This window comes from Nannobrachium achirus (assembly GCF_963921795.1).
Source record: "Nannobrachium achirus genome assembly, chromosome: 13".
NCBI lineage: Eukaryota > Metazoa > Chordata > Actinopteri > Myctophiformes > Myctophidae > Nannobrachium > Nannobrachium achirus.
Genome location: NC_137833.1, coordinates 23,943,774 through 24,015,862, shown reverse-complemented (window position 1 = coordinate 24,015,862; position 72,089 = coordinate 23,943,774). Strand labels below are relative to the sequence as shown.

Genomic DNA, 72,089 nt, shown 5'->3' with positions numbered 1-72,089 from the left:
AGGACTTTGATAAAGTGAGTAACTTAAGAAAGATGTACTCCATTTTCATTTTATGAACAATTATTTTCATGTCACACCATATGACGATTTTAGGCGTAAGTACAACAAACTGCTGAATAAAGTCTGATTCCAATAAAATATCTAAAAATAAAATGTATTTCCATAAGGTTGAGAGTGAGTAGAACAAAAGTAAATAACTTTTATGCCTGCAATTTAAAGTTTTTTTAAAAACACATTTTTTGGGGCGTCACGTCACTGACCCGTATGCATATGGATTCAATAATAAACATAAACCAGGGACAAATTAATCACAGTAATATTGTTTATTTATTAAGAAATGTGACTGCTCCATGGGGCTGTCTTTGCAGTCCTGGCCCTAAATGAAGAAGACAACACATGGTTTAGTTGAAATGTAATTTAATTTATCCGTTGCTGATAGCCATTTGTGTGGGATGAACAAAATCGTTAATTTACTTTATTAGTTTATTTTCAGGACTGTGCACATTAATGTGGCCTGTGTGATTCCTGGTACTGCGACCAAGGCGTGAACGTAGGCTTTCTTTACTCAGCTCTAGGGCCATGGGGATTTAACAGAAACGCAATTTTATGCAATATTAACATTTTGCTGTGGTTCCTCCAGGAACCCTGTTATGTACCCGTGGGGATTCCCGGTAGAGTTCTCAAATTCTGCCCGAACCCGACCATACCCGAACCCGACCGACATTTAGGGTAGGGTAGGGCCTAAAATGTATGCTAATTAGTCGGGCCGGGTAGGGCTCGGGTTCAATGACAAAATAAAATATTAGTTTTTTATTATTTTATTACTATATATGATAGACCCGACCCGACGTCTTCGGGCCGGGTAGGGCCTAAAATGTATGCTGACTAGTAGGGGGCCTGCCCAGGGCCTGACTAGTAGGGCCTCGGTCCTGCCCAGTTAGGGCCCAGTTAGGGCCGGGCCTTAATTTTCAGGCCCGTTGAGAACTCTAATTCCCGGACCCCACTTTGAGAACCACTGTGTATACAGTATACACTAAGACACCCTAGAATTCTTCGTAATGATGAATGACCTTCTTTTTTAAATATTTTTTAATATGTTTTACAAACTTGACTAAACAGAACCATTTGAATTTGGTTTAAGTAATAATCCTAGTGCTTTCAACACTATGGTTGGGGAGAGCTTTTCAATAACATCATGGCGACCCCCATGTGGGACACACGAGGCAAAACATTTGAGAGAAAGATAACACATGTAATGACATATGGGGAACAATTAGTTCACTAAAAAGTTCTTCAAATGTTCTCTTTAACTCCACCTCTTGTATGCTCAACCCACCCCCCACCTATCCATCATAACCTTTCTCTCTCTCTACCTCCATCCTTCCATCTCTACTCTGCGCTTGCCGCTATCCTCTCCTCAGGGGCAGTCCTTTGAACATTTCAGACCAGTTCAAGGCAACAAAAGCAAACAAATCACATTGTCCATTCAGGAATTTTTTTACCCTCTTGTTCGTCGCCTTTCATGACCTCTTCTTTAGTCACTTCTGTCTCTCTCATTCCCTCTCATTCAGGGTCCCCCAAGAAGTCAATGGTTCCTTACATCCCGGCCTGACAAGTCAGGAGGATACACGCTAATCCCCTTAATCTGGCCTTTCTCCCGCCACTGGGAGAGAGAAGGGAACGCAGGGGAGCAAAGCCTGTCAGGGGAAACAATAGGATTAAGGGCCCGACCCTGCAAGTCACAATCAGGTATCCACTGAGTGATCTGCCGAAGGCTGTTGCTCCGACCTCCACTCTCTTCAATATGACTTATTTTGTCATTGGGCAGGAGTGAGAGAGAGAGAGAGAGGGGTGGTGGGGGGTCTCTTTCATTGAGGGTTCTGCTGGAGGTTCCCTCCTCTCCACGCCAATCCGACAGGCCTGCAGTCCCCTTCTGAGCACCAGGGTACCCAGGAATGACTGACAGGTGAGGGTATATGGAGAGTTTGGAAAGGGGGTTGGAATGTACCTACGTGTGTGTGCTGTGTGTGGTTGTTTGTGGAACACAGATGCAAGCATATCGTCGCTGTCGGGTGGAAACCTTGTATGTCAAAAACCTTCCTTTTTTGTTATTATTTTAAAAACTTAAAATTATTTAAAAGAGTGAAAATAGCCCATCTACAAGCACACAACGCCTCGCATCGTGAGGTGTTGTGTGCTTGTAGATCTGCTATTTTCACTACTTTTGTGAAACACTCTTCTTGTATGATGAAGTAGGGCTCTAATTTACAAAAAAAAAAAACATACACATTTGAAACTTGGAGATACAAGGTTTCTGCCTGACAGTGACTATGTAACTGTACATGTGTACTGTACAAGCAGGTCGGAATTATCTGACCTGCTTGCTGTATATGTGTACTGTATGTATGTATGTATTTTTCACTCTACTCATATCAGGAACATTTGATGATTTCACCCATTCTATCTGTTTTCCTTGCTCTTTCTCTTTCTTCTTCCCCAAACATATTTTGAATGATCAATTTCTAACCAATGGAGCAATTATTTTTGATTTCTTAATGTCCACCTTGGCAAGGTAACTACACAACACAAACGTCTTGTTCTTCCATTTAAGCTGTATCCTGACTGAGTTCTCTGATTGGATAAAATGTGTACCCGACCTGAAAATGGATTTGCTGTCTAATAAATAAAGAACTGGAAAGAGATGGAGACTCTTGTTAGTGAACAAACACTATATAGCAATGAGTACTATTCTGAATATAGAGCTATTTAACACTTATTTCAACCTAAGATCACTTACCCTATACCTTCAATGTGTTCATCAGTTAAAACTTTGCAGCTGTTAATGGTGGGCTTAAATTTTATTACTTTACAGTATGCTGGGAAGATTAACTTATAATAATCATAATTTATCAGTTAAAGTGTGTTTAGTTCTAAATAAGTAATTATTAACTAAAGTTATCAAATACACCATAATAACGTTTAAAAAATGCCTCTGAGATGTACAGTAGTGGAGTAGAATGCAAAGTATCAAAAATGGAAATGTACAATGACAATTGTACTTGAGTAATGTACTTGTTACAAGTTCATTTCCACCACTGCATACGTACATTGTACTATGTGAGTGTATCACACACAGTGAGTACGTCATGTTTAATGATCTTAAAAGGGGGGTTGGGTTAACAGGTAACTTGCCTTTGTCCTTTCTATTTCCACTAAGGGACATGCCCATCTTTTTATAAAGCAGTGATGTGACTGCTGGGGTTTACAGAATTACCGTGGCATTAGTACTTTAAATCATATTAGAAAACATAAACTGTATTGGCCCTTCACTTAGTTTCAGTTGCAACTTGTTATTATGTCCTTTGCAACAGTTTGTCCACTGATTATTAAACCACTTGTCTCGATGTAAATACACAATATGTCTATACAGTAAATGTATCTCTTTGAGGGGCTGCCCCTTTGTGTACACTATAGCCACTTTTGTAATCCTGCAATGGTGGCTTAAAGAAGATCCATCCTTAATGTTATTTTTGCTTTTCTATTCAGCTCGCTTTCATTTTTCACCTGGCCCAGGATGTGTGCAAAGGGACTTTTCTCCACACTATACAGCAGTGTTGATTTTGTCGACTAAAACTATGACGAAAAAAGTTTGTTGACTACCTTTTTTCACTGACAAAAACAAATTAAAAAGAAATAAAATGAAGCTACAATGACTAAAACTACAACTAAATAACAATTTAGTCTAACAATGTTTACAATTTCATCAACAAATAAAAATGTTAGGGAGGGACTAGTGGAGAAGAGTCATTTTATGTTTGGTTGCGCAATGAAAATATCTACAAGCTCACAACAAGTCTTGCTGTGATGAGTTGTGAGCTTGTAGATCGACTATTTTCAGATTTTAGCCGGCAAAATCTTATGATCTTATGATGTTTAGTCGACTAAACTATACTAACTCTAAAACAGTTTAGATTACTAAAATATGACTAAAACTAAATGGAATTTTATTCAAAAGACTATGACTAAAACTAAATCAAAATTTGTCTTCAAAATCAACACTGCTATACAGCCCACTGTGGCCTCGCCATCAGTCAGTGCCTGACACAGTGCCCCCTGCCTTAATTGTCTCCACCAGCCAAAGGCATGGGGGAGAGTATGTTTTCGGCCCTGTCCGTCCGTCCGTCCGTGCATCCAACTTTGTATGTGCACTCCCTAGAGGCGAAGGAAAAACCTTTGCCCTGCATCTCATATCTGCCTTTTATAGCACCACCAGGAGGCCGACTTATGTAAAACATTTTTTTTTCCTATTATTCCTTGAGATTGTATCCAAAAATCATGCAAATCAGTACACAGTATCTCTATAGTCAGATCTGTCCGATATTTCATATTCCACCCTAATTGGCTAATATTGGCTTCGACAGTTTGCAGGATTGGTCCATTTTGAAGAAAATTACTTAAATCATGAATGCAGCTATTGTGATTACAGAGAAATTCTGCACGCACATTCCCACTAGGTCAAGGAACAAATGCCACTCTTTTCACATTGGCATGTTATAGCGCCACCAGCAGTTTTTGGAACAAAATGCCTCAAATCATGCATGCAGCGTAACATTGCCATTAAGGCCAAAGAAGACATGGAACCCTTCACATTTAGCGCCACCAGGCCTGGTGGAGACCTGAGCACTGCTTCTAGTTCTTATCTCTCTCTGACCCGCAGGATGCCTCCTCAGAGGTCCACATTTCTGATATAGTCCGCCATCACAACAGTGTGACATCAAGACCTTTTGTATTTGTACCGTTCTTGTGTAGACGCCATCCTGGGCCTTGTCTTGCTGTACTGTGAGCATCAGCCCTGTACAGGCAGTCCAGGCACAGAGATATTAGAAGTCCTTAACTACATCGAACTACGTTCTGTCCTTTATGTGCCATTCATTTAGTTTTCTTGGCATTGATCTTGAGGCAGAACGTCCTGCACTACATTTCTATTGCCAGTAGAAGTTCCCGTCCTTTCTCTGCTCTCTCTCTGTCCAAGACTAGTGCAATGTCACCTGCCTAGTCGAGGTCAGTGATCGTGATGGGATTTAGTTGCTGAGTTTTCCTCAGGACCAGTGTGAAACCCAGTGTGTCCTCTTTAAGTCACACCATCATGAGTCGGAACCTTGGTTCAAGTCTGACTATAGTTCGCTTCTGCACCGTCTTTTCAGGAACACCATAGGCCTGGAGAATGTTTGTGAGTTTCCTCTCTCACACACACACACACACACACAGAGAAAGGTACAACATATATTGATCCGTAACATTTCAATGGCACCTCAGAGGGAGCAATGTGTTTGTGTCATCAGAAATACATTGGAGAGGAGTAGTCATCCTGGTGGGGGCTCCTCACTGGCAGGTGAGTCAGTAGGATACAACAGCAGTGACAACACAGAAATGTGTGTGGGGAGGAATTAATTGGTATAACAACTAAATTGGGGAGAAAAGGGGGTACAAATAATTGTCTACTCTAAATAAAAATAAAAATAAAAAAAGGTTTGAGACAGAAAGGTGTGCACACCCATCCCACCCTGCTAGCTGTCCCTTTTAAACAAATGCCAATTCAGTTCTGTGACTACTCCGCTGCCAGCTCAGCGTAACAACAATGCCCTCCCCGGGGGACATTCTTAAGAGGCTGGCACAACATTCCGGCGTTGAACAGAACTGTGTAAAGCGGGATAATGTTAGCCAAGCTAGGATAATGTCACATCACGTGCACTTAATACCATGACCACCAGATGGCACCATTAGTACACATATTACTCAAGATGGGACTCCTGTCTTTAGAGTGTCAATCTGTAGCCATCCTAGTGCTGTTGAATCCCTGACTCCCTGTAGATCACAAAGATGAAAAACCGCTGACTTCCTAAGAACACTATCAATATACTGTCTCCAAACAGAAGCAAGCCAAGAAACCCTGATAAGTACCCACACCGCCCTGATATTTGATCAGTTGACTCTGCCACCCTGGGCTCCAACACCACGGCCTCAATGCTCAAGGAACCAAGGCTCACATCCACTGAAAAGGGAAGTCCTCTGCTCCATTCAGGTCCAGTGAACTTGGCCAAAGAAAACAGCAGCTGATTCTTCACATGTTCTCATGTTACGGTGCTAGTCCCGCTAAGTGCCAGGGGTAAATTACGGGTTAGCCATTGTGCGAGAGGCGACCAGTCACAGGAAGGTGGATTTCCATGTGTGACAGGTGCCTGCGGTTGATACTGTGTGTTTATTTAGGCTAGTCAGAGCAGTGCTTTGAGGTGGATGGATGGAAATTCCCGTTGGAAGAGGTCACCTTGAACAGGTTAACTGAGCGGTTCTAAAGTGAGCTATGGTTGCAGAAGTTCCTTCCATGGCGTAATACAAAAATTAAATACATTTTGAACTGGATTAGCTTTCACTGAATGGTGAATATGAGTGGTCAGCAATGCTCATCTTAAATTGGGAACAATAAGTTATTCTATTATCTGTGCTAAAACAAGATTGCATGGAAGGAACTAGTAAGACGCCTCAGGGCGACAAGCGACCTAGGTCGAGCCATGTCTTGGCCATCTGGCCAGTGATGTACGGTATATCGGACCAGTTACCCATATACCGGTATGGAGACCCCTGGTACCTATATATGGAGATTTATTGAGATATGCTGTGAGACCCCAAACATGCTTATAGGTATTCGTTATGTGAAAATCCTATGATGTCTATCACATCTGACATCATACATAGATTACATACAATCCCTTTTTGGCCAATACATGGAGATCCCGGTCTGATCCAGCCACACAGATAGGGGCAGTCTTTCTCCATATATGGGCATTCCCATATGAAGTCCTGTTAGATATGGGCTTAATATTGATGACATATCAGGGATGTCCATATATGGGCATAAAAGGGATTCTGTTAGAGTGGTTCTCATGACATCACAACATCCAATCCCTTTCATGCCCATACATGGAGATCCCTATCTGAACCAGCCACACAGATATGGGCCATGTCTTGGCCATCTGGCCAGTGATGTACCGGTATATCGATGACATCAGGGACCTCCATATATGGGCATAAAAGGTATTCTGGGGAATACCCATATATGGACTTTTACATTTATGGTGATGGTAGTCAGCTCCACCAAGGCCACACAGAGAGCAGAAGCGCATGCGAAAGCAACAGCGCCAGGAGGAATGGCTGTGATGTCACTTGTGATGTGTCAGGGGAACCACACTGTCAGGCGTTATAGATAGACAGACAGACTGAGATACGGTCAAGCTGTGACCATTCACATACTAAACTGCAATAAGTAAACAAAAGAAATTAAAGAATATACAACAAACTTGATGGAGAAACATGAAAGAATTCTGACATTTGTAGTTTAGTTGTCATTATGCCGTACACAGCTGCTATATGAGAGAGAGAGAGAGAGAGAGAGAGAGAGAGAGAGAGAGAGAGAGAGCTGTGATTTATGTGCAAGTCAGCATGGTGTACCGCTAACTCCATGTCACTCCCTATGATGCTTTTCGTACAGTTCCCACTTCCCACAGTTAAATATACACCGTCCGCCTCCAGTCCGGCTGTGCATGTATCTGCTGGGGTATTGGCCACAGTCCGTCCTCTCTCCACACTTTGCTAGATGTCCCATTTAGCCTCTGCCTCTTCCTTTTTGGCGCCGGTGCAAATAAAAAAGAAAACACAAACAGCCTGCAGTGCCAGGATGTTTAGCCTGAACTAATGAGAGTTGGAGTGTTTTTCCTATAAAAGAGCTTTTCCTGACCAACTATTTTTTGGATTCAGTCATACCTGATTTCCTTTGGAGTTGTACAAGTTGCAAGATCCTGACAATTTTGACGAAGACAATCTGCTGTGTGACCCTGTCTGGTATTTAATTTCGATCTTTCAAGGAAACCAATTCTACTTGTCTTTTACAGGGAATTGAACGTGACGTTTTGACAAGACACTTTCAGGAGTTTCCCTGGCTCAGCATGGGCCTTTGTGTGGTATCTATACATGACAGTAAGCATAATCCATCCACATGTCAATTATACGCAAGTTGACGAAACACTAAAGGCAGTTAGTCTCTGTTTACCTTGACAGAAATCTAAACATTTTCCTATTATTTAACGTTTGATAAACATTGTGGAAAAGGGCCATTTCACATGCATCCAGGACCCGCCTGGTCCCATGTCACACTAATAATCGTTAAGGTGTATATGTTTCATCCACAACACATTGAAAGTGCAATCATTCATTCATCTGACTTTCCCTCCTTAACAATTACAATTTGCAAGACAGTAGGCAAATGACTGGGAAACCCCAACACTCGATTGTATCGGTTTTAAGTTTATTGGTTACTACCAGTAAGACTCTCTAGTCTAAGGGCACATAGGTGCGTGCACATGGTTGCTTTGGCATGTACATCCTTCTGCTGAGCTGGTCGAGTCTGATGTCAGAACAGGTCTGCTATATCCATATATGGAGTCCGTGAGGTCAGATGTGGAGGTTTTGACCAGCTCCATATATGGAGATCTGGAGATCCAGTCGCCTCCAGGTATGGATAATTGGATATTGCCAAATATGGGCATTCTCAGATATGAGCTTAATATTGATGACATCGGGACAGGGATCTCCATATATGGGTATAAAAGGGACAAGGACAGAATTAATTTTTAACAATATTTGTTTTTACCCATATATTCACAGATATGGGCTTAATATTGATGACATCAGGGATCTCCATATATGGGCATAAAAGGGATTTTGTTCCCCTGGCATCACAGGGATCTCCATATCTCCATATATGGGCATAAAAGGGATTTGGTTCCCCTGGCATCACAGGGATCTCCATATATGGGCATAAAAGGGATTTGGTTCCCCTGACATCACAGTGATGTGGAGTTCTCAGTTTTTGCTCCAGACTGACGGGGCCCAAAAAAGCCCGTCAGGTAGGCCCAAACTGACTATCTATTCTATTTGGTTGGGTCGGGTAGGGCTCAGGCTGTGCTATTATTTATATAAAAAATGAAATAGAAATGTCTGTGTATTTTTTTTACTGTGAGCTACACTCGGCGCTGTCCATGGTGCTGATTGTCTTTCTTTTTTTGTATCTGAGAATGCTTGCTTTTGACCGATGAGGATAGAGTAAAACATTGAAGGGAAGACGTGGGATGGGATTTCCTAATGGGGTCAGAGTGAGAAGAAGACCTGACAGCATGGAGGTGATGAAAAGTACGTTTTATAAAAAAGTCAGATTTGTAGAATAATTTTGAATTGGAAATCAACTTGGAAGGCAACACAAACTGTTCAAACTGTAGTATAATTAATGCTCAAATGACTGCAAGAAAAAATATACACCTAGCCTGAGCCAACATATAAATCCTGTGTTTATGTGTATCCTCTATTTATTATCATTTTGGCACTGGCTAAGATCTCTTTCGGGGCGGCGCCAAAAATACTCTAAAACCCTGACTTTATGTTCATCCCATGAACATAGGAGGACAAGGACCCTCACAGAGAAGACAGTAGCTTTGTGATGTAGCACCTACAAAAATGGATGATGTCATCAAAACAAACATGTCAGAGATGAGACTGACAGATGAGAGAGGGAGAGAGAGAGAGAGAGAGAGAGAGAGAGAGAGAGAGAGAGAGAGAGAGAGAGAGAGAGAGGTGAGAATGTTTGTCTGCTGCCTAAGCTCCATTCACCTGGTTGAGTGTGAGGAGTGTGCAGGTGCTCCCTGTCTCACCCTCCTCCACCTCCTCCTCTTTTTATCTCACACCCCAAACAGGACTGACACTAGAGAGAGAGGGAAACACGCACAGGCAAGAGGCACATTACTCATGTTCGCAACACACAGGGAGAAGCTGTTTGGAAGGAAACAGAATAGGTGCTGAAGCTTATTTTACAATCATACTTTATAACAAATTTAACACTGGCGACCAAACCTACTGGCTATTAGTTTGTTCGACCAACAATTTAGATTTACTTTTGTGTGTGTGTGTTAGTGGTTAGTGGTTAAGTGATTAAAGCTAATAGTAATTTCTATGACATTTCTGGCGCAGGAATGTGATGACATTTCTGGCAGAAATTGGCTATTTTTTAAATAAGCCCATTTCTGTGACTTGTTTGCTGTATTGGATGAAGGGAGAGACAGGATGGACCAAACACCAAATACATTTAGTGGGGTTGGTGGGGCCAGACATGTGGCCCATGTCCAGAGATGGATGGAAACACACACACACACACACACACACACACACACACACACACACACACACACACACACACACACACACACACACACACACACACACACACACACACACACACACACACACACACACACACACGCACACACACACGCACGCACACACACACACACACACACACACTCACACACAAACTCCAAGATCCCTTGCCCCTATGATTAATTTAACTCTGGGTCATCCTTTGGGGCCTAAACATCTCCTGCATGGGTGTGCAATGTGTGTCCGGGCCCTGGCCATTCTGATGTGGCTCTGACATATTAGCTAATGGATGATGGCCCTGCGTTCCATATGATCTAATACAGTGGTTCTCAACCTGTGAGCCAGGGCCCACTGATGGGCCATGAGGATATTGCAAGTGGCCCCATTATATATCATTCATTTAAATGGCCAGTAGGGAGGATCGAATCAACAGAGACCTCTCCAATAATGTACAGTACATGGCAGGGACCATCACACACTTGAGTGAACGCATACACAGTTTTTATGAAAGGGAAGGATGCAGTAACCAACATTTTAACATGCCTCTGAGAGAGCCCATGTTTGAGCCCTTCCATGATGCGATGCGAGTGTGTTCGAGCCAACACCAACCTTGGGATCGCTGCCCTCCACCCTTTGCGCTGCAGTGCATCTACTACTGTAGGTGGTGCGCTTCTTGCCCCACCTGGCTTTGCCCTGGGTTGGCTCCCATTTAGTCAATTTGCTTGCCTTTATAGTTCTGGGTGCCTGACGCAGTGCCCTGCCAGCCTCATCCTTCTCTCTCTGACTTTGTCCTCACCAAGTCCTTAATTGTATGAAATCTAAGAACACAAATGCGCCCACTTATTCACAGGCTTTTCATTTAGCCTTTCTCTGTCTCACACACAGCAGCATCTAATGCCCTCTGCCTCCTTACACACACACACACACACACCATCATCGTCAATCTCTCGAAACGAGCATGATTGTCCTCCTGTCGCACGCACACACGCAAGCATGCACGCATGCACGCACGCACGCACGCACACACACACACACGTACGTTTCTCTGCCACTCTTTCGCTCTCTCACACACACCCCGAATTCTGCACCAAAGTGACCCTTTCGTCTCTCTTCCTCTCTCCCCTCCCCTCCTCCTGACATGCCAGGTGTACTGTATGTGGGGTTTGTATATATCCCCATCTTTGATATGCCAGACGTGTGTGTGCGTAAATTTGATCTATGTCCGTCAAATGGATCCCTGGCATTGTGAGGTTGGGATTTGGGGGTCAAACAGGCGAATCCTCGCCGTCGTGTGATCCCAGGTGGCGGGGTCAAACGTATTGTAAACGCAAAACAGTGCGTTGCCCCAGTGACGGGCTGGGTCCTGTCAGGGGGGGCTAATGTGCCTTGATCCCTTCAAAGGCTGCGTGGGGATCCAAGCACAGAGCAACTCAAAGAGCGATGGTCTGTGGACGACAACCTGTGTGTTCTCTGAGGGGGAAGAGAGAGGGATGAGGGGGAGACGGGAGGGAGAGAGAGTAAGGCGGAGAGTAAAAGAGAAGTCAAGTTCTGCAGAGACAGCGACAGGAGGCAGATAAGAAGACGAGAGAGGGAGAGAGATGGAGAGAGAGAGCTAGACAGGCATGCAGAGCATAAGAAATAGACTAGAGAGAGTAGGAAAGGGGAGAGAACTTGTGAGACGCTACAATATTATGTTCACCCTGGGGCCAGTGGATTAGTCCTTCATCAGCAGGCTCCAGCATGCTTCTCAAGTCCAACACATAAGTCCTTCTCAGCCAGCCCTGATTCTCTTCAGCATCAATGGCTACAGAGCTCCAGTCACCATACCAGTTCACTGAACACTACTTAAATTACAATTAAGTATAGATAGATAGCGTGGGTGTGTTCATATGTGTTCAAATATCCGTGTATTTGCCAGAGAATCAGCGTTTACTTATTTATATCCATAACACATTTTCCCCTTAAAGAACCCTGCACTCTCCACATGTTTCACAGGTCTTTGTTTTTTTGTTGCTAAATAGCGTATCGATTTTAAATCATTGAATTGTATCGTAATGAATTAACCAATATCGTCCATGTACTGTAACGTATTGTCAACCATGTATCGTGATGCATATCGTATCGCGGGTAAAATAAGATAGATACCAATAAGATAGATAGACGGATGGATAGTTAGACACTAGGCCTACTTGGGAACGATTCAAGTTGGAAATGCATACCCAAATACGAGTATAGGCAAGTCTATAACATAATTTTGATGACTTCAGCCTTACTCCATATGCACTTTGTCAATGCTGCTCTCAGAGCAACTTAAATGATATGCATAGACCAATGTTAAATTGCTGCTCTGGGGGCATTTTGTCAATGCTGCTCTCAGAGCAGCATGAATGATATGCATAGACCAATGTTAAATTGCTGCTCTTAAGGCATTTTGTCAACTGTTCTATGCATAGAACAATGTTACATTTCTGCTATGGGGGCGCTTTGTCAATGCTGCTCTCAGAGCAGCATAAATGATATGCATAGACCAATGTTAAATTGCTGCTTTTATCAATTTTCTTTTGGAGATCCACTAATCCACCGCTTTTCTACTCTGCGGCCGTCGACAACCATTTATCTGACCAACTCAACGCCGGGCACGGTACTCCCTCAGTTAACCAGCGACGTGCATGCCGAGTTAAGTATCATCGGCAGCAAGCATAGTTAGCTCAAACTATAGCGTGTCCGAACAAAGGCCCAAGTGTTGTGGGTGTGTTGATACCTACCTTGCCTTCATCTCTGTAGTCTGTAGCAATGCAAACATCCATTCCTCTGCATCTGTGTGCCTCGACCAGGTCGGTTGGTCGTAGCAGTCCTTGCTTAATGGAAAAGTTTATTATGAATTGTCATAGGCCTAAATAATAACAATAACAATAACAACACACACTAAACAGGGGTAAGGGGGTAATAGTCAGACTGTTACGGTAGCATTTCCTAACGTTTTGTTGTCATGTTTTCCCACAAAGGCATGGACCGGCTGTTGGCTATCATCCATCAGGTAACGTAACTTAACCCACACAACACTGGTGGTCTGACCCACCAACCTCTGTCGCCAAAAAGGATTTTTTTTTTTTTGCTTACAATTTTTATTCCATGATTTTGTAACCCATTTTTCACCCAGTGTCAATTATCTAATGTAATCCTGGGCGCTACGCTCCCTCTGCCAACCTGGGGAGACAACGGACTGACCTCATGCTTCCTTCTATGCATGAGGAGTCCAAGTTGCTTCTTTTCACCTGACAAGGGGGAGTTTCCCCGGTTGGACGTAGCGCGTGGAAGAAACACATTATTCCAACCAGTTCCTTTCCCCTCCATTAGGCGCCCCGGCTGGCCAGGGGGAGGCAGTATACAGACCAGGATTACTGCATGTTTTTTGCGAGGGTACCTACCTACCCTAGGAGACACAGGGAGAACATGCAAACTCCTCACCGAATGGCCCTTTCGCCAACCCCACCTAGGGTATGGGCACTGATGACGCAGAGGAGAGACCATGCCCCCAGCAGGAATCGAACCCAGGACCTTCCAGCTGTGAGGCGACGCGACAGCACTACTGACTGCGCCCACCGTGCCCCCTATTTCTTCATTTGAACGTGACATGTCAGATTTATATAATTAAATTGGGGTGTGTCTATAGGACTATAACTATGATTGTAATGTTATGGTCTTTAGAGCGCGGTGCTCCTGAAAGGAGCTAAGCTCCAACATCTGGCTTTGTCTGGCTCTGAAGCGTGGCCTACATCTTGGCACCAAGTGCTCAAAGTTTGTTGTAAGCCCTAAAGAAATATCCAGCTGAAGCGTGGCCTACACCAGATGGCGCTGTAAACACAGAAAACTTAGGACAAGACAAAGAAGACTAGACTGGACAACAACACACACACACACACACACACACACACACACACACACACACACACACACACACACACACACACACACACACACACACACACACACACACACACACACACACACACACACACACACACACACACACACACACACACACACACACACACACACACACACACACACAGGTCCTCTACAATGAAAAGGTGGGTCTTACCGTAAGCATGTTTTTCCAAGTCCTTTGGGTGGGGCAGCTTTTATCCTCAATGGGTTTGTTCCACAACTTTGGTGGCAACACAGCAAATGCAATACTGTGATATACCGTGAAGCCTTTATATACAGCTGACCGTCAGATTTGACTCTGAGTGACCTGGCGCTGGGAGATAGGTCTATTACAGTCCCTGAAGGCCAGAGCAGAACCTCTGCCCCAAATGTTTCACATATAAACTAGTGGTTATAGCGACCAGGGACCACTAGGAGGCACCATCACGTAGATCGGTAAACATTATCTCTATAGACGGGTTTCTGGTCCACATTACACTGATAAGAACTAGATGCGTGCGCAGGGTCGGTACCAAAATTAGCCAATGAAACCAGCGCTCCCCAAAACAACAGGTTTGGGGATTGGACGGAATTGATTACATGATACAGTCACCTGTGCATTTAGTCTCAATGTTTGTAAACAAGAAACCCGTCTATAAGATCTGTAGAATTTTTCATATTCCATCCTGAATCCTGATTGGCTTTTAAAGTTTGCAGGAGTGGAGCGTTTTGAACAACATGCCCCAATCTGATTGCCGTGAAACTTGCACATTAATGTGCAAAGGCCACCCTACATTATTCAAATCGGCCTCATGGTGGTGCTATAACAGGCAGATTCACGTTTTACCCTATAACTCTTCAACCAAAGTTAATTTCCTCTTGGATTCCGATTCTTGGAATCATTACGCAACTCCCCAACTAAGCCAAGCCAATTTCCACCAGAATAGTTTTCCACAATGTTGCGTTTTTGAGCGGTGCAAATCGCTCCTACGTGTGTAGGTTCCTATGTCCCTAACACTTAAAGGGATAGTTCTCCCAAAACAAATTTATATCAATTACTCACGCCATGGAGACTTAAATTCATGGATATTTATTTTGTTTTTGTCCTAAGTCAATAATTTGAGGAGACTCTTTGTGAATCCATAGGGAAAGGAGGCTCTTTGTGTCTCCATAGGGAACCATGTCAGATTATTGGCTTAGGAATGAAACAAAAACAAAAACATATCCATGAATTCAAGTCTCCATGGGGTGAGTAATCAATAGAAAGAAGTTATTTTTGGGGGGAACTTTGGGTATTCTTTTCTTTTCTTTTATCATTATGGATGGATTATTGTATTCGGTCCGAGAATTCCTTCCCAGCAAAGTGAACCTGTTTGATAAAGTAGATCTGTAACCAAGTATAAATCTAACTTAAAACCCATTTAGAACGGGTACACATTATGGTGTATCATTATTTTATGCTTTAACTATTTTAGAAAAATCGTGAAAATTAGATTTTTGACCCGATTCTATAAGTGTCTTTTGAATCCTTTTAAGATTTTTAGAAAAACCTATGTTTCTATGTCAGCAATCTGGCTAGCCATCGTCAAAGAAAAGGTCCTTTTCACTTAACTGGAGCTCAGTTAGTCTGTTCTTGAGAGACTACTATGTCAGTAGTTCTCAAACATTTTCATGTGAAGGACCCCCAAAATTATATTTATTTGGCCACAGACTCCCATCTCAAAATATTTAGTTCCAGGGACCCCCCAAAAGCAGAATTTGAGTTACAAACGTTCGCTTTGAAAATACATTTATTCAAAGATTTTCACGACTTTTTTCAAAAATGGCAGATCTACAAGCTCACAGCGTGTTGTCAACATGCTCAGGTCCAGGTTCTTGCAAGTCATGCTGCTATATGCACAACACGATATGTTGGAGTTGAATTCCTTCCCCAAATGTATGAACACCTCCACATTTATTAACAAAATACCACATTTATTGACAAAATAGACAGCTTTATTCAAATAATACAGTCTCACAGACTGGCTGGTGTGTGTGTGTGTGTGTGTGTGTGTGTGTGTGTGTGTGTGTGTGTGTGTGTGTGTGTGTGTGTGTGTGTGTGTGTGTGTGTGTGTGTGTGTGTGTGTATTCCCCTCTGTGAGAGTGTGTGACTATACTGTAGAACTTGCTTCTGTGTGGGTGACTGGTGGCTCAGCCAATTGGTAGACCGACCATAATGTTCCTATGAGCACAAGGAACCGGGTTCAAGTCTTGTCTCACATGTCTCTCTCCTCTCTGACCTTGTTTTCTTGTCTATAGACCGATTTCTTAGAGCGGAAACCATAACTGCACCGCTTTGCACAGCGACCCCGCAGCTACATGGCAGTGCTCTGGAAAACGGTCCATACACACTCCTATCAGATAAATAAATAAGTTAAATATAAAGAAATACAACATGTCCTTCTGTGAGGGTGTGTGTTATCTGCCATGGCGCTGGGCGTGTTTGAAGTTCATGGAGAGAAGGGATGTGGCCAGGGCTGCATACAGGTGAGAGTGGTTGAACCTCAGACAGTAGACCGGACTGCTAGTTGGGTCTGACGAAAGCTGGAAAAACTACAAGAAAAAATTGGAAAAAAAAAAAAAAAAAAAAAAGCACCGTTATAAAAAAAACTAATGAGAGTTGTGTAGCTTTAAAAACGTACACACACGCAGAAGCACACCTGTAGGCAATCGTTCTGCCGTTTATCCCAGAGCCGCACGACACCATAGTAGGCGGAGCCACTGGCGATCATGTGATTTCCATCTGTCTGGATGCAATAGAGTGCGCTGTCATGAGGCTCCTCCCACTCCATCACACACTTCCTGTTTGCTCAGAATAGAATAGAATAGAATAGAATAGAATAGAATAGAATAGAGAACAAGGTAACTTCATTACCCCCACACAACGTAAAACATTTTCACTATGCTAGAATTGGAGTGAAAAAGGGTTTCTTGTATCAAGAATGTTGAGCACGCTATCACTTTTCTTAAAAAGAAGACATACAGAAATACTGTACTGTAAATAATATCACGACAACATAAAAATAAACAGAGGTTGTGTGTGTGTGTGTGTGTGCGCGTGTGCAGGCTGCCTGAGTTAGTGGGAGGGCTAGGTTGATAGAGGGGAAGTATTTTGGGGGTTCTGCCAATACGGATCGATTCTCCATTAGTGGGGCATCATCAATAAGTGATGGGGAGGGACCAGGCAGACAGCAGGGCAGCAGACACGTCTGGACTCTCTCACACACACACACACACACACACACACATACACAGTACACACACATGCGAGCGCGAGCGCACGCGCGCACACACACACACACACACTACACACACTACACACACACACACACACACACACACACACACACACACACACACACACACACACACACACACACACACACACACACACACACACACACACACACGATACCTACAAATACACAACCGAATGTTTGCTGTCCACTGAGGTTGAGGTCACTCCTTGTCATTGTGTCCTCAAGGTGCCGATGAGAGCCCAGAATAACAACACAACCCACTAACATATACAGCTTACTTTTCATCTCCACATTCACAATACATGACCTGTCCCTTAGGGGTCAATACAGTTTTGGATGAACACTGAATGGAATTAACCTGAATTTAATAATAAAGGGATGTCTGCAGTCCACCAAGAGGGTGTAGTTTTTGTTCGTTTTTTTTATTTATTTTATTTTTATTTATTTTGAATTGGAAAGGAATTGTTACCATCTTCCAGTTCCCATTTTCCTTGCCAGACAAACCTGGGAGACTTTTGAGAAGAGAGCGGGTTGATTTGAGGTGTGTGTGTGTGTGTGTGTGTGTGTGTGTGTGTGTGTGTGTGTGTGTGTGTGTGTGTGTGTGTGTGTGTGTGGGTGGGTGTGCGCGCGCGTGTGCGTGGGTGGGTGTATGAGTGTGAGAGATTGTGTGTGTGTGTGTGTGTGTGTGTGGGTGTGTGTGTGTGTGTGTGTGCGCGTGCGTGCGTGTGTGTGTGTGTGTGTGTGTGTGTGTGTGTCTCTGAATTATTGATGTCTAAAGAGGGGTCCCCCACAGCCTTCCTCCATCAGTACCCCGATCCCACCCCCTTTCACTAAACTCCCCAGAGCTAGCTGCCAATCAGATCACATTTGTCTTACTTGACTGATCCTTCCCCGAAATACAGTCGCCCCCCCCACCACCACCCCACCGCCCAAGCCAGACCTCACCACCCAAATCCCCTCATTCCCCCAAAAATAAGTGGAGCCATGTTATCGCTCCCTGCCTGGTGTAAGCCAGGATGTCGGCATCAATGTGGGCACCATAGCCCTCTGAAGAGTCTCTTAGTGCCCTCCCTCTCAGTTTTGGAAAAATAGGGATTAACCTTAGAATCCCTATTCTGGGTAAAACATTTGGTGAAACATATCTACATGCTACAACGTGATGCGTTTCAACGCATTGTGAGCTTGTAGCTACTTTTGATATTTGATGTTGAGGGGAGAACAAGTTGTGGATCTATTATTATTATCTATTATTCCACTGCTGGAAGCGGGATGTTGTTTTGATACACGCGTACGGTGCTGTACCTGGGGCTCAGCCGGAGGTCCCACAGGCGGATGTAGGTGTCGTAACCACAGGAAATCAGCTGGGAGGGAGACTCGAACACCATGTCCAACACACCTGCACCGCGGCGAAGTGCTGAACCAAGGACACACACACACTCTGAGCTGGTGGAGAGACGGGAGAAAGAGAATGAAGGAAAGAGATGGGGGGGGAAGGGGCAGAGAGAGATAGAGAATAGCAGATAATGTAATAAAAGAAGTGAGATTACTATCACACAGAGAGAGAGAAGGTGAATTATTGTGTTTTTAAATTTTGCGTTAGGTCGTATTATTGTGTAACCTGATGTATTTGATTTGTCGGCCAACTGGCCAGGTCTGTGATCTTTGGTCCTATGAGAGATTTGATCTCCAGATACAGTAAATCAGAATATATATATATATATAAAAAAAAAAACATCATAAAACAACAGAACAGAGGGCTTTAAAAAGGGGGAAGCCCAAAACCATGGGGTCACCACTGTAGCATGTTCAACTGTACACCATGGCTCAGTCTTAAATATATACTGTGTATAGGCCTGCCGGCTATTGACATCTCCAATACAGGATGTCCTTTAGTGTCTACGATGAGGATGTGGAGTGTTGTGTTACACCCCAGAGCCACTCTGCATTGTAAATGAGCCTGTAAACCTCATTGATGTTGGGGATACTTTCATCACACCTGTCTCCATGGTCTTTAACGTACAGTATATACAGTATGTACGGTTTGTGTGCGTGTGTGTGAGAGCATTATACTTTATTGTTCGAGCCTACCCTGCACAACGCTCCACATGTATAATGTACTAGAGTTAGACTCTTCTCCCTCCTGGCTCACAAACTGCGGAATAAACTCCTTCTTGCAGTCAGAGCTGAGCTCAAGACTCAATCCCAACTTTCCGCCATAGTTTTAGTAAGGGAAAGTTAGCCAAGTGCTGGACCAATCTGGGAACTAAATCAGAGAGAGGACGAGATCATTTAGCGACCTACAACCGGGTCGCAACGCGGTCGGTTGTTTTCAGCGACCGGGTCGCAAAAGCTACCAACCAGGCCGGTAAATCACCGACAGTGCCGCTAAATCAAGCGACCGGGTCACTAAATCGAACGACCGGGACGCTAAAGCCACCTACCGGGACGCTAAATCCATCGACTGGGTCGCTAAATCGACCAACCGGGACGCTAAAGCCAACGACCGGGACGCAACATCTTCCGACCGGGTCGCTAAATCCACAGACCGGGACCCTAAAACATCTGACCGGGTAGGCAAATCCAGCGACCGGGGTCGCTTTTCCACCGACAGGGCTACTAACCCTAACCCTAACCCTAACCCTAAACTCAGTAACCTTACCTCAGTAACTAACCTGCCGACGCAACCTCCCGACCGTCGGTAGATTTAGCGACCGGGTCGGTCGATTTAGCGGCGCGGTCGGTGATTTACCGGGCCGGTCGGTTGATTTAGCGACCCGGTCGCTCGATTTAGCGACCCGGTCGCTGAAAACTACCGACCACGTTGCGACCCGGTTGTAGGTCGCTAAATGATCTCGCTCTTACTGCTAAATCATTACCAATAGCTTTCTTCACAAATGTGTTCATAAAGGTGTCTACTATCACCTCTGAACTCCCTTGGGAAACATTGTGGGAGCCAATCAAAGTTGGGGGTATCCCGAGGGCCTGGGATTAAAGGGGGAAAAATAAGAAATGGCCAATATGAGCGTATGAGGTATGTAATTAGGGTATTTTTGGGCTGCTGAATCCATTCCAACCATTAGCTATCAGTAAAAATGACTCCTTGGCCATAAAATAGCGTGTGTGTCCGTCCACAAGACATAATATTGGCAATTTAAAAAATGGTTGGAGTAAGGTTTGAATTCATGAAAACTATTCAAGATCAGGCGGGTAAGCGCACATCATGACACACAGGATAACATGATACAATCTGACACGGAACACTCGAACACAGGGTTTAAAACATAGGGACTAATAGGACACAGGTAAACTCGAATGACATGATTAAGGCCTATTTTATGGCCAAGGAGTCATTTTAACTGAAAACTCATGGTTGGAATGGATTCAGCAGCCCAAAAATACCCTAATTACACACCTCATATGCTCATATTGGCCATTTTTATCCCCTTTAATCCCAGGCCCAGGTATCCCAATACCCCCAACTTTGATTGGCTCCCACAATGTTTCCCAAGGGAGTTGTGATTGAAAAAGTTCAGAGGTGATAGTAGACACCTTTATGAACACATCTGTGAAGAAAGCTATTGCTAATGATTTAGTTCCCAGATTGGTCCAGCGCTCGGCTAACTTTCCCTTACTATTTAAAGACACAAAATCCAACCTGGATTGGGCAAGTTTATGTTTGCCTTAGTGATAACATGATAGACTAAATGTCAATGAGTTTAGTGTCCAAAAGGGAGTTGTCTCCTTATAGCCTAGCTACTCTGGTTGCACCGTGTGATAACTTATACAGAATCCTTTATTACATCCCTTCCCCCATTGCCCCATGCCTTTTTCATACTCGCGCACAACCCTAAAACATTGTCACCACATGCCCCAGACAGAGAGAAAGATGGAGAGAGGCACAAATAATGAGTCTGAGAGAGAGAGAGAGAGAGGGAGGAAGACAGAAAAGACAACGTACAACTGGTAATCACATACTCTTTCAAGGCTGTAGGTAGACATTTAACTGCATACATCGCTATTATTATTATTAGGGCATGCCTCCTGGCAGAGATTTGTGTTTTACTGAGCACACCTTTCTAGTTGATTTAAAAAAAGAAATGCCATATTAGTGTGCTCATATAGAGTAGATGCGACTGCAATTTAGTATAGTTTAGTTGCACACCAATTATGTTTAAAGACTTTATCTTCTGCAGTATTATCAATAAATCAATAAATATGTTTCCTAACACTGGCTGTAGAGAGCACTGCCATCTATTTAGACTTGGGACACCAGAAGAATGTTATAACTTGCTGGTTGTCATCTGGGATGAAGGACCCTGGAACTAGAACATTCTAATACATTTAAAGCGTATTTTTATGTGGGCTAGTTCAATGTTTTGTCCAGTGTCCCTCATTAGATTAGAACAGATATGAGGAGATTAGATTAGACACACTACTGACCTACCTAGTGGTAAAGTGAACCACACTGGCTAGAAGACCACCCAGAACAGATCAAAGCAGAACGTTACTCTCCTGAATATATCTATTTAAATACATTTTCCATATGTTTTACGTGATTAAATTGCCAAGGTGGTCTTTATTGTTTTTTGTTCGGCTCCTCAGATATTGTTGCAGCATTAGTATAAAACTAACTAGTATAATCAATATACTGTAACTAATCCAGAGATGCTATCAGTGAGATTGGATTGATGTTACATTACACTGCTTGATTAAAAGGATGTCTCCTAGATAGGTATACAGTTAATAGGCTGGTAGTATAAGCAACATTATGGAGGGTGTGTGAGAATTTGCGAGGAACGTGTGTGTGTGTGTGTGTGTGTGTGTGTGTGTGTGTGTGTGTGTGTGTGTGTGTGTGTGTGCAATCATGCAAGAGAAAAGTGCATATGAGTGTGCATGAGACAGAGGAAAGGAATGAAGGAGGGAGGGAGAGAAAGAGAGAGTGTGCGTAATACATCAAGTTTGTGCGTGCAAGCTGATGCGGTGTGACTTGCATGTGTGTGTGTGTGTGTGCGTGCACGTGTGTGTGTATATATGTGTGTCTAACACACAGCACCATGCTCTTGTGATCACAGTCCTCTCCTGCTCTGTTCCTCCGTCTCTTGTTTATTGGAGAATAACTTGCCCTCGGCAGGGCGGATTATTGCAGAATAACTGTCTCTTTGTTGCCGTTTAATTCCCTCCATGACCGTGACCATGTGCGACTCTCGCAAGTTTGATACCTGCCCCGTAGCAACTATTTAAAGGGGGCCGCCAGCCCTAGCGACCAAGTCCCCTGGCCCTCCCGACTCGTGCCCCCCCTCCCTCGTCCCTGAAGCCCAATCCCCGGGGGCAGGCTGGTAATCCCCCCACCTAACCCCAGGGGGCCTTCTTATTGGACCAGGGCTTTCCCTGTGGGGCGCCTTATTGGATGAGAGCTTTCTCAGTGGCGGGGTCTCATGACTAAGCCCAGGCCAATGGGGTGTCCATGATGAGGCTTGGCCTGTGTCTGTGTGTGTGTGTACGTCTGTGTGGGGTAGCGGCCCGCTCATTTTGCCCTTACCACTAAAGCCCAAAGGGGGCTTAAGCGCATGCTGGACAAAAGAGAAACTCATTGAGGGCCAAAAGGGATACGAGACCATTCATTCATAACTTAAATAATGATGTCTGGACGAGATCACAGCATCGGCCGCTCAGGGCCTCCAGGAAAGGTAATGGGGTCAATTCAGAACTGTATCTATACGCCGTGTCCCAAACTACTAAGACCATGAACAATTACCCTCTTGGGATTCAATAATTTAATCAATCAATGGATTGATAAGGCAACTTTTTTTTCAGAGTGGACCTCAAAGGCTTCCATAGATATGAAGGGGAGAAAGGAAAAATGTGATGTGAGAAGTGAGAACCAGTCCAAAACACACACCTGAAGAAAAAGAAAAATCCAGGTTTCCATAAAAGCGGTCCTGACATCTGTGCAGGGATGTTAAAGCCAGTAATAGCACCGTGCAATGGGGGCCTGCGAGCGGCGCACAAAAACAGCAGGGATTCTCAAATTGTTAGGTCAGCGTCTTTTATGGGGCCGCAGATGATTACAGGATGGAGTAAAGTGTATAATCTGTCAGAATGACTGTATCTGCTGGGTGAGTTGGCGGGACGGATTCTCTGATCTGACCGTGCTTTCCCCGTGTCACACGTCTGTCTGGGCCCATGGCATTTCCACATACCTGAGATCAGGCATCACACTCGCTCGCCCATGGACTGGGGAAAGTGTCATGTGGGCAGACAGTACAGCACATTGTTACAAGCTTATAGTCAAATTAACGCTGAGGACTCTGATGTGTAAAACATAGTGAGTCATTACCATCGCGTCTCGTCTGTTGTGGAGAGGACCTCTAGTGACTTCAGAGAGCAGATTGCAATCATGGGCAGTTAAAAAACAAATCACAGGGCAGTTCATGTAGGTCACAACAAATCGTCTCAAAATTAATGGGAATGTGGTGTTGAGTGACGTCTAAGGGATGTTGTCACATCAAGACTGCAACCTTTCCCATTTCACTTTAACATTCTTTGCAGTTACATAATGAAGGAGGAATCCAGAAGCGGTAGACAGTATAGACAGTAGACACCAAAAACAACATGATGTATTCTCATCTTTGATGTGCGATATCTGTGCAGCACGGACGCAGGCAGGTAGCAGGTCACTGAGACGTGTCATTGAAATCGGCTCATAGACCCTGAGAGCCTTAAAACCCAGGCACGAACCATTATTGGGGCTTCTAATACATTGGTGTGGTCGCTTTACTGTCACGGCATGCCGTCGAGGCTGAGGGGTCTAACGTTTGGACAAGTGAGAGGTACAAAGGTCACTGGCAGAAAAGAAAGAGGGAGAGAGAGAGAGGGGCGCATAGTATGTGGGCAACCTGCAAAAGACATCACACGGGCAGTATAGTTGACAGAGAAAACACTGTTGTTGTAGATGCACAAGGGGATGAGAAGAATACCTTTTTCCTCCCTGTGGAATCATTGCTTTGCTGCCCCATGCTCTAAGATTGCAGGAGCATGAATGGTAGCAATAAATAAGAAGGCCTCTCTGACATAAGGCGTCTATTTACAAAAATAAATAAATACCAACTTCTAGACCTGGAAATCACAAAAGAGGTTCTACTACCACAACTTTATGCAAAACATGTGCAGACATCAGAGACATACTGTGTCACTTTGTATGATCAAATCTCTCAATAAAAGGAGTACAGTGAGTACATCAACTCTTAATTTCTCACATAGCGGGCAACAACGCTGGTCTGCAGAATTCTTGATTGAAAGTGAGTACCTGCTATGCATCCCTGCCTGAATAATATCTCTTAGTCTTATTCCCTTTCTGCTCCTCTACTTGAACCCATATACTGTACTGTACCCTTAGCCTCAGAGAGAGGCCGTAATCTAGCACTTACTGTACATCTTACTACCATTACTTCAATTTTTTACGTTTTAGAGGTAAATGTATTTTCTAGGTTGACAGGTATGTGGCAGCTGATGGCGAGGTCATTATGTTTGGCTGTTTCTAATGCCACCCCTCTCTATGATGCACAGCCTCTGATCCCATTCCCACCGTAAAGTCTAGCAATTCAGATGTATGAACGACTTGGCTGTCTGACATGCCATACAAACCAGTTCTCAAGAACTGTGCAGAAGCCTTAACCACGAGTAAAATGGCTCAAATTGAAGACGTTACATGTACTTGCCGCTTGAGACTGAGCTATAGTTTCTGAGCTGACGTGGACTCCAGCAGGTTAGGCAGCTATGGTTTGGGGTAGGCAGACTGGCGGCCTGGGGGAAAGCGGGGACTTAACGATTGTTATGAAGGGACTGCCGGCTGTGTGACACAGGGTGTAAGTCCCGAGTTAAGCTTGTCTGGTCTCACTACAGGAATCAGGGTGGCTCTGGGGGCCACACACACACACACACACACACACACACACACACACACACACACACACACACACAGACAGACAGACAGACAGACAGACAGACAGACAGACAGACAGACAGACAGACAGACAGACAGACAGACAGACAGACAGACAGACAGACAGACAGACAGACAGACAGACAGACAGACAGACAGACAGACAGACAGACAGACAGACAGAGACACACACACACACACACACACACACACACACACACACACACACACACACACACACACACACACACACACACAAACACACAAACACACACACAGTGAGGAGCAATTAATGAATTGGCAGACTTTTCAACAACAAAAAAAGACAAGAAGCTAAGGGCATTCTCTCTCAATGTGGGGACAGCTTAAGAAAAAGCGGTGTGTGTATTTCGTTTTTGTTAAATAGAAAAGGGTTGGTGGCTCTTGTGTGGGTAAGTCTGTGCACTAAACAGCAGCCTGGGGACGCGCTACGCCCCGCTGTCAAAAGCCTGCAGACAGGTAGAGAAAAAGGAGTCCCACTGGGGTTTTCAGGCCCTAAAACAAACAGCGGACAGAGGAGAGCCATGCAACTCTGCAGGCCCCGGGCTCCACCGTGGTTCACTGTAGGAGCAGTGGGTGGCTTTGGATGGGGAGGCGGGAGAGGGCGGCTGAGGGTGCCTTCAGCGATGGCGATGTCAGTGGCAGGCAGGCACCGACGGCAAAACAATGACTACCCTCAAAACATCAGACACACATGCTCGCACACACTTTCGCAAAGGTTTCACAAGGGTTCGCAACCAAAAACAATACCGCCGCAATTTGTATTACAGAGCGACCTCCCTAATGCACACATTTAACCCCGGTTCTTTTCAGTGTCAGAAATGCAAGGAATTCAACCCGATGTTTAAAAGGAGGGTCCTTTTTTAATGGAATGGATGGTGAGGGGTGGGGGTCTTGGGAGTCAGGAGCAACGCTCAGGGTTTACTTTCTTTGATGCCCCCCTCCCCGCCCTGTTTAGCCATGAGCGAAGGCGAGCGTGAAGAAGAAGTCGGGGAACTGCTATGCCGAAGTCGCCACTTGTGTGGGACTACCCCCCCCCCCCCCCCCCCTCACACACACACACCCCACCCCTACTCTGTACGACTGATCAGAAGGCTCTTTGTGGCCCCCAAGATGAAAAAGACACAGAATTAATTGTGACGGTGGAGGAGGAGAAAGAAAATGAAATGTGTTAAATGAAATTAAAATCAAAGCTACAAATGAAAAGCTGAATGGATGCCTGGGCTGCCCCCAGCCCCCACCACCACCACTACCACCATCCAATCCCAAATCAGGAGGAACCCCAGAGTAAAATAGGGAAAGTGTTTTGACTTGCAACATTTAAAAAGGGGTCAACAAACAGTGATCTTTCCATCAGTGAAGGGGGGAAAAAAGGCCCACACGCTTCTTGTTTCAATCGGTTTCATTCTGTCAATCAGATGGTTCTTGGTTAAAGCTACAATCTGGACCTTTATTCTTTTTAAGAATACAATGTTATTTTAACTCAGTAGCTCACCTGCATGGTAGAGCATGACTAGGGGTTTGAATCCTTGGCAGTACCGCCAGCTTGACTGAGCGTTACAATGAGCACAATTGTACGTGTTAGCAGGAGGGAAGGCGGGTAGGGAGGTCGATCTCTGTCACTGCACTAGCAACTACAACAGGTTGGTCAGGACGCTTGTTCAGCGGGAAGCTGAATTAGGAGCGAATGTGTGTCCCCTTCCACACGTGTCACGCCCTCCTGGTGAAACTCATCACTGTCAGGTGAAAAGAAGCAGCTGGCGAGGTGACTTCACGCGTATCTGAATGGACACATGCTCGTCTACACCCTCCCTATTGAAGCACCCAGTAGTCAGCAGCGACAAGGGACTACAGAACATCATGTTACAGTACAATATGTTAATACAATACAACTTGCACAACCTGCATTAGTTGGAGGTGGTCTCCCTATTCTTCCCTTGAGAAATATTGACCCTGGTGTCAGGTATGACACCTACTGGTTGAAAATGTCAGTAAAGTTATTTGAAGCAGACGACACACTGGATCTGACACTGTAGATGCGCTGCCGCCATCTTCATTGTGTTTCGAACATTGTTGAACACGTTGTAATTACCTCACTCTGTTGGGAGAGGGCGACAACAACCATGAACAGATTGCAACTTTAACCGATGGTCACCAAATCTAAAAAAGAAAAGATAAAACACACCACAGAGGCCTGGGTCTGATTCCTTTAAAGATGCCTCTGACTTGGTTGGGCGCTCTATTAAACACACAGGGCAGTGTTCAAGGGTGGAAACATTGCAGGGGATTGTGTACCGGTGACTCCTGTTGGTTCTGCACCTGTTCAGCGGGGAGGCGAACTGGGGAAGATGCTCTCCCACTGGAACTCCTCACTGTCGACTCCATGTGTACTGGAGGAGGAATGTGCTTGTCTACAGCCCAGACCTCCACACAGAAACAGTGGTGGTTGGCAGTGACAGGGGCCGCAGTGCTCAATGAGGGGGATAGGCACGGCAGTGAGTAGTAAGAAGTAGTTTAAAATGTAATTAAAAGAGAAAATTAACAGTGTAGATAATTAATATGAGCAGCGTATGCATACAAGGAGGTTTAAACTGATTGAAAGAACTCAATGGCTGTGATAACTTAACAGCCCTCTTCCCCTGGCCTTTTTGAGCGGTGGTCACACCGTCTCCTAAGAGTGACTTTGTCCGTATGTTACTATGTTACAATCTATGTTACTATGCTGCAATACCGCTGGTGACCAAGTGGCGATGTTGTGTCACACAGCACACGTGCGCGACTGCGCGCGCACGCACACACGCAACCCTGAAATAAACTGCTACACACACACTTCCACGCACACACATGCACCACCACTCACTTCAAACTTGGTACAATTGTACCTCAGCTGCACTTGTGTAACTGGGTAAAAACCTGTTTGGCTACAGCTCTCCCCTTCTCCCATCCCTCCCCCTCTCTCTCTCTCTCCATCTCTCTCTGTCCTCTATTCCTCTCTCCATAAAGATAAAAAACAACCCACCCCATGCCTTGTCCCGTAAACATCTAAAAAACAAAACGTCCGCCTCTATTTTCTGCCGACAACGTGGATGTGACAAATCATTCCTGGAAGATTTTTGTGGTCGTCCTCTGCTCTCTGATCCTGCTGGCGTACGGCTGCGGCAGCAGCTGTTTTCGCTGGCTGTTGTTTGGAGGCTGCAGGTGTAACTGTGTCTGTGTTTATGATGTTTTGGCTCGTGTGGTTCCCTGAATCAAAGCAAGGTGCGGTTTCTCTGCTAATGCACGAGGGCTGCAGAGGTCGATGCTGGTAGCCAGCATAATGTATAAAGTGTGTGTGTGGCACGCATGCATGTGTAGCTGATGGTGGCAAGCCTGGATAGGAAAATGTGTAAGTTGCGCGCAAAGCGATTATCGGGGAAAGAGGATGGTTTGTTTCGCATGCATGGTCTGGTAGGATTTGTATGTATGCGAGTGCACGAGCGTGCAAGCATAGGCCAAGTAACACACTTACGGTAGAGACCTCAAGTGAAAACAATGTCAAACAGTGCACCCCCATGTACCACCGCCACCCATCTGTACAACGACTGCCCACTCCCTACCTGGTATGTGCCTCTCAGCTGATTATCAGATGGAAAACACACAATGGGGAGTGTCTGTGTGTGTGCATGTGCCTGCGTGCATGCTTATGCAAGGAAAGTCCTGAAAACAACATGGGATGCTCAGCATGAGGACAAGTAAGTCAAGCAACTGATTCACGACAGAGTTAACGTATAACTGAAGTTAAGAGGTTTCCATGCCGTTTAGCTCTGGGATGAGAGCCGTTATAAATATCTGTCTCAGAACCATGTTTCTCTGTTGCAAATACAACGCGGGGGGACGGAACGAGGAGATTGGAGGACACATTATCTATGTCTTAACGCGTCAACGTCTCGTAACCATGTCAATTTTCCTCGCCCCCCTCGCGTCCTGTTCTCTCAGCCTATAACTGTTCCCACTTCCGCTCTCTCTTTCTCTCTCTCCCCGTCTCTCCCACCTTGCCTCTGCCTTTATTTCGCTCTCGCTCTCTCTCTCCCTCCCCATCTTTCTCTCTGTCTCTATCCTACCTGGTTCAAATTTCCATGTCATTTGGGAGCAGGAAGCTGTTTTGTGTCCAGCCCTGCGTTGTGTCAGGGTGTTGTAATTGGCCCAGGTAAAGCTGGGAATTACAGCCGTCCTGTCAGGCATGTATCAGGTTTAAGCCCTGGCTTTCAGAGACAGGAATTCTCAGGGAGGCCCCCTAACTTTGTGAACGTCTACCAGCACTTAACACTGGCTGGTTTAAATGCATGTACACCTGTTCATGTGCGCATACGCATAGTATGTATTGTGTGTGCACATTCACACGAAAATCCCCCCTCATACATACGGTACATACACACACGTGCCGTGCATGCAAGCTTAAGTATCACATACTACATCCATGCATGCATATACACACAGACACAACCACATACAGTACATGCAAGGCGGAAGCTGATACCACATGCATGCACAAACACGCACGCACGCACGCACACACGCACGCACACACACACACTGTTAATTTCACCATTTGGTGCTTGGCCCCTTCCTTTTTCCCCCTCTACACCAAATCTGTTTGCCGAAAAACGTTTCAGAACGTTTGGCCTATAAGGAGAAAAGGGACACTAGATATCACATGGTTAAATTAACACTTGTATACATTGTATACATACAGAGGAAGGTTCAAAGAGCGGCTGGGCTGATGAACCGACCACTGTGTCATTAAGACTTGTTTCTACATTCCCCGATGCTGTGTGTCTGATTGGTCTGACAGACAGACAGCCACAGGCGGGGCATTCTGAAGACACCCTGTGAGGTTTGGTGCTTTGCGAGTTACTAGTATGTGTAACTCTATACAGTTTGTCTGTGTGCTGTGAACTTGGGTGGATTCTGTCTGTGTGTGTGTGTGTGTGTGTGTGTGTGTGTGTGTGTGTGTGTGTGTGTGTGTATGTGTGCGTTTGCCAGGGTGAGAGTTCCAGCGATTTAAAATGAGCCCAATACGGAACTAAAACTTCCTATGATTGGCCGCTAGTTGCGCTGTTTTCCCCCTGGCCGGTTGCAAAAAGAATTGTTCTCCATTGGATCCCATTCATTTTCCCCTTTTGTGTTCTAACCTTAATTAACATTTTCACGAATACTTTATGGTTCGCTAGTTAACAATTGCCTTTCAATCACGATGATATGCGTTTTGTGAAAATAAGGTCCCATTTATGTTAAAATTGATGATAAAGTTGCGGGGGGCGTGGCCAACTAAACTGATACCAGCCGGCTGTGTTCTTCTTCGTGTGCTGTATTTCGGGAGGCTCCGACCACATTCTCCCATGTATCCCTTCGGTTGCACGTGACCGTTGGCAGCCAATAGCCTCCTCTGTTTGCATTTCAATCTATGATGGCAACACCCATGCCAAGGACCCATATTGTGTCATTTGCGCTGCATAGAAACCAATGGCTTTGCTTTGTCCATATCTTTTATACAGTCTATGGTGTGCACGTAGATAGGGCTGTCACGATATGACATTTTACATGACGATTAATTGTCACTCAAATAATTGGCGATTAACAATTTAATTGTGTTTTTGTCGTTGATAATTACATTTCTGTTTGGCTTTTAGGCTTTGAAGTTGTACATTGCAGATATGACACATAATCTAAATACACAAATAAATTACTGACATATTTGACAACGTACTACTTAAAAAATAACATTGATAGTGGAAATAGCCGATCTAAAAGCTCACAACGCGTCGCGATGCGACGCGTTGTGAGCTTGTAGATCTGCTATTTCCACTATTTCTGTCATTTTTCAACATTCACGATTATGACGATTATGACAAAATAATTGCGATAATGTCAAATAATCACGATTAGACGATTATGTAATAATTGTGACAGCCCTAGTTAGAGATGTCTAAGTAACTTGGGAACGAGTGGGGAAAAGGCCCTTCAAACCAACAGCATCTGCCAGGTGTGTCTTCTGGAGCAAGGCTATGAACACAGGTGCTCCAGTCAAGACGTTCCACGATTTAACGACATGAACCCTAGCATCCCTATTCTGGGCAAGTCATAACAGGCGAACATTCAGTGAAAATAGAGTCCGCGGAATGAACTTGTAGATCGGCTATTTTCGGTGAAGAGATTTGATGTAGGGCACACAAAAAAGGACGGGCCGAGTATAGATCCCTGTGCGACCCCCCCAGTCAACAAAGTATTAAAGGTTTAATGTGTTTAAAGGAGTAGTTCACCCCCAAAATGACTTTATTTCTATTGATTACTCATGCCATGGAGAACGCGACTAAAACAATTTTTTTGTTTTAGTCGTGTTCCTAAGACAATAATTTCATCACAATAAATGTACCCCCATTGATTCCGGATGGGGACCCCATCCGGAATCAATGGGGGTAAATTTACTAAAATCCAATTTTTGCCTTAGGAATGCAAAAAATACAAAACAAATATTATTGAACTCAAGCCTCCATGGCGTGAGTAATCAATAGAAAAAAAGTAATTTTGGGGGAGAACTACTCCTTTAAGACTGTGTCTATTCGGCAGTTAACAAGTGATAATCAGCTAATGTTAATTCAACTGTGAAAGGGTAAAATTTGACCCGCGACTACAAATTAGGGTACAAGTCAAGACTATATCTCTCTTTCCTGTCTCTGTCTCTCGAACACAGTGGTTCCCAAACCTTTCAGGTCGAGACCCAAAAGAGAAATCAGATGTTTGGGCCCGGGGCCCAAACTAGTGAAAACAGCAGATCTACAAGCTCTCGCTTTTGTATTTATTTTTTGTATTTAAAAAAATATATATGATTTTTTGGGGGAGGGCAAAATCTTTTTATAATGTAGGAAAAATACCTTTGAACTTCTACTCGAGTCGTGACCCATTAAAAATCGTTTGGTGACCCACAAATGGGTCCCGGCCCCTTGTTTGGGAAGCAGATAGCTCTAACATCCTGTCCTGGGCTGACCAGGGTTCATGGCTCTTGCTCTGACCTTGCACTCTGGATATGAGTGTTGAGGGAACGTGAACATCAGCTGTCGTGTCAGTGTGCCGTTATTCACTTACCGTTCCACGTCCCAGATGCGAAGAGGGGAGAAGTTCTCGCAGCATGCGGTTCCTGTTACAAACGAGCTGCATGCCCGCACACACACACACACACACACACACACACACACACACACACACACACACACACACACACACACACACACACACACACACACACACACACACACACACACACACACACACACACACACACACACACACACACAGAAAGAGAAAGAGAGAGAAAAAAAATGTTAAACATGGGGCACGGTGACGCAGTCGGTAGTGCTGTCGCCTCACAGCTAGAAGATCCTGGGTTCAATTCCCGCCGGGGACGCTGTGGGCTTGTTCTCTCCTCCGCATCATCAGTGCCCATACCCTAGGTGGGGTTGGCAAAAGGGCCTTTCAGTTTGCATGTTCTCCCTGTGTCTCCTAGGGTAGGTACCCTCACAAAAAACATAGTAATCCTAGTCACCTCCTCCTGGCCACCCGGGGCACCTGATGGAGGGGAAAGGAACTGGTTGAATGTTCCTTCCACTCGCTACGTCCAACCGGGGAAACTCCCCCTTTCAGGTGAAAAGAAGCGACTTGGACTCCTCATGCATAGAAGGAAGCATGAGGTCAGTCTGTTGTCTCCCAGGTTGGCAGCGCCCAGGATTACATTAGATAATTGTCACCGGGTGATAAATGGGTTACGTGGGATTAAAAGAAAAGATAAACAATAAGTATGCTGCAACAGGGAGGATTTACCGCCAAAAGATTATAAACTACATATAATGACAAAAATAGGAAATGGAAAGAAGGCAGTCGTTCCCAAGCCCACCAGTACTGCAGTCTGCATTCTCGTCCCCATTGTGTTAGCATCACCCCACACACACACACACACACACACACACACACACACACACACACACACACACACACACACACACACACACACACACACACACACACACACACACACACACACACACACACACACACACACACACACACACACACACACACACAGGTCTGACACACAACCAATTGTTTCCCACAAGAAGAAAAGGAGAGAAAAACTTAAACACTTGTGATCCTTTGACTGGAGTGACAGGTTGGAATTAGCCGCCAAGGTATGCACTGGTGAATGTGATGCATGGGGAGGCGAGGGCTCGGAGGTGAAAGGAGAGGGGAGGAGCTGTGCGGGAGAGAGGGGTGAGGGTCCTGTGTAGAGGGTGGGGCGGTGGCCAGGGGAGTGGGCCGGCAGGGGGCCATCAGTCGGGCCGGGCCCATATCTCTGGAGCTTAGGCCTCCCTGCTGGGTTGACGGACGGGGGGGAGGGCCCACCTTTCACTCAAGGAGAGAGAAGGCAACTGACGCATGCCGTCAGCCCGATGGAGAGGCATGGACGTGGATTTTGAAACACCCAAAAAATGTACCGCCGGGCCTTCTCTTGCTCTTGGCTTGTTTCTAGCGTTACCCACATCTAATACTTATGTACTAGGGGTGTAACGATACATTTTAATAGCGATTCGATACATATCACGATACATGGTTGACGATACGATACAAGGACGATATTGGTTCATTCATGGCAATATGATATGATTCGATTCAATGATTTAAAATCGATATAGTAACTACTTAGCAAAGAAATTACATCTGTGTGAAAGGTGTGGATAGTGCAGGTTTTTAAGGGAAACATGTATTATTATGGATATAAATAAGTAAACACAGTGATTATCTGCCAAATACATGGACATTGTATATTGACAAACCTGCACCTTGACATGAACCCAGTTATTACACACATTTATCGATAGACCAGTGTAGCTACAGTATATGTAAAGGAAAAGTAATTAAACCCCTCCTTTTAAATTTCCTCCTTAAATATACTAAATACAATGCACAAGTAGGTAGTATCGATACAATCGATTCTTTGCACTGCCGATTCGATACCATACAAAATTAAACGATGCGATTTTAGCTGTTTTCATTTCGATATACTTAGATTTTTTAAGTTACGATGCAGTTACTATATCGTTACACCCCTATTATGTACTGTATATCCAAAACATACAATACAGGTAAATGGTGAGGTAAAACAAGGTAAAGATCCCTGTTGATGAGCAGTTCTAAAAAAACTGATAACGAAAGCACCTACACAGTAACAAAAGGAAAAATGAACACTGAGCATGTTTGAGACACAACCCTGCTTAAGGCCCCTTTTACATTAAAACGGGCTTCACTGTAAACATAATGATTTATAGCCGTTTGTGGGGGGTCATTTAGACGAAAATGGCATCTTCGGGGGGTGAAACCGTAACAAAGTGAAAACCCCTTTGAAAGTGGAAAAGGTAAAAACGCTTTGTATCTCCCGCTTTCATCTAAATACCGTAAACGCAGCAAACCACTGAAATGATAAGATGTGGGACGTCCTAATAGGGCTGTCAGATGATTAATTGTCATACAAATAATCGGCGATTGACGAATATATCGTCTTTTTTCCCCCCTTCATTTTATGCCACTATGATAAATAGCTTTGAGCTCATACTCATACTGTACCTTAATGAAGAGCAATTTAATTGCTTTTTAAACATCAGTTCAGTGGTGTAAACTGTAAAGTAACTATTAAGTACATTTATTTGCTAATGTTAGCCCTAATTTATACCGTAGCTATTGAAAATAGCCTATCTACAAGCTCACAACAACGCGTCGCGGTGCGTTGTGAAAATAGCCGATCTACAAGCTCACAGCGCATCGCGGTGCGTTGTGAAAATAGCCGATCTACAAGCTCACAGCGGTGCGTTGTGAAAATAGCCGATCTACAAGCTCACAGCGGTGCGTTGTGAAAATAGCCGATCTACAAGCTCACAACGCGTCGCGGTGCGTTGTGAAAATAGCCGATCTACAAGCTCACAACGCGTCGCGGTGCGTTGTGAAAATAGCCGATCTACAAGCTCACAACGCGTCGCGGTGCGTTGTGAAAATAGCAGACAACTGCAAAAATAGCCGACGCTGAAAATAGCAACAGTAGCCTATAATGTTTATCATGACACGATCCAACATCTATAGCTCGTCGCCGTCTGTGTGTAATCATCATCACCTCCATAAGCTGCAGTAAAAGCATTGACTCCAGTCCTCTGTGTTGAAACGAAACGTGAAGTGAACGCCTTTTTCTGTATCATATCATAAGGAACCAGTAAGACTCCCTAATCGGGAGAGAAGCAACCATAGGTCGCTTATCTCCACAAATAGGGCAAAAATTCGTTTTTCCAAAATCTTCCTGATCCATGTTGATGACATGAGTGTAGACATGCTGTGTAGTGATTTCCGTGATTTTAGGGCAAAATCTGTAGGAGCAGTGTCCAAAAATGTGTTTTTAAAAAGCGGCCTGAAGGTGGCGCTATATGGGACAGATTCATGTTGATGGGATGAGTGTAGACATACTGTGTAGCGATTTGCGTGATTTTAGGGCAAAAACTGTAGGAGCAGTGTCCAAAAATGTGTTTTAAAAATCGGCCTGAAGGTGGCGCTAGAAGAGGGCCATGTGAGAAATGAGGGGTGGGGTCTCCGCGTTGCCTTGGCGGACGAATAGGTACCGGCCCCGGCTCTCCCGGACGCTCCTAGCCCGAGTTACGGCATTTTATGTGAGCTGCAGTGGAGGGGGTCCTCCACTGGGGGCGCCACCACTTTTGCATCCGTTCTGGAGCACCAGGAGTGGGTGGTCCCCAGGAATTCCCCGTGAGCAGCCCCGTTGGGGTGGTCATTTGGTCATTTTTGCACATGTGGTCATTTTTTACACCTGAGGGTCCCCCAGGGACCTGGGGGTCCCTGGGGCTCCGGGGGTCCTTGGAGGTTGTAGTTTGCCAGGTAAGGAGTGGCCTTTCTGTGTGGAGTTTGCATGTTCTCCCCGTGTCTCCTAGGGTTGATACCCTCACAAAAACATTAACAAACTCCCCCCAGAATGACAACAACTAGAATCATCAGAGAAACGCTGTGGTTGGCCAGATAGTCAAGAATTGGCGCGACCTCGCCCTTTAGGGCGAGGTCGCATGTCACCCTGAGGTCGCATTCCACCCTCAGGTGTCTTACTAGTTATATATTATATATAACTATAACAGTGATGTATATCGGACCAGTTACCCAATATGGAGACCCCTGGTACCCAAATATGGAGATCCATGTACTGTATATGGAGATATGCTGTGAGACCCCAAACATACTCAGTTATTGGTTATGTGAAAATCCTATGACGTCTATCACATCTGACATCATACATACATTCCATTTTATGCCCATACATGGAGATCCCTGTCTGAACCAGCCACACAGATACTGTATGGGCCGTCTACCTCCATATATGGGCATTCCCATATGAAGTCCTGTTATATATGGGATTAATATATATATCTTATATTTACAATTGGCTTAAAGCCGCATCCCACTTCCAAGCGGTAGGTAGGGAGAATGTCCGATGTAGGTAGAGCGTAGGGAATAAAACCGCCCATAACTCTATCATTGGCCCCCCCGTTGCCATGGTGACCGCCATCCATTGGCTCGTATTCCCAGCTATGGGACCGGCGGATCCAATTTCAACCAAATGGGGCGTAGCCAGAACACACACACACACACACACACACACACACACACACACACACACACACACACACACACACACAAAAATAGCTAATAGTTAGCTCACAACTTTCCACTTTTCTCTTTCACCTCAATCGCAGTAACATCCGTATACACCACGTCATCGCATCACCAATACGTTTTATTTATTATTATTTATTTATTTTTTCCAATTTTATTTTCTCAAACATTTTTTTTTCTCAAATTTTTTTTTTGAGAAAAAACATTTTTTCTCAAATTTTTTTTTCTCAATTTTTTTTTCTCAATTTTTTTTTTCTCAAAAAAATGTATTTTCTCAAAAAAAAAATTTTTTCTCAAAAAACTTTTTCTCAAATTTTTTTTTCTCTAAAATTTTTTTTTCTCAAAATTTTTTTTCTCAAAATTTTTTTTCTCAAATTTTTTTTTCTCAAAAAATTTTTTTTTCTCAAATTTTTTTTCTCAAAAAAATTTTTTTCTCAATTTTTTTTTGACCTTCTAGTTGATGACATCAGGGATGTCAAAGCATGATGTCAGAGCAGCAAACCCATAGACCGTAAAAAGGTTATACAGTATATGCCAAAATATGTCATAAGGCTCCAAATATGGGCATATACAGTATACTGATGACATCAGCGTTCTACATATATGGGCATAAAAGGGACAACGACTGACAGATACAGAGATCCGGGTGTCTTGCTATGCCCATATTATGGTCAGGTGCATACAGTACATGGGACCGACCGACTTCAAACTTGGCGAGCACAGGGGCAAGGATTCGAGGGACTGTGGTGCCTGCTGTTGAGTAGTTCGGATATCCAGTTGATCCAACCGATATGTACAGTATGTGTATCTCCAAACAGTATATGGGCATAAAAGGGACACAGAATCAGACATCTCCATATAGTATATGGCACAAAGGAGACACAGACAGACGAGTACAACAGTACTCTGACAAAGCCCCCGACACTATGACTCAGACATAGATAGTGGTCTGATCAACGTTGCGACGTAGGTGTAGAGGCCTGAACTCTAGATGTGAGGGCCCTCTAGTATAAATAATGTTTGAATGATTTAATTGTCTCAGCCCGGCTGAGACTATGATTTCACCCCTGTTCGTCCGTCCGTCCGTCCGTCCGTCCGTCAGTCTGTGAGTGAGTATCAGTGTCCATGTGTGTGTCCGTCCGTCTGTGTACAGCTATTCTCCGGATGCCAGAGCAGAACCTTTGCCCCAAATATTTCACATCAACCAGCTATAACACAGTTTATATTAATCCTACAGATTTTGTCCAAACATCAAATCACTGGTGTACGTTTTTTTATGCTGGATGGCGCTGTTGGCTAGACAGTAGCTTATGGGTCATCACCAATTATTTCCCGGGGTACCCGCAATATGATTTTTCAAAGGTTAGTAAAAACTCAGAAAGTGTGTCAGGCCCAAAGTCGAAAAACAATGTTATCTGTCAATGAGTTAATTAGCCTGAGGCTTTTTTTAACCACCAAGATGTCTTGGAGGATTTGCCTCGATACGTGGGCTGCAGGGGCGTTGCCACTGTGATTTCTTTTAGAGATGGGTAACCTTCCAGTTAACCATACTTGTGCAGCTCAGATTCTGAGCTAGGCTGACCTCCGGCCCAGAGATATAATGGTTTCAGCCCAGAAGTTCTTCTTAAAAAAAAAGAAAAGTCTGAAAACCCAGACAGTACGTCCTGCACTGGTGGTGACAGCAAGAATTTCCCCTTTTGGGAATCAATCCCCAAGATTTGTCAAGTGTGGCAGAGAGCAAGCATGCAGAATCTTTGACTATAGGGTAGGGTACACATATCCTCAGTTAATTTAACACCGTGTCTAGTGTAACCAAATGGACCCCTAAAGCGCAATACATAGCCTACTCCTTCCGACATTAGGGTTCGGACAGGCGATTCCGGTTTCGGATCCCAACTCTAACGGGTTCCGAGGAAAAGTACTGAGACCGGCCATTTGATGTTCAGAATGACGACAAATTGTTCTTATATCAAACCCCTGGGCCCTTTCCGAAGAAATGTTTGGACACCGGAAGGAGTATGGACCACACTTAAGGGTCAATTAGGGATCAAATACAAGGTCGACAGGATAGCATGGTAAGAGAAAGGGTGACAGAAAGAGAGGGCAGTTGGAGTGGGGTGACAAGGGTTGGTGATGGGAGGGGTGTCAGGATGGGACATTGGGGTTGGATGATGACGAGGGTGAGTGCCACCTACTGTAGGGGCCTCGTGGGGGAGGAGGGAGGGGGGGGGGTGTGGGAAGGTGGGGCAATGTCATCCAAAAAGTCCGAGGCGCGGACAGAGGCAGCTGTCAGGCCCGTTGGCAGGCCCCCAGTAATTAGTGTTGGGTAAACTCATTTACGGGCCCCAATCGGGTCGGAGCGGGCCCCCAGCGGGCCAATATGCGTGGCGGGCGACCCCCTGACCCCGGTGCTGACACGGGATACAATAGAGGTTACGGTCACACTCGCTGGCCCGGACCCTATTACTCTCCATTACTCACATTACTCACCCCTCACTGGGCCCTGGCAGAGAGGGGGGAGGCGGAGGGGAGGTGAGGAGGCAAGGGGGGAGGCAATGGGTGAGACAGGCGGGAGGTGAGGAGGCAGGAGGGGGCACCGGGGGAAGACAGGACCGTACAATGCATTAAATTAATAAATTAAATTCCCTTCCCTCTCTCCCTCCTCTCCTCTCTCTCCCTCCCCCCTCTGTGAGTGTTGTGAAGAGCCCTGATCTGGGGTCAGAGCTCTCACTGATATTATAGCTGCCAAGGTCAGAGCCTCTCTCTCGCCTAATGTGGGGCAGTGCCCTCCGTAAACACATGCACACTCTCTGATCCCTTAGGGCTGTCACGATTATGACATTTTACATGACGATTAATTATCACTCAAATAATTGCGATTAACGATTTAATTGTGTTTTTGTCATTGACAATTACATTTCTGTTTGGCTTGTAGGCTTTGAAGTTGCACATGGTAGATATGACACGTAACCTAAATATACAAAGAAATGAAGGACATATTTCACAACTTTACACGTGAAAAAGAACATTGAAAGTGGAAATAGCTGATCTACAAGCTCACAACGTGTCGCATCGCAACACGTTGTGAGCTTGTAGCTTGTAGATTGTAGATTGAATATAGCCTATATAAACATCTTTCAACATGTAAACGATTATGACGATTATCACAAAATAATTGTGATTATGTCAAATAATTGCGATTAGATGATTATGTCATAATTGTGACAGCCCTACTCTCCCTCTCCCTTCTTCTCTCTTTCTCTCTCTCACACACACACACACGCACAAGCGTATGAACAGAGGAATACAGGAACACAGACACAGACACACACACACACACACACACACACACACACACACACACACACACACACACACACACACACACACACACACACACACACACACACACACACACACACACACACACACACACACACACACACACACACACACACACACACTATGCTACATGTTTAATGAAAACACAACAATACTACAAAACAAGCATAGACACACACACACACACACACACACACACACACACACACACACACAACCTATCGTCCCGCCCCCCCTCCTCTCCTCTCCTCTCCTCCCTCACTCCTCCTCATCATTAGCAGCATGCTGGGCCTCTGTTGGTGCGTTTGGGTAACCTCATCAGCTGCTTGGATTATCTAAGGACCTGTGTGGCAGGGTCACATAAACTCACTCAGCCCCCACTGGGAGCGCGCACACACACACGCACGCGCGCACGCACGCACACACGCACGCGCGCGCGCACACACACACACACACACAAGCGCGCGTGCGCACACACAAAACGCATGCAACAGAAACAAATTATTAAACATAATTTAACATGAAATAAGTGCAAATTATTTTATCGCACGCAGAAGCAAGCGAGCACGCACGTACACACACACAGCAAATTCTCTCACAATCATCATGCACAAACACATTCTCTTGTTAATACAGGCAAAGGCACAGGCCAAGTGTTCTCGGAATAACACGTGCACGCGCTCGCACTCACACACACAGAGAGTGCGAGAGCCCCTGCTGGGAGTTTAGACCAACAGTACCAACATTGTTAGCTCCAAATCAACACGCTGACCGCACAGGACGCACCACGCTTTCCCAAGACCACCGCCAACCAACATGCCTGCCTGTGTCCCTCCAGCCCGTCCCGCATTCAGCCCTGAACTCACACACCACAAAGACAGGAGGCTTCACTGCAAGCGTCCTCAACAAAGCACATTAATTCCTCAACATCCATTCATAATAACTGAGGGGAAAAACTATATATGGTACTTGCAATACTAGATGTTATTGCGTTGCATTGTGCCTAAACTTCAGTGCTAGATTAGGGTATCAAATTCAGCTGTTTACATGTCATGCTTTAGGCATTTAGCTGATAAAAGTATGGCCCAGAGTAATAATATAATACACACAGAATATTAAGATAAAATATCATTACAAATCTATGTAAGCGCTAGGACAGGTGTCTTCAACAGGGGGTCTGGGACCCCTTGGGGGTCCTCAAATCTTCCAATCCTTTTTATATTAACCACTTGAACCCTACTGTCCATATCCTGAGAACTGTAGCCAAAAAATAGCAGATCTACAAGCTCACAACACCTCGCACTACGAGGCGTTGTGAGCTTGTAGATCGGCTATTTTCGGCAAAGAGGTTCGGTGTAGAGGGGAAAAAGGGTCAAGTTTATTTGGTAATGACGGCTCAAGTGGTTAAATATCTGAAAACACAAACTGACATGAATCCAAAACACACTGATGATTGTGCTGTAAAACAATGAAACTATATGGAATCTATGAAAAAAGGTTGTCGGGGTCCCTGTTTCATCTCTCTCTCAACTGCACTAGGACATTTGACCACTTAAATCCTATATACTTTCTTCACCGAGGTCCTCCAGGGATCTCTTCTCGGCCCCCTATTGTTTTCCCTCTACAGTACACCAAATCTCTTCTGCAATAATAGGGATGTTAGGGTTCTAACCCTGACCACTGCTCCGGCCAATGACACATTTACAAGGCCGCAAGGGATTTGACATCAAAACAAGAGTCAGCTCAGAGTTTCTCATTATAGGTCTTTATTGGACTTCTTAAACCCAGAAACACCAGCGAAAGAGGTTTTAGCTCACTGTGCCATTACTGTCACGTCCAACTATCTCCGGTTGTGGTTCAATGTTAGTTGTTGTGTTGTGGACAGTGGAAAGTCCACTCACATTAAATTTTATTGAGTCATTCATTACCCATTTAGGCCTAACATTATTTAGCGCTTTAACCATTGAAAAATAGCAGATATACAAGCTCACAGCGCGGCATCGAGTGCCGCGCTGCGAGCTTGTAGATCTGCTATTTTTGAAAAAAAAAAAAATCTTTGAATATAATGTGTTTTTTAAGCGAACGTTTGTAACTCAAATTTTGCTTCTGGGTGGTCCCTGGAACTAAATATTTCGAGATGGGGGTCCGTGGCCAAATTCATATAATTTTGGGGGTCCTTCACATGAAAACGTTTGAGATCCACTGACATGGTAGTCTCTGCGCTGGTTAAACATGTTGCCTCATACTAGATGCAGAATAGATATGCCTCATGCTAGATGCAGAATAGATATAGATACACCATAAAAATGCTAATATACAGCATATGATTTGTGAAAGTGACAAACGGGCTTCACAGTTGTCAAGTGTGTTCATATGCTAATGGTGATGCGATTTCAGATCAATTGCTCCAGCCACTGAGGAGAAACGATGTGACAGACAGACAGACAGACAGACAGACAGACAGACAGACAGACAGACAGACAGACAGACAGACACTCACTCAGACAGTCAGACAGACAGACATTCGGAAAATTATATGTTTGATAATAACGATAACGATAATAATAATAATATGGCTGCACACAGGTAATTCTATTCGTAAACAAATTCCTATTTTAAAGGGGAAGACCACCCATTTTCAATATTGAACTATGTCATTAGAGGAGTTTGGAAATAGAAACAAAGTTCCCCCCCTTCTGTGTTGCCTAGAACTGGAAGATTGATTTTGGGGTTTGTATTGTAAAGTACAATGTGATGACATCACACCATTGTTCACATATTGAAAATGGGTGGTCTTCCCCTTTAATGTTTTGTATGAATTTAATCGGCATGTCATTGATCAAACCCGTCTTATTATTGTCAAACATCTGGTATACAATATGACAAAAGAGAAAATAAAATATGTGAATAAACCAAGCAACCAACTGAAAAACGTAGTGGAACCAATGCCATCGGTAGCAAATTAATCGAGTTTCTTTGTGCGGAGCAGAATTTTCAGCAGATAAATAGCTTTCCATTTGGCAACATTTACCAACCTGACATACCACGTGGTACAAACATACCAGCCTAAGGGAGGTGTGACTTACATAATAAACACATGAAATATTACATTAATTAATTCTCAATAATTTGAAAACTCCCCAATTATTATTATTATTTGTATCTTCAAATTCTCCATTGATGGAGAACTTTGGGCTTGTGTGTGTGTGCAACAAATGACTTTCACAATGGTCTGTGAACAGACATCAATGGCAGGCCTCAACTTCAGGCAAAATTAAGGAATTCTATACAACTCTCCCAGTCTCCCTATTAAGAGGGAATAATAGAAAACACGCACCACAAAAACACAAAAAACCTAAGTCACTATTTATCTGTGACTGCCCTGGGGCCAATTACAGATGAATGGCCGGGAGCAGCCCCATATCCAAGCTCTGGGAATGTTAGAGGGCATTGGCTCTGGACTGCAGGGGCAGTTTAGCAATGCACCCTCCTAGTTAGCCCCCCATACCCCCCCGAACCCTGAGTTCCCCCCCCTAAGTCCCACCTCTCCCCCTTCAAACCCTCTTTTCTCTCCCTCCCTCCAGTCCGAAAGAGAGGTTGTTAATTTGTTGCGCTTGACCCCGGGCTTTGTGTCTGTCGTGTATCTAGTTTGTAAAAAAGAGGCTTTTATCTCCTTTCTAAATATGTCTGAGCTCGGACCGACTACGGTGCTTTTATATCGGTCGGGGGGGTCGGGGTTGGGGGGCTGACCCCCACTGACACACACACACACACACATACACACACACACACACACACACACGCACACACACACACACACACACACACACACACAATATGTACACACATTCTGGGTGTTTTCCCTTCCTTACTGATCTGCATGGACACCCACACACACACACACACACCCACACCCACACGCACACACACATGCACACAAGCATGCACGCACACACACACACACACAGTCCGGGCCCCCACAAATCCAGTCCTCCCATCCTCATCCACACCCCTCCCCACCCCCTCCTGGCCCTTTTGGCTTCTGTTTGTGTGCCCCCTCTGTCTGAGGTCACCAGGACAGCACTGGGGACATTCCACACACACACACACACACACACACACGCACGTACGCACGCAGGCACGTACGCTCGCTCGCCCGGCTCAGATGCCTGGAATGCATTGGGTCAGAACACAACGGTCCAACTCGGAGGAAAGATCTGTGCCATGGATAGATCTGGATAGCCAAACCCAGCCACAACATACACTGCTAAAACTGTCCAAATGAGGACACCATTAGAAGCCAGTTGGAGTCAATGTTGAGTCCCAGTAACTATAGCCTATATGAGGGATTCTGGGCCGAAATTACAATTCAAGGTGATAGTAAACCTATAGCCCCAACCCTTTTCCCTGTCATCTAAACCTACCGCATCTACATTTTAAGATTTAGAAAATTTGGCACGTTGTGTTGGCATGATAATCTTTTGAATTCAAAACAAAATGCATCTACTTGCAATCAAGCAGATTCATTGGACATTTCGTCACTGTCATCATACAAGGCTGTCGCACAAAAGTAGTGAAAACAGCAGCTCTACAAGCTTGTAGATCGGCTGTTTTCACTAGTTTAAATCATTTTTTAAAATGATAAATACAAAACGAACGGTTTTGGACATACGGTTTTCACCCGACAACGACGATTTATTACTCAAGTTTTTACCATTTCCATTTTTACATATACTTTTATCTATCAGTCTGATATGTTTCTATAGCTGAGTTGGGAGGTGTGTGTGTGGGGGGGGGGGATGGAGGGGAGAGGTTGGCCCTGGAGAGCAACAGACAAGTTTTAAATTGGGATTCACTAGGTGCAGTGGTTCACTGATCAGAGACTTGTCTGTGTATGTATGTCTCTCTCTCTTTCTCTCTCTCTCTCCCCGTCTCTCTCTCTGGCATTGTGATGGGAATGACGCTCATTAGGGCAATGTGCTCTATGAATAACCGCGACCGATATGTATCGCACACTCCCACGCTGCTAGCTTTTGCTAACATTGTTTGCATCTGCTGGTGGTCTGGATTTAAAACATGCTTGAGTTATTTATTTTAAAGAAGAATGCACAACATGTGAAAAGTTGAAATTATTTTCCTGTTTATTGGGTGCTGTTAATGACCTTTTTTTCTAGTCTCGTCTTAATTTATTGGTTTATGAACATCAAAGGAAATAGTTACTATAAATGCCCTCTTAGTGCCCTTGTGTTACAAAACATTGAATTCTTCACACAAAAAAAAAAGAAAACTGAATTAGTCATTAAGTGAAAATGTGTCGTTTCAACCGGCAATATGTACTGTAGATACTCAGTCCATCACAACAGAAACAGAATAGGTCTTCAACAGGGGCGTTACACCAAATTCTGAGCCCTGGGTACAAGGATTCACTGCGGGCCCCCCATGAATGTTAACTATTGAAAAATAGCAGACAAGCTCGCAGCGCGGCACCGCGTGCCGCGCTGCGAGCTTGTATATCTGCTATTTTTGAAAAATCGTGAAAATGTGTGCAAGAAACCTATGTCAAGGACCCCCAAGATGATATGTATTTGGCCACGGACCCCGATCTCAAAATATTTCGTTCCAGGGACCCCCCAGAAGCAAAATTTGAGTTAGAAATGTTCGCTTAAAAAACACATATATTCAAAGATTTTCACAACTTTTCAAAAATAGCAGATCTACAAACTCGCAGCGCGGCACTCGGTGCCGCGCTGTGAGCTTGTATATCTGCTATTTTTCAATAGATGAAGTTATTAGGGCCCCTCCACCTTGGGCCCCAGTAACTCAGTCCCACTTTCCTACCCCTTGTGACGCCCCTGGTCTTCAACACTGAGGCGACTCTTCTTGAGGCTGCTTGTATCGGGCCTGGTATTACAGAGCTCTCTAGTGCTGTGTTTTTTAGTAAAACAAAATACATGATACATCTTTCCTGGTACACCTGAGACCAAGGCAACACCTGCTTGAGGCTGGATCGTAATGAGAGGTCTTCATGCTGTGTGTGTGTGTGTGTGCATGAATGTGTATGACTGAATGTGTGTGTGTGTGTGTGTGTGTGTGTGTGTGTGTGTGTGTGTGTGTGTGTGTGTGTGTGTGTGTGTGTGTGTGGGCGTTAATGAATGTCCATATATTTTCATCCTCTCTACATCCATGTTGTGTGCGCTGAGCTGTGTCTAAGCTGAGGTCTCTTCTACACGCACTTGTGCACTTGTGCACGCGCACATGTGCGAGCCGAGGTTGTGCAAGGCATGTCTGCAAGGTGGCGCGGTGCATTCATCGTACAGAGAACGTCTGTCTGCAATATACGGCATGTGTGTATGAACGAGCCTGCGCGGTGCATGCAAAAATGTGCACGCCGTGCGTACACGAAATCCTCTGCACACTAAAATGACCATTTAACCCAGAGACCCATGAGGGTCAATTTGGTTCTGTCTGTACAGTCGACAGGCCTATAACTGGGTCCATTTGGTAATTTAGTTCCATTTAGTTCACACCTCTGGGTTAAATTAACGCTATACAGATTTGACTGGGTACCGTGTGTACATAGAATGAAGAATGCAAGGGGTGTGCGTATGCATGTGTGCGTAATGAGCAGGTTTAGAGGGAGTTGTGATTATTCTCACCTCCTGCGGTGTGGGTCCCCCAGCTCTGTGGGCTTCAGGGAAAGCGGCCTGTATTTAGCGTGTGGGAACGCACATTCTGCCCCCTTATCGCCCGCATTGTTGCAGCCTCTCCTCCCCCCCCCCCCCCCCCCTTTTTTTTTAACTAATTGAATTCTTGACTCCTGAGCCATTGGACCGGCCCAAGAGAGAGAGAGAGAGAGAGACAGACAGAAAGAGAGAAAGAAAGAAAGAGAGACGGAGAAAGAGAGGGAGAGGCCAAAGAGAAAAGACGTGAGTTTAAGGTTTTTTTCTCTCTTCTTTTTTTTTTGCTGAGTGGAGGGCAAGGGGTTTGGAGTGTATAAGGGTGGTGGTGGAGTTGCAGAGGTGTGTGTTTGTGTGTGTGTGTGTGTGTGTGTGTGTGTGTGTGTGTGTGTGTGTGTGTATCAGGGACGTGCAGAGAATGTTAGAGAGGCAGGGGCTGAAAGTTCTGTGAGGGCCTTTTGGTGAAAATATAGAAAATAGCAGACCTCCAAGCTCACAACGCGTCGCACTGCGAAATGTTGTGAGCTTGGAGGTCAGCTATTTTTGATACTTGATACCACATTGAACTAAGCATTATCAATCAATACTGGAGATGTGGTGTATGGCATGGATTTCTACACAGAGAGGGCAATTCTTTCAACATAAGATGCTGCATTCAAGTTCAGGAGAGTTTGGACAAGGCAATTCTCTTGAATGCTGCCTCCAGGTATGGCATGGAAAGAGGGCATTTGCATTTCTATCACCCAGGTAAAAACTGCATTTGGGGTCTGGAGAGGGCACTTTTTACAGACGGGTAAAAGGGCAGGGCTCAAGCCCCCTTTGGTGTCTAAGTGTGCACGTGCCTGGTGTGTGCATGTGTGTGTGTGTGTGTGTGTGTGTGTGTGTGTGTGTGTGTGTGTGTGTGTGTGTGTGTGTGTGCGTGCGTGTGTGCGTGTGTGTGTGTGTGTGTGTGTGTGTGTGTGTGTGTGTGTGTGTGTGTGTGGCATGCTAGCCTATGGGGGTGTCACCCTGTACTTTGATATTGGGGGTCATAGGTGACGCTCCCCATCGACAGTGAGAAAGTGGCGATTTGGGGGCTTGGTTTATCCAACAGTCATTTTCTCGCCTTTGGAGACTTCACAAAAGCGCTTTTGGAAGCCCTGCAACATCTTTGTAGTTGTGCTTGAGGAATTCTAGACAAAACAAAACCAGCAGAGGAAAAAAAAAGAAGAAGAAGAGGAAAAAAAAGAGGGGGGGGGGGGGGGTGGGGGGTGGGGGGACAGACACCCCTTTCTCACCTCTCCTCAGGGTAGCTTCTCCCTTCACTGGCTTCTGCAACTCCCTCCACCCCAGACACACCAGCCAACCCCCCCCCCCCCTTTTCTATACTAGTGGTCAGTGTACCTACCCCCCCCCCCCCCCCCCACCCCCCCACCACCACCACCACCACACTTGGTCCCAGGCAGCACCAACCTCCGTATGCCAAGCTCCACTGAGGATATCAAGCTTTGTTGCTTATAGGCCACGTAGTTCCCAACCTTTTCTGGATCAGGGAACGCTTGAAAAGAAGTATTTTGCTGCGTGCATTTTACAGAGCCTGTTTGTTTTAATAATCAATCAATCGATTTGTCTTCCGGCTTGGATGAATCGAACAAAAATAGCAGACTTTAAGTCCCTATTTATCGGTATCACAATGAATACTCATTTTTCAAAGTTTAGTTTGTTTTTTATTGTATTCTTTTTAAGTAGGGTAAGTGATATTTTTTTGTTAAAATAAGCATTAAATAACTCTATATTGCTTATTCCATAACCGGAGTCTCCCCGTCTCTCCAGCTCTTACAGAAAATAAATGCTCAGATCGGGATACCAATTTTATCCAATTACTGTAGGAGAGAGAACTCACACAGGATACAGTTTAAACAAGTGAAATTGGAATTGATGACAGAAAGAAATGAGCAGGGGCACGGCACAGTCAGTGGTGCTGTCGCCTCACAGCTAGAAGGTCCTGGGTTTGATTCCCGCCGGGGACGCTGACGGCGTGTTCTCTCCCCGGCGTCATCAGCAGCCATACCCTAGGTGGGGTTGGCGAAAGGGCCTTCCTGTGTGGAGTTTGCATGTTCTCCCTGTGTCTCCTAGTAGGTAGTAGGTACCCTCACAAAAACATACACTAATCCTGGTCTCTATAATGCCGCCAGCTGGGAGCCTGATGGGAGGGGAAAGGAACTGGTTGGAATAACATGTTCCTTCCACGGGCTACGTCCAACCAGGGAAACTCCCTCGTCAGGTGAAAAGAGGCAACTTGGACTCCTTATGCATAGAAGGAAGCATGAGGTCGGTCTGTTGTCTCCCCAGGTTGGCAGAGGGAGTGTAGCGCCCAGGATTACATTAGATAATTGACACCGGGTGAAAAATGGGTTACAAAATTGCGGGATAAAAAAAAAAAAAAGAGAATGAGCAGACAAACTCCAAACTTGAACACTATAAAATGTAAGCTGAAAAAAGGCTGCTCTCTCCTGATTGGCTGAAATTGGCTACCAAACTGAACATTTATTTTCTGTTAATTAAAGAGCTAGAGATCCGGGGAGTTTGTTACTGAACAAACACTCTCTAATAATGATTACTATCAGTATACAGCTTGAACTTTTTAGATTTACCTAAAACAAAATCACTCAACCTAACTTCAATATTGGATCACCACCATTCAAATCTTAGTGTTGTGCCAATTATCGCTGGCTTAAGGTGATGTGTGGGGCAGCAAAGCTAAAGTGGCCCAAAAGAGTCAGAAGTCACACCAACAGTTTGCCTTAGTTTTAAACAGTCTAGACTAGCACTGTTTCCCAAACAGTGCTCAAAATCCAGGGATGATGCAGGGATCCATGATGAGGTTCCCCAACTAAATCATTGACACACAACTAAGCATTTTACAGTGTAGATTGGGTTCCAAGAGACACAAATCAGTCAAAAGAGGGCTCCGTGGCCTTATGCATATCAAACTGCATATCAATTACTAAGGTTGAGAATGACTGCTCTAGATAGAGACCTGACAGGACAAGTTAATGCATTTTAAGTCCCTGAAAACCAGCAAAAAGCACCCGATTAATAAACACCCTTTCAGATCATATTCTATGGTTGCACTCACTCTGTGCAGAGGAGCTGTCACCTACAGTAAATGCCTAACATGTAGATCAGTAGTTCTCAAAGTGGGGTCTGGGGACCTCCAGGTGTCCTTGAGGGGATTCCAGGGGGTCCCCAGCAAAATGAGGTAAAATAGCATCAAAATCTATAAAAATAAATATAAAGACAAACATAACTTGTGACGAATTTGAGGAATGATGGTGTTTTGACGCTGGATGGCGCTGTTTGCCAGCATATGTGGGTCACCAAATATATTCTAATTCCGTACGTCGCCGGATGACATCATGACGTAACCGGAACCAAACAGCTTTCCCTTTTTTTCAGGAAACAATAAATAAAAATGGCCCATGCTGGAATCGGAAGCCTGTATCTTTCAAATGAGCGGTCGCCCAATGAATATTTTCTAAATCGAAAAGACCCGTGGGCGTCTTTTGAATGCTTCCGTGCACGGATCCGAGCGATGCAGAATATTCAGCGTTTTTTCAAAGGTGCGTGAATAACACCAATCTTTTTTTTCATCTAGAAAAAAACTGAAACATTTGGAATATATACATTTTAACAACACAAATCTTGTATGGGGGTCCCTGGCTGGCACACAATATTTTCAGGAGGGGGTCCACGGCCAAATAGATATTAATTTGGAGGTCCTTGACAAAAGGTTTGAGAACCACTGATGTAGAGAACGTAGCTCGCAGAGAGAAGACAGCCATTAGCCGGACTGAGCATCCAGACAAGCAACCAGTCAACCATTAGACTCTCGTCCATCCAAGGCCTCGTGGAGCAGAAGAAACCCTATCAGCCGTGACTCTGTGTGAGGCGCAGTTGACCTGGCTGCCGCTGCATACTCCAGCCAACCAGCTACCAGACAGACTTCACAACCTGCCTGGTCTTGTTTGGCTGAGAGCTGGGCCGGCAGGAAACACCTCCAGTCAACTATTAGCCCAACCACCTGCCCCACTTCCTACTAATTCTACCACCGACTGGAACCTCAAACTGCAAGGAGGGAGGGGAGAGATAGATGTAAAGAATGAGAGTGAGAGGAAGAGACAGAATGAGAGGAGAGAGAGAGAGAGAGGGAGAGAGAGAAAGAGAGAGGGAGGGAGGGAGAGAGGGAGGGAGGGAGAGAGGGAAGGAGAGGTTGAGATGGACGGAGAGAGAGAGACAGAAAATAAATGCAGGTAGAAATAGAACTAACATATATCAAGACATAATAAGACATCATGACGTGATAGACAGAGTACAGAGGAACTGAGAGGAGTGTAGAGTAGCAGGAGGAAACGGTAACCTAGAGTAAACCAATAACCACATAATCCAAATGTACATATTGATCAGTCTGTGACTTTCTCATCATCTGGCCAAACCAATAAAATAATTACACAAGGCCTAACTAGTGGACAAACTCGTGAAACTAAGCTTTATCAAAATGAAGTAACACTTGACCAGACATTTGAGCCCTGTTATCTCCTGCCGTTACCTCCTGCAGTGCTGTGTAATATTTCAATAACTCTGCCCAAGATGAGCTACACCTGTGAGCAGATTAAAGAAATGGGATTGAGAAAAGCAATATGAACAGAAGAAAGACCAAGGCCTAAGCCCACTGATGGGATCAATCTATTTTCTGCACTGGTGGGGATCTGTCCCATGCTAGCACACCGACATTTCACCGTAGCCACAATAAAGCTTGCTAACAGACCTTGAGATGATATCTAGTGGAAAATAAAATCGAAGAGATGGTGATGGAAAGAGAGAGAGTGAGTGAGTGAGTGAGTGAGTGAGTGAGTGAGTGAGTGAGTGAGTAAGTGAGTGAGTGAGTGAGTGAGTGAGTGAGTTAGTGAGTGCGTGCGTGCGAATGAAACAAATGGATGCCGCTAGCTTTGGTGTACAAAAAGGATTCTTACTAGCATTATCTGCCTTGAAGTCAAAGTGAACCAGCAAGCCACAATTAGCATTTCTCATTGGTTTAGTTAGTGGTCGACATTGGCCTGAGAATTGTAGATAACGTCAAAGACACACCGACCAGCCTTCCTGTACAGGGCGACCTGATAGCTGATTGGGGCGAGTACCTCATGGGACTATAAGAGCTGACAGCGAGCCCCTGGTTTGATTCCCGGCTGGCCAGACCCTTTGCTCCCCTACTCTCTCCGTGTTCCCCGTCTCTCTCCACTGTACCTGTCAAATAAAAGCTAAGGAATGTGACAGAGGTCAATGTATTGTTACAGACCGGAAGTCTACCGTATATCCATCATCTGCTAACATTTAACGTATCTCGTCTTATCTACCTTGTCTCTCGTTTATCATCATCCCCTGCAGACAGGGAACAGAATGAGTCCAGTGAGGTCCCAGCCACAACTAGTCTGCAACACATGCACTCAAGGATAGAAATAATGTAACCTTTACTTACTGACTGTAAGTGATAACTATGACAGACATCACTAATGCTTGTGACCCATCACACTTTACAGGGGTTGACACTAAAGTCACTTGCCTGTCGGGCAATTACAGGTCATGTTCTACTTGCCCTAAGGTTATGCCCACTTGCCCGAAAAGTAAAACTTACTCTTATAGAAAAAATGTATGTTAAATCCAATCTATAACTTGAGAAACAGAATGAGTTAGGGTTGTTCGATGTGGCCTAAAAATAAAATCTCGATTTATTTCTCAGAAAAGTTGATTTTCGATTCCGATTTCGATTTTTTTGGTAAAAGAATAATACATTGTTTCAACTATGTTGTTTTCATTTAAAAAATGCAAGGACATGATTTTTTTTTATTATAGTTTTATTTAAAAAAATAAATTATATAGCCAAATAGCAAAATCTAATGTGGTGAGCCCTGCCCAGTCTGACGTGCGCTGCACGTGCATCAAAGAAATTACACATCAGAGATAAAGTACAGTAGTATTACTTTGGTGTCGGACCTTGTCGTCCTGCTTTAGGAGGACCGGGCTGTGCACTTTTTGCCCCGTGCAAGGCTCCAATGAGTAAGAATTACCCTAATTAAAGCGATTTTACGATTTCTTATTTTTTAAATCGTCCAAAGGAAAAAATCCCAATCGATTAATCGGAAAACCCTAGAATGAGTGCATGCTGCCAGTTGTAAAAAGGTAGTATTGTGCTTCATGAATGAATAGCCAATAATATTTAATGAAGACAGAAAGCACTTGCCGGTCAGGCAACCTGAAGGCAAACTTCACTTGCATTCACTTACCTAACCCCAACCCTTATTTACTTCGGGTTTGTGTCAACCCCTGCACTAAATAACCAATACGTACTGACTTGCCTCATTGTAAGTGTTTGAGCTCGACTGTCCAGAAATGCCTACTAAGATCCTGACGGGACTGCAGGAGACCAGTGGTTCCCAACTGGGCGTGCTCCGGACCCAAATTGTGACTTCACCACACAGCCATGAGCCAACGTACTACGGACCACAGGTTCCCATATCTAATTTATCCTCAGTCCATGATGCTGTGAGAATGGATTCCAACCCAATATTTCGTCACAGCCCACTGGGAACACTACAGTAGACAATTGCTAATGCTAAGACTGTATTTATAGCCTTAGCAGTGTTGCTGCTGTGAAAAACTACAACTAAACACAGTGTGACATGTTAGTTTGCACAGACCATCAGTCTAGGTTCGACTCCAAAGATAGGCTGTCAAAGAAGTTTATGGTGAAATTATAACACGCAGTGGCAATCATTTAGATGTGTCTAGCATTGGTTAGTTCTTGCCCATCATTAAGCTATGAGTATTGTCTGGTGTCTAATCTATAGTCTGCTGTGTGAATGTATGTTCTGAAATTCCAGTTATATTACTGTATCCGAGTCCTGCAGTGTAGTATAATAGGGCTTAGGGGAAACTATCAACTATTATATTTATGTATTTTTTTTTTATGTTTTCTTTTTTTAATTAATGAATAAAAATGGACCTAACAAATTCGAATAGATTGTTTATAATCATAATCGTTTACCGGTAGTTTTATTAACCACTAGCCAGTACTAGCCGTACTGTAATCGTACAACAGTGTCGCTCAAAAACAGCAAAAATAGCTGATCTACAGGCTCCCATTATGACACTTTGTGTGTGTGTGTGTGTGTGTGTGTGTGTGTGTGTGTGTGTGTGTGTGTGTGTGTGTGTGTGTGTGTGTAGTGTGTGTGTGTGTGTGTGTGTGTGTGTGTGTGTGTGTGTGTGTGTGTTTTATAATTGTTTAAAATGATTCGTTTGATTAACTGTTGCACCCCTAAACAGGACTGCCTGTCACCACATAAGGTCAAAGTAGATTCTTTGTTACTGTATGAACCTTTCACATGGCAATTAAGTTTTCAGATTTTGATTCTGTTCATTACACTTCTAACACTCTGAAACTCCCAGTGTTCATTCTGACCACAAACACACACACACACACACACACACACACACACACACACACACACACACACACACACACACACACACACACACACACACACACACACACACACACACACACACACACACACACACACACACACACACACACACACACACACACACACACACACACACACACACACAACCACAACCCCATCTTTCAACTCTTTAGATTTTTCAAGCGTGAAGAAGAGACAATTACATTTACAACAAAAGGGTTTCTCTCCCCTCTCTCTCCCCTTGCTCGCTTCTCTCTCTCCGCCTGTCGCTTCCTCCCTCGCTCCACCCTACTACGGCACAAGGCATGGTGTGGAGGGCGGCAGCCGCCGTTCACCTCTCTCTACCGACTACATACGTCGAAGTAAAAAAGGCGCTTAAGTGTTCTACGTTGTCTTTAAAACAACTGACAAATGTATCTGCCAGGGCACATGGCATGAAAAAATGTCTCAGACTATTCAGAGACAGTCTGAGATAAGTGCCTCAAAGGCCTTGCAGAAAATGCACTAAGAAGAGTAACAATGGAGCGTATTTTATACTCTCAGAGTTATCTTAACACTCTATGTTGCTATGTGCTTTATTTGAAAGTACAGTAGAATTAGCAGCACTGACAACTGATGTGTTACTCATAATTTAACCAAACAGGGGGAGACAAGAAGGCATCTAACAACCAGAAGAAATATTGCGTTATTTGGGATCCTGAGTTCCTGACTTCACCTTAAATGCAAAACTCAGATCCTTGGGTGAAAGCTGCCGAGAGTCCCACTGGCTTAAGAAACAAATCATACAGGCCACAACAATTTATTTATTTTCCACGCGCTGGGCACCAACTTCTTAAGCCGGAGGGACGACTTTACTTGCTGGGGAGGAGGGGTACTGAGTGTACTGGGGAGGGATGTTGTGTGTTTATCAGGGAGTTGACACCTGGGTTCCAGAGTGGTTTTAATTAACCAGGCCGTTGGTCAGTGAGAGGCAGGGAGCGGGTTTCCATTATGAGGGGGCGGCAGGCTGAGGCACGGTTTGCTATTTCAGCCAGTAAATTGGAGAATTAATGATGTGGATAATCGTCCCGTTCCCTCTCAGATCTCTCAGAGCCGGCTGAGGTGGGCAAGGCCACCTCAGCCGTGTGTGTGTGTGTGTGTGTGTGTGTGTGTGTGTGTGTGTGTGTGTGTGTGTGTGTGTGTGTGTGTGTGTGTGTGTGTGTGTGTGAGAGAGAGAGAGAGAGAGAGAGATGGCAGAATCCTGGGTGTTAGCTAACTCTGAGAGTGTAAAACTGGACTGGAGTATGAGGATCCGTTTTTAGACTCTATTTCCTCTATATGTGTATGTGTAGTGTACTGTACATGTTCATGTGTGCTGAGACTGTGTGTGGTGAGCATACATTTGTGAGTGTGTTAAGTATGTAAAGACGGCTGAGAGCCTGCCGACTGTGCATCTGACAGACAAAAGAGTGTATGCGTACATGCATGTGTGTGTGAGTGGCAAGGCGCAAGTTTGGGTTGGATAAGTACATGGTTAAGAATGTGAGTGTTTCCTAGTAACACTGTCCCAGAGTGCTAGTGCACTCGGACTCTGAGTGCACTCTCCTCAGAAAGTTTCTGTAAGTTACTTTTCTCACACGGACGGCTTTTGCCTCAATGGATCAGGTTTTGCAGCCTGTTGCTTAGGGTTAGGGCTCAAGAGTGGCAGATGTTCCAAGGGTCACAAAACAAAAGAACTTTAGTGTATAGTAATATTGTCTTATTTCAATGCAATGGATGCTGACTTCACTGTCAATTATGGATCTCAGCGTGAAACCAGTTGAGAAACATGACGCCTTAGGGGAATTTTTGGAGGCCATGGAGAAAATATAAATATAGGTGGTAGGTGTGCAAAAATGTAGTCTGGAATTTAAACCTGCTGGGGGGAAAATGTAAAAAAGGAAGGATAGATTTGTAAAAAGAAAAATAATAATAATAGTTTTTTTGAAAATATATATACGTCAATATAGCAGATGGTTGGATCAAAATCAAATGATTATGAACATTAAAGACAAACAGGATTCTCCAGTTAGGTAAGTCAAAAAGAATATCATTAACTATCTGAATGGAAAATCTATTGAGACTAATTCACCCCAAAGGGCAGTTAAATTTTGCCAGAGTTGGCTGCAGTGGTTTGAAAATAATACTTAGGATTTCCTCTGCAGTTTTTCAAAAGGGCAGCGAGATTTGTAGTCAAGGGATTCTAGGTAGTACCAAGAGGAATCTAATGTAAATCATTATCTTATCATAACCCTTAAAGAAGAATTTCGGCCTAGAAGATTATTTTACCTTTAGTTTGCATTCTTCTCTCCCAAAAATAGTAGTCCCGTGTTTGTTTTTTCATAACAGGCAATCTTGTCCTTTCTGGCCAACCCGATCACGGCTTCAAACCGGAGCGATTGGTTATATTGTTAATCCGCTTATTTCTCTTGCTCGAAAATCCAATTTTTCGGTACATTTCTGCCTTACATACTGATAGTATGTCCTTCCATGCTGTAATATTAACAGGGCGCAGCAATTTTTGTTGTTAAAATGCAGATCTTTGAACGCTTGAAATCTCGTCTCGCGAGAAATCTAAATCCTATTGGAGTCAATGCGACGTGATGCACACCCACATCTGCGCAACTTCTCTTGTAAACAACTAATGGCTGTGCCCTGTGCACAACGAGAAGGTGGATCAACCAGAGTCAATACGTACGACAGATTTATTTTCCAGCAAGAGAAATAAAGAAGTGGATTAACAATATAACTGTGATCGTTTAGGGCAAATGGACAAAATTGCCTGTTTTTTGGGGAGAGAAAAAGTACAGTACATCTAAAGGTAAGACAGCCTTCTAGGCCGGAATTCTCCTTTAACCCTACAATCGCTATTGTGGGAGAACATTCACCAAAATCAAAGTGTCACAACGCATTGTGAGCTTGGAGATCTGTTTTTTGCATAGATATTTGGTGTAAAGGGGGGGGGGGAAGTTCGGGAGAGGAGCGGACCAAGTACATACCTGGTCAACTAAGTATTAGTTTACCAAGTATAGAGGGTTTAAGTGGTGAAGCAACCTCACCACTCAATCTTGAATTATTAATGTTGTGGGCGGGAGGGGGGTTGTCCCTGGAATCTTCATGGCAAGTTGAAGGGATCAGCTGCCCCTGTGCTGGGCCAGCAGGTGCTGAAGCACGGATACTGTTACGACCCTGCACATCTGTCTGCCTGTGTGTCATTAACAATGTGCGCACATGTCTCTGTAAGTCATTAAGTCTCTGGGTGTAAACATGGCTGAGAAATCAAAGGCATTGTTTCCCCCTTGTTCTTTCTAACCCATTTCTACTGTACAGTGAATGTGTAGTGCTATTGTTTCAAGTAGACATTCAACCATATATAATGTAAAAAATAAAATAATCTAATCAAGCAACTGATTAGTTCTACAGTTATACAATGTTGTAAAATATTATTAAGTATGTTATTATTATTTCACTGGACAGAGTACTTTGTTTTGGACCCTGGGCAGGCCAGCCTCTGATAGTCAATGTCCGATACTCAACTGACTTACAACCAGAGACGTGACAGTATCTCACTTCCAAACAAGGGCACCAGAACACGGTTTGAAGTGGGGAATGCCAGTAGAAAGGCAAAATAATGTCATCATCACATGCTTCTGCTTCTTCATACTAGGGCTGGTAAATTAATAATCGCCTCTATCGGAATCACTGAAAGCACGGAAATGGCGTAGATCTACGTCAACGGCAGTCAAGCAGAATTCCCTGCTATGTGCAGGCAATTCTGCTATTTCTTTTAGAACATTACCATTGATCAACACTTAATAACTGTAACCATGTGTTTTGAGAACAACTGAATGGGCACTTACTTCAGTGTGGGGCTAATGGCCACAGACCAAACTCTGTCATACATGGGTATTGTGTCTCGGGGGCAGCTGGAACCCAGAGTCCAAATCTAGAAATATAATTGCAGAAAACTCACCATTAGGGACAGCAATGTGGAGAGAGACAGCAAGGAGAACATAGAGAGGAGGTATGAACAAGAGACAGGGGTACTAAGCTGGATTTAAACCCAGCACACTGTAATTATGTGGCCAGTGCAGAATTGCCTGAGCCACCAGTTCACTCTGACCACTAAGAACATTATGTTAAACACGGTCACACTGTCACACAGGCAGGGCAGCCTCTTGGATTTCTGGGCCCCATGCCAACATATCATAGCTGATGTTAAGTATGTATAATTGAATGTGATTTTAATTTATGAAAACAATAAAGTCTATAAACTAGGCCAATCTTGGAGGGCTCCTGTCAACCCAGAGCCTTGGAATATTATATATACAGCATAAACACAGTATAAGTGTTATCACAGGGGTATTTGCCATGACAAAAAAATGCCACGCAATTTGTTAATCATAAAACCTTATTTATTGGCAAAGACAATGAGAAAATGTCATATGATCAACATTGTAATTGTAGACTGGCTGGCATCTCTCTGACAGTGTGGGGTGGGAGCTGGCTGAAAACACAGCAGGTGTTACTGGCTGCCAGCCTTGCCATTACACAGCCATTCTGTGAAACGGCGACGATAGCTTTTTAACGCTTTGTTTTGGTTCCTTTCAGGGGTCATCAATATGTCCGTACAAGAACCAATGTGTCTGTGGCGAGACTTGGCCTGGTCCTTCGCATATTTACATTTGTTTTTTACACTACACCATTATAATATTTTTAATTTGATCATAAGACCAAGTTACTGAATGCCAGTCTCCAGGATTTCTAAAGAATACTGTATGTAAGACACTGATTTACTATGACACTATGTATGGCATTAGGAGTCCACTGGTAGTGGTTCTCAAACGTTTTATTTTCAAGGACCCCATAACTCTGAGGGATACAGATCTGTAATGGTCATTGAGGGCTAGTGTTTGTCTACTCATTTTGTCTCACTCGCATGTGCCTCACCCTCACTGGCCCACAAATTCTGGGCCCTGAGTACAAGGATTCACTGCGGGCCCGCCATGAATGTTCTTCATAGGGTGAGTGGGTTTAAAGACTGGGAAAGCATTATTACTCATAATTATTATGTGCTTTAACTATTGAAAAATAGTAGATCTACAAGCTCACAAAAACCTATGTTTCTATGTCAGTGGTGCTCAAACTTTTTCATGTGAAGGACCCCCAAAATGATTTGTATTTGGCCACGGACCCCCATCTCAAAATATTTAGATCCAGGGACACCACAGAAGCAAAATTTTAGTTACAAAAAATACATATATTCAAAGATTTCCATACATTTTCACAACTTTTCAAAAATAGCAGATCTACAAGCTTGCAGCGCAGCACTCGGTGCCCCTCCACCTTGGGCCCGAGTAACTCAGTCTCACTTTCCCCCCCTTGTGAGCCCCTGCCTGCATACCAGTGATCGATGGAGATTCCACACAACTAGAAACTACAGCCTTTCTCTTCCTGGAATATTGTAATTGCTGAATTAGGAGCCATTGTTCTTTAATTTATTAAGTGAAGAAAAAAAGTTTGAAATCGTATTTGAAATGGCCAAACCTAACCTAACCCTAACCCTACCGATGATGTCACTGGCAGACAGATTTATTTCTAAACTGTCCACCGCCCTCCTCTGAGACAATGAGTAGACCGAAAAGAGGGCATTATTGAGGGCTAATTATATGAACATGAAAATGGCCAAAGTGGCCCTTTAAAAGCAGCTTGCAGAGCCAGTTTGTATATATAGTGTTTTGAATTTGTTGTTGATATGTCCCCAGAACTTTTTTGTGTTATCCTTTTAGCCGAAATGTCTTAGACTGTACCTTGTGCGGTTTACATATCTGGCCAAGTATTCAATCAATCAATCAAAAGTTCAGCACGTGCTGGCTTACACGGATTGGCCAGCTGCAATATAACCTAGGGTTGACATGGCTTCACCTTGCACTGATAGCATTGCACTGCAGGGAAAATACAGTCTACTAGTATGTCTCACCCGGGCAGTTCTGTCTCGAGACCCACTGACAATCAGTCCTCCTCTGGAGTCCAGGCAGTTCACTTCCTGGTTATGACCCGACAGCTCCACGGAGACACCGCTCCTCTTGCTGTGAACCACAATCTTCCCATCGCTGACAACGACACAGTTATATAATAATTATGTCACATTTTAAATTAATTTGTATTAAACCTGTGTTTTAACAATCCCATTAAAGTTGTTAAATAATCTAAAGGCTGAGGTATCACACTACATATTAGATGTTTTATCACATGCAGTATGTATGACAAATCAGGTTCAGTCGTATCAAAATTGCATTAGATTATCAGGCTACCTACCTTCCACCACTGATAAGGTGAGAGTCTGTCACAGCGAAGCGACACACGTCAACATTGTGGCCTGTGTACACAGCATACGGATAGCGGTGGAACCGGCCCCTGTTCTGTCGCAAGGCGTACGCCCCAATGTCTGCAGCCTGGGACAGAAACAGCACGTCCCCGTCCAGCTGCAGCCATGGCAACAACCTAAAAACAGGAAACATACATTTGCTTAGTGCTCTGAATTGCATAGACATGAATACAAATTATCGCTGACAGGCAGAAACATCTCCATATTACTATCTGTTTTGTTTTGTTTTTTTCCCTTAAAGATGAGGTACCGTGATGTTTTTCCCTCCTATAACATGATCATGTCCACACCCACCTGTTCATTAAGTATACCTGGTTCTCAGGTGGGTGGTGACCCAGTTAGCCACACCCACAGTGTTGCTGTATGATAAAAGGGGAGGGGATGACTTTATGATGTCATTATTTCAATTTGGCCTTTTGACTCAGAGGCTTTCAGCTTTCAGGAAGAAACCAAAAATACACAGGGAAGGGAAGGGTTTGCATATTATAACCCCACCTGGGGGTCTATTAGAGTAACATTAACTCCGGGGGGCGCCCGCTGGCCTAGTGGTCAAGGCGCATACCACATACTAGGCTATGATGCCTGCTGGCGTCGCCGGTTCGATTCCAGATCCGGACGACCTTTGCCACATGTCATTCCCCATCTCTCTCCCCATTTCCTGTCAGTCTACTATCCTATCAAATAAAGGCAAAAAAAGCCAAAAAAGAGTAATGTTAACTCCATAGACACATACAAAACAGAAAAAGTACAAAACTACTGTATGGCACCACCTCTTTAAATTCATGCCCTACTTCTTTGTAACAAAGTGTTGTGAAAATGTAGCTGACGCAATTATGCAATGACGGTAGTGATGATGATGATGTCCACATTGTTTTCAGGTCAGCTTTTGGAATCACCATCAGCTCGCTTGTAACCTCAACGGAGGAATTATATCTCGTGAACAAGTGTATGCAAACACTTACTTTGTCTTCCATTTAAGAAGAGTGGCTATTTTGCAAACCCCGTTGTACCAGTTCTGAGCAGCCTTCACTCTTTCCTTCAGCGGGATATAAGGATATCTGCAATGACAGTCACGCATTAAGATTACAAGATGAACAGAAACCTGCACCCCTTTAAACACCGGTGAGCTTACACTTTTTTGGGCATGTTGAGTCATGTTGGAAAAGCCAGCGACCGAGACTTTGACCTTTCTACGTTGCTCAAGATCAAAAGGTCATGTTGTCAAATTCAAGACAATATGTAATTTACGATTTGTTGATCAAAAGTGATATCTCCGTCATTAACCATTTGAATTATAATGGACTTTTGTGTCATTTTGACCGATGACCTTGACCCCCAAAACTTAAGCATACCTATAATATTCAATAGATAAGACAAATTACACTCTGTTCTTAGAGTGAGGTAGCCTAAGAGTGAGGTGGATTAATTAATTTCTTAATTATATAAGAAAGATGTGTAAAGTTGCCAACAGAAAACACACTGCCATTCCCAGGATGGAGTAAAGTAGGTAGATACCACAGCTTCATCCAACAGTCATGAGTTGTAAAGAACTGAGTTGTAATGAATAACATTTAAATGTATTATTATGATTTGTACTGAGTATGTATGACACACACACACACACAGACAGACAGACAGACAGACAGACAGACAGACAGACAAACAGACAGACAGACAGACAGACAGACAGGCAGGCAGGCAGGCAGGCAGGCAGGCAGGCACGCACGCACACACACCTTATAGCTTGAGCCTATTCTTAGATCATGTTCTACTGGTACCTCCCCAACCCAACAATGATTTTAAAGAATCACAGGAACATTATCTGACATTGTTTCCTCCACCGTCGGTGAGTGACTGGGTGAATCTAATGATAGTGTAAAGCGTTTGGATAAAAGGCCTATACAATTACACATTTTTTACAATTTATCAAAAACATTGGAATAATGTTACGTTTTTTGTATTTATTTTAAATTGTTTAAGTTGTTTGAACAACTATTTGTTCTTCTCCATCTCCTTCAGTAGTGAAAGAAAACACTTGGAAACAAGAGTGTAGCATTCATAAGGCCTAATATATCAGTTAATAAGAATGCACTGTTTTGTAGAAGTCTGCAATGCTCTGCATCTGCAGATTCTGCACCCAGAATCACAGTTAAGTGTATAACAGGTGTAAGGTAAACCGTTCCAACCATGCAGTTAATTGGTTATGGGATATTACGGCCAAAATGTCAATATTGTGCATCCATAGCCTAAAATATTAATGTGAATGACTGTGTCAGTGTCTTGTTCCCAGTAGAGGCTGACACTCATCCAGAACAGAAGCATATGCATTCACATGTGTTCGTCATCCCCATGCCAGAGGGGGTTGACACAAATCAGGGAGGGAGCAGCTTGCTTCTCTCTCAGCTAGCAGCTGAAGGATGTGCTGCCTGCCCTGACACTCTCAGCAGGTCCGCCAAGTTCATTTACATTGGCCTTTGCCTGGGCGTCTCAGGGAGGTGACGGCTGGTTTGATTAGAATGGGCTTCACTGTGGCAATGGGGGAAAAGGTTAGAAGGGAGGAAATTATGATGCCATTGTGGCTCTGGGCCAAATCAGCCATGCTGAGATCTCAGAGCCAGGCTTTACTTCTGCATTCAGCAGTATTTTCCCCTCTCATTTTACCTACTGTCTGGCAATAAACTTTAAGTAGTGAGAGGAGTGAACTCAACTGTTCTGCACAGCAGGTGTACTAGTTTCCAGACTGTTATGATTTGAAGCAAGGTGGCCTAAGCCATTTAGAAGGTGATTTGGTCTCTGTCGGAGTTAACAGTCACTCAACCCAAACCCAACCCTCTAGACTTTGAAACAAGACCAGATTTTGTTTTGTCTACACCCAATCTCTTTGCCAAAAATAGCCAATCTACAAGGTCACTGTGAGTGTGAACTTGTAATTCCACCATTTTGGCTAATCTTGAGTACCTTCAAGATATAGGCTAATGTGAAATGTGTAATATTTTATTTACGATTATAGCTTCAACATACGACAATATTATTTGGGCTGTCATTAGGTTGTGTGCAGCTTCTCTAAACTCAGTGGTTTTCAACCAGTGGTCCGGGGACCACCAGTGGTCCTTGAGGGGGTTCCAGGTGGTCCCCATGCAGCTAAATGATGTTAACCAAATGGAGTCCGGACCCTTATAGATCTCTTGAGAGTGTGAAATGAAACACTCTCAAGAAACCAAAAGGATCCTTACGGGTCCATTTGGTTTCATTTTACGCTGTCAAGAGTAAAATTATTGTTAAACACACGCATTACTTAATTCACAAGAAGCCGACACAATTAGAAAATGTAGATTTTCTAATCAATGTTTTCCTGTTTTATCTCTCAGAAACATCGTGGAATTGTGGACAAATGGTGGTCTGTGGCTAAAATGTCGAATAAATAATAGACCATGATTTAAAAAGGGTTGAAAACCACTGCCATAATACACGCGTTTGTACTTTGTTCCTTCCTCGCGGTATAACCAACCTCTCCATCCACAATGGCTAAGTTAAGGGGAAGCTCCGCCGTTCCCGAACACTTCTTACCTTTCGTGAACATCCTATCCAAAATGTAAAGGTCCCGTGCAGGTCTCTCAGGTGTTGACTTCTCAAGCGTGGACGAAAATCGGAGCAGCGTCTTGAAATAAAGAGTTTAAATCGCTCATTTTGTCAGCCGGTGCCATGTTTTTTAGACATTCCGGAAGTTGCGGCCGCATAGGAAACAATTACTACCTCCCCTGGTCACGTGGTATAGACATAACGAATATTAGTGGGGAAATGAATGCCCCGGCTGACAAAATGAGAGATTTAAACTCTTTATTTCTAAACGCTGCTTCGATTTTCTTCCACGCTTGAGAAGTAAACACCTGAGAGACCTGCACGGGACCTTTACTTTTTGGATAGGATGTTTACAAAAGGTAGGAAGTGTTCGGGAACGGCGGAGCTTCCCCGCAACTTCGCCATTGTGGATGACACAGTGAGGAACCTCATCTCTGAGCTGTATAGCGGAGGGAAAGGTTCCGAAAGGAGCTACACTCGGTATAACTGTTCTCTTACATGTCTCTTCCATTTCGAGTGATTCCGGTGTTTAGGAAGTCTCTGGCGATCCTCTTCCACACGGCATCACGGTTTACAAAGTGGTAAATGGTTCTGCAAACTTGGGAAAGGCGACTCAGAGACCTGTAGTCCAAATATGACAGGATATGGTAAAGGATATCCTCTGGCAAATGTAATAACAGCATTCTTTTAACGCTTCGTTCATTGAGACCGCTTCTATCTTCCGTTTACACACAGCAGGCAACTCGCCTGTAGACTGTGGTTGTTTATTTAAAAAAAATATATCGATTTTAGTCCATGGTTTTAGTAGCGTTTGTTTTCCCCATGTTTTTCCAGTAGTGTTTACACGTCCATTCCGTCGTTACGTCATTACGCATACGTTACGTTGTAGTGCGCAATGACGTATTGTGGCCCACTCACACATGTGATTCATGTGTTGCATTTTTGCCCGCATTAGCTGGCTTTCAGCATAGAATAGATGGCTTTCAGGCAGGGTTGCCAACAATGGACACTCAGAATTCAGGAGATTTTTGGGGGGTAGTCAATGTGTTCTGGTGAATTTTTTGCAATATTGATAATTTTGCTTTGCTTTACTCGCAATGGAAAATGATGGGTATTGATTTGGTAACTGCAGCAATGTAATGTAGGACCCATCTGCACTATGTCCAATAAAAGCCCCCAAAAAAATCTTAAAAAAAAATGGGTAGCCAGAATCCAGGAGATGTATTTATTGTCTCCACCAGCCGAAGGCATGGGGGGGAGTATGTTTTCGTCTCCATCCGTCCGTCCGTCCGTCCGTCCGTCCGTCCGTCCGTGCGTGTGTGCATCCGTGCGTCCTCACAGTTTGTTACCAGCTAATCTCAGTCGCCGTTGGCCCGGTCGCTGCCAAAATGAGCACACACACTCCCTGGATGCCAATTCAGAACCTCTGACCCACATTTTTCAAATGGGCCTGTTCTAGCACCACCATGAGGCCGATGTTCGCAAAACACATTTCTTGTACACTACTCTTACAGATTTTGTCCAAAAATCCTACAAATTGGTAGGCAGTATCTCGACAGTCAGGTGATCAACATGGATTTGTCAGATTTTGCATATTCCATCCTGATTGACTAAGATTGGCTTCCAAAGTTAGTAGGATTGAGCCGTTTTGAACAAAATGCCTCAAATCACAAACGCAAAGTGCAATTATCATGAAATCGCACACACACGTTCCCACTAAGCCAAGGAAGAAATGCCGATTTGTGGTTTTACCTATAACTCCACCGATCAGTTTCAAACTTTGTAAGCACACTCCCTAGAGGCCAAGGAAAAACCCTTTCCCTGCATTTTTCATATCAGCCTTTTATAGCGCCACCAGTAGGCCGACTTATGTAAAACACAATTTTTCCTAATATTCCTTGAGATTTTATCCAAAAATCATGCAAATCACTACACAGTATCTCTATAGTCATGTGATCAAGTCCGATCCGTCTGATATTTCATATTCCACCCTAATTTTGGCTTCCAAAGTTTGCAGTATTGCTCAGTTTTTGAACAAAATGCCTCAAATCATCAACGCAGCTTGCGATTAGCGTGAAATTTGCCACACATATTCCCACTAGCCTAGGTCAAGGAACAAATGCTACCTTTTTCACATTGGCCTGTTATAGCACCACCAGCAGGTAGTCTTTAGCAAAACAATTTTTTGGAACACAATGCCTCATATCATCCATGCAGCGTCCGACTGCCATGAAAGGTCTACGATTGGCGAAGAACAACTGCCAAGTGCCACCCTTTTTACATTGGCCTATTATAGCACCACCAGGACGCCTGGCCTGGTGGAGACCTGTGCTCGGAAGAGCACTGATTTTCCTGTGTTTTGTGTAATTTTGCATGTTTCCTAGTTTTATCAGGCTTGCTTTAGCATGGGTAGCCTACAATTTCAGCTATAAAAAGGCCAAATGTAGGTGTACAGAAATTGATTTAATGACTGAAGCAAAGTAAGACACTAAAGACACACGTCATTACTTGAATATAGTGATATAGCGATTTTGCATGCATTGCCCACCACCCCCAAGCGGGGGGTCAGGGGACATTTTTAACATAGTAGATCTAATTTCCTGTGGTCTGGTGAATTTTGGAAGTTAGATATCTCCAGGAGAAATGACAAATCAGAAATTATAACTTCTGTAGAAGGCATTTATTTTGAAGACGTTTTCTCTCTACAAGAGTTATAACGGCGAGAGGGGGAGTAAGCCCGGTGAGGCCCTTTGGTCCTGTAACTGCTCGAAACATGCACAAATGTAAAATACAAGGTGCTCCCCTCATTGGTGCAAATGGTGCAGGAGATGGGGTTGAAATTCAGGAGACTCCTGCCGGATTCAGGAAAGTTGGCAACCTTGCGTGAGACTGGTGACGGTGGTGTTATTGTTTCCGCCAGGTCGAAAGGCATGGTCGAGACTATGTTTTCGTCCCTGTACGTCCGTATGTCCGTCCGTCCGTCCGTCCGTCCGTGTGTGTGTGTGTGTGTCCGACATCTCCAGTGCCGTTGGCCTGGTCGCTGCCAAACTGCACAGACACTCCCCTTTTCACATGGGCCTATTCTAGCACCACCATGAGGCAGCTTTTTGCTAAATTATTTTTTGGACAGTATTGCTACAGATTTTATCCAAAAATTACACAAATCGGTATACAGTATCTCTACATGTCATTGACATGGATATGTCCAATTTTCCATATTTCATCCTGATTGGTTGAGATTGGCTTCCAAAGTTGGCAGGATTGGTCTGTTTTTAACAAAATGCCTCAACTCATGATGAAATTTTGCAGGCCCATTCCCACTAGGCTGAGGAAGAAATGCCACATTAATGTTCTAATCAGCCTCATGGTGGCACTATAACTGATCCATGTTTTTACCTTTAATTCCACTGATCAGTGTAAAACATTATATGCGCACTCCTTCGAGGCCAAGGAAAAATGGCCTCTGTGTTCATGTTGTTTACCTCCAAAGGTGAGTGTTGCCAGATTCTGTGAGTAATCAGGTTTTTTTTTTTTCCCAAAAAATAATCTTGAAAGCATGGCCAAATACGCAACTACATTTCAGAAACAAGACCAAATTCGCTTATTGAGCAGACCTGGCAGTGTGTGTTGCAGGCTACTGAGGTGTCATCTAAATGCAGTGTTCCGTCGCCCGACTTTTAAATGCCAAGTTTGCCAAATAATACAACAGACTAGAGTTTGAAGCTGTTGGAAATAGTCTGTTTGGTGGAGAGCCACCTTAAGACTGATAAAGTTTGCAGGCGTGGTCTGTTGTGAACAAAATGCTCCAAAATATGAATGCAGCCTATGAAAAGCGGTGAAACTGACATTCCCACTAGGCTGAGAAAGAAATGCGACTTGAACATTTTCAATTCAGCCCCATGGTGATGTAATAACAGGCCGAGTCGTGTCTTGACCTATACAGTAATTGCGTCAAACTTGGACACTAGAGGCCAAGGTAAAAGGCCTGGCCTGCGTTTTTCTAATCTGCCTTTTCGACTGTATGTGAAACAAATGTTTTAGTGTGGTTGCCCCTGCAGGGCAACCAGACTATAGTACTATATAGTCTGTCTTTATTCCATCCATCCATCCATCTTTCTTTCTTTCTTTCCCCACCTAGATACATTTTATTTTCCCACACTACTCCTCCCACAGTTTTGGTGGCATGTCAAATCAACTGGCTTCATCGGGAATCGATTCCTTGCATTTTGCTAAGAGAAAATGTTTAATTTATACACATTTATTTGTGAATACATTTTGTCCATTGACTTTAATTAAAATGAAATCTTTTATCCTTATCTTTAATCCTCAAAAATGACGTAACTTTCATCATCAATGACGTAACTGTATTGATTACTAGGGTAACTTTTCCGCTGCCATTGGAAATTGATGGAATCAATGGGAATGGGAATCAATAGGGAATCAATGGAATAGGTAATCAATGGGAGTGGGAATCAGTAGGGAATCAATGGGAGTGGGAATAAATAATCAATAGGGAATCAATTGGTCGAGCTTCACATGACAGTTAGCTTACTGCAAAATATAGTCACGTCAGCAACCACACTTGCAATTTCCAATTGCAAGTGTGTTATATATTAGTCCTTCATATTTTATCTGAATATCACACAAAACAGTACACATTTTGGTCTTGTGAGTGATGAAGACAAATCTGTCCGATTTTTCATAATTATTCTATCGTGGTTGGCTAAGATTGACATCTATTTTATATACCTCGATTATCACTCAATACCAAACAATGCACACACAACCAACATTCCTCACCTGGCGGAGACCTGTACTCGGGAGAGCACTGCTCCTAGTTTAGTTCTGTAGAGTCAAATGGAGCCAAATAGACCTGTCATTTGTTCAATTTTTACACTCTAAGGGTCCATTTGGTTCTATTTGTACACTCTTCGGAGTAAGATTAACTAGTTTTGTTACCACTAGATTTTACTGTGCAGTCTTGGGGATTAGCAGACATTCTCAACATTTGGAATAGTTCTCATCACCTCCCTGAGGTCCCATCCCTCCTCCTCCTCTTCCTCAGACCCATAGCAGCATCCTAGCTGACCCCGGTGGCCCTTGCCGTGTTTTTGTTGTTGTGTGTTTTTTCTTGTACGGTGACCCCCATCTCATGTCAAACATTCAAAGCTGCCATTGTCTGACATGTTTTTCCATTAAGGCCACAAAAGGCCCTGTTTGATCAGGGGTTATGGTATGCGATAGCCCGTTTGATCCAGGGTCACGGTGTGTGATTGGCAGATATGTGGCTCCTAGGTGGCGCTTTTTGTTCGGGCCGAAGTGGCTGCGTGACCCTGTCCCATTCAACACAGCGACCGCGACGCTTACAGAGGAGGGACCCAAGTGCGATCAGCCAGGTCTCACAGGGCTGGGTTCCTCACCCCAACACAGCTAAAAGTAGGCTAAAAGAATGAGAGGGGTGGGGGTTAACACATTGTAAATGCCATGAATGTGCTTGACATGACTGGGCATAAAGCGTCCTGGGCTGTCACTTAAGTATATTTGCAATGAAGGGTCTACTGTAGCATACTAATCTGAGGAGACTGGGGGTCCTTGACATTTTATTCTATTCACCTCACGGTTGAACAAGAAATTATAAAATTAAGAAATTGTCCTTTGTTTGCCCACGTTTATCTGATGTTCCACATCATAATGTTGAATGCAAATATTCTTCAGTTGAGCTGAAGTGAAAAGCGGCCCAGCATTCCCCGGGGCCTATTTAGGCACTAAAACTGCCAAAGTTGTGTCACGGTCAAATGACTACCAAAAGTTGATTGACCTCATGACATTTGGTGAGGCGCTTAGCCGTTTAGCATCAGTAGCATCAATTTGTGCTCATTCACATCATGAGGGTCCTCAAGCTTTCAGTTACGACCGGCAACCCCTAAACGCTTTGATCAGCTGAGCACAGCCTGCACATAATTGAAATATGCAGATCGTTTTTTCTCTTTTCTTTTTCTCTCTTTTTTTTCAGAGACACACACCCCACCAACTCTGCACACCCCCCACCCTGTTGAAAGCTGCACGGCTCTGAGAGGCCTTGTCCCAAACACTGGGACGTCGAAAAAAATCATTTATGGTCGGCTTTCCAGCTGAACTGTCATGGCTAAAAGGAAATGAAGAGGTTGGGAGGGGAGAGGAGGGAGATGGAGGAGGGAGAGATGGGGAGTGGAGGGGTGCATTTGAGGAGGGAGGGGTTGGGGGGGGACTCTCTGAGGGGGCCGGGGGGGTCTTCCCTTTTGATCTTTTTAGGGCAGCAGAAGAAGAGAGGGGTGGCGTATGTGTGTGCGTGGGGGGGGGGGGGGGGAGGTTCTGTCCCTGAGCTGGCAAACACATTTAGCTGGTAATTGTTCAGATCAGACTGAGATGCGTGGACAAACAGGAGTTTACAGCTCCAATTGGAAAAGTCAACAGGTCTCCCATAAGGCCCGTATATAAACAATGAAACTGTCGAGGTTTAGGAGCTTAGCTTTGATCAGTTGTTTGCGTTTCAATTATCTGGCCTACAGGTTGGGCTGCTGGCATTTTTGTTAACATGGCTGAATGGAGTGGAGAGGAGTGTGTGTGTGTGTGTGTGTGTGTGTGTGTGTGTGTGTGTGTGTGTGTGTGTGTGTGTGTGTGTGTGTGTGTGTGTGTGTGTGTGTGTGTGTGTGTGTGTGTGTGTGTGTGTGTGTGTGTGTGTGTGTGTGTGTGTGTGTGTGTGTGTGTGGGTGGGTGCGTGCGTGCGTGCGTGCGTGCGTGCGTGTGCGCTGAATAGGATTTGTGTGGGTTACCGTCATTTTTGATGGACAATATCCTTTGTAACTGACATTATTCATTTTTGTACAACCATGATAAACCACATTGAGGCAACAGCAGAATGAAAGTAAAGATCAAATTCTGCTACAATTCAGAAATGTATTAATGTGTAATGTGTACGGGCGTACATTCTGGGTGCGCAACAAATGTGTGTCCATTTGTGATATTAGATAGCTCTCATAAATTGGAAATCAAAACCAATCCTCTAGAATGAGGATCAAGAAATTAGCTAATGTTTAAAAAAAAAAGGGGGGGGGGGGGGCTCTTTGAAACATTGTACCAAGTTGTGGTGTGATACCTGGTGGTGAAAAGGCTTTGTAAATGACCTCTGTACTGCATGAGTACATCTCTAAACTCACCTGAGATCTAGTAAAGATCTTCAGATGCCTCAGCGCTTTTCTATAAGGCAAAGTGCTGATCCGTAGCACATAATGACGGACAGATAGTGCCTTCTGATCCTAGATAAGAGGTGAAAAGCGAACAGGGAAGGTTAACAAGGTGATGTTTTCTCCAAAA

The 72,089-nt window shown here is 44.2% G+C and overlaps 1 protein-coding gene across 1 annotated transcript; it reads right to left on the bottom strand.

Annotated features, from left to right (window-relative positions):
- Window positions 1-16,216: 16,216 nt before the first annotated feature.
- fbxw4 (F-box and WD repeat domain containing 4) lies at window positions 16,217-65,551 on the bottom strand. The gene is made up of 9 exons (XM_080741151.1): window positions 65,235-65,551; window positions 62,120-62,215; window positions 61,088-61,273; window positions 60,750-60,882; window positions 58,630-58,715; window positions 32,590-32,655; window positions 18,789-18,929; window positions 16,887-17,028; window positions 16,217-16,779 (listed from the first exon to the last, which is right to left on the bottom strand). Exons 1-9 carry the CDS (start codon window positions 65,417-65,419, stop codon window positions 16,645-16,647), a joined length of 1,170 nt encoding a protein of 389 aa, XP_080597277.1. The 5' UTR covers window positions 65,420-65,551; the 3' UTR covers window positions 16,217-16,644.
- Between the last annotated feature and the right edge of the window lie 6,538 nt (window positions 65,552-72,089).

Excerpts from the sequence above, each read along its gene's own strand:
- fbxw4 (XM_080741151.1), bottom strand. The coding sequence starts at position 65,419 with ATGCTGTTATTACATTTGCCAGAGGATATCCTTTACCATATCCTGTCA. Across the intron at positions 18,930-32,589 it reads CGCATCTGGGACGTGGAACG|CTCAGAGTGTGTGTGTGTCC; the intron begins GTAAGTGAATAA and ends TCTCTCCACCAG. Across the intron at positions 16,780-16,886 it reads GGCAGAACGATTGCCTACAG|TTTTTCCAGCTTTCGTCAGA; the intron begins GTGTGCTTCTGC and ends TTTTTCTTGTAG.